This window comes from Aptenodytes patagonicus, chromosome 3 (assembly GCF_965638725.1).
Source record: "Aptenodytes patagonicus chromosome 3, bAptPat1.pri.cur, whole genome shotgun sequence".
Taxonomy (NCBI): Eukaryota; Metazoa; Chordata; class Aves; order Sphenisciformes; family Spheniscidae; genus Aptenodytes; species Aptenodytes patagonicus.
Genome location: NC_134951.1, coordinates 112895532 through 112967459, shown reverse-complemented (window position 1 = coordinate 112967459; position 71928 = coordinate 112895532). Strand labels below are relative to the sequence as shown.

The following is a 71928-nucleotide window of genomic DNA, read 5'->3' as shown; positions in this document are numbered from 1 at the left end:
TCCAGGACTGGGGTCAGAGCCAGTTGCAATGGGGGGAAGTGGGATTAAGCAATCAGACTTGTGCAACGCCCTGGTGAGACACAGAGGACCAAGGCCTACAGGCTTGAGGGGGTAGTGCCTGTTGGATGAGGCAGAAGGACCTGACCAAAATTAAATTCACAGAAAAGAAATTAACTAAGCACCCTTTATGGCAACTTGTGTTTAAGGAAGGAGGGCTTCCGTGCATCTTATAAATCAACAGATTGCAGTAAGATATGATTCTATGATTCTATTAAGATGGTATCTCACCATCTTGATAGGAAAACAGGGAAAATACAGCAAATCAAGAATTCTTTTTTCATTTAGCAGGGAGACAAACATAGATTCAGTATATTCAAACTAGAGAGTATTCAAGTATCAAATCTGAACATCTCCAAATGATGGCTGGGGTCATCCAAAGAGAAAACCAAAGCCACTCACAAAACTGGGTCTAAATCTAGCACATCTTCCAAAGTTCTGGGTGTTCAAGTCCATAGCCCAAACATTTCATTTTAGGGCCAGTTTTCATACAATCAGAATAAATAAGTATATGTCCAGTTTTCGCCCACCATTACTGTGGTTATGCGTGGAAATGTTGCCACATAGTCATTTGCACATGGTATTACATGTCTTGTACCTATGCTCATAATAAACCACGTGCATGCTCAGGGCCAGATCCAAAGCCTACTGAAGTGCACAGGGAGGTTCCCACTGACTCCAGCATGCTCTGGATCAGGCATTAGTCGAGTACTTGGAGACACACATTTTGTTTCTCCAGTTGCTAACCCAAAGCATCTGAAACTTGGACTTATGTAATCAGAAGAGAGCTGAATTAGCATTTAAGTGGCTAGGCTCTTTTGTCTAAAGCTCTCACAGGGCTTTTCCTACTAGTAAATCATGACTATACCCTAGGAATTACATGGATTTCATTATTTCCATGTTGCAGATACGGGAAAACACACACACACATTCTCTCTCTCTCTTTACATAGCCCAGTTTTACAGAGCAGCTTACAGATGGGGCTGGGCACTGAACCAGGAGTTGCTGTGTCTTTGGTCAGGGGTTATAGCCGTTAAGCAACCCTCACCTGCTACAGTGGTTTAGATAAGGCTCCCCAGGGAAGCGGCCACAGCACCGAGGCTGTCAGAGTTCAAGGAGCATCTGGACAATACTATTAGTCATACGGTTTAATTTTAGGTAGTCCTGCAAGGAGCAGGGAGTTGAACTTGGTGATCCTTATGGGTCCCTTCCAACTCAAGATATTCTATAATTCTGTGATAAATTGAGATGCAGAGTACATCTGTATAGGGAAGTTAGTGCTTGGTACATTGAGAGGGGAATTACAGTTCATTGGCTCCTCCGTAGGGGTTCAGCATGCAGACGCTCTCACATGACATTATGGCTTTGTGTTTTAGTACCAGGTAGCCTCATGCTATCACTCCCAGCTTAATCCATGGCATATTGACCCCAGCACAGGCAGGCTCACAGTCGTCTTCTCTGATGTTAAATCCATCACCGATAGCAATCATCTCGATCAAAGTGGTTCTGCCGCTGCTACGGCAGGGTGATGACTGAGCAGAGCCGCTTTCATAATGCCTCCTGTCCCTCTGCCATGCAGACTGACGGGCAGTCATTTTGCAGTAAAACGCAAATGAATTTCTGCACTTAATCTGCTGTAGGTTGTGGCACACAGCAGATCTGGACACCTTTGCCTTCCCTTCCTTGGCCATCCAGCTCCCGGCAGACGCAGCCTGTGCTGCGCATCCCCCCTCCTTCCTTGCACCTGGCCTGGTGACTGCAAGCTCACAGGCTCACTTGGACCAGAAAGTTGACCATGGTTGTTTAGAGATGGAGAAGGGATAATTTGGCACTGACTCTGCTTGCTGACCCAGCTGACCCTGAGGCTGCAGGACAGCTGGTCTGGCACAAGGGATGGTGCAGGAGTCTTCAGCCAGGAGAGCAGAAATGAGGAAGCCAAACCCTTTCAGGGACAGCCCTCAGTCACTGAGGGGTGGCTGCAATGTCAAACCTGATGTGTGCAGAGACGCATAAAAGTCAAGAGAAGATATCCTGCAAATATCTCCAAGGAAGAGGGAAGCCGAAATCCCAGAACCAGGAATGTCCACCGGGCTTACGGCAATCACCTCTATACCACAGGTCCAGGATGTCCAGGATGTGAAAACATCTGTAATTATGGGTTACCTTGTAATTACGGGTTACACTGTAATTCTGCCCAGGAAGCCCAGCACAAAATGAGAGGAGTCCTTTGCATGGTTTGCTCACCTCTGTGTGGTGTTAAATGGTACAGGTCTTTGCCATGCCAGAGTACTGCCTGCTGTGCTGGCTCCTGTCCTTGGCCTGTTCTTGTTTTTTTTCAGTAGTTTAGAAAAGCTGGAGCTGAGGGCACATGTTTGATGGTAATGCATCTCTTCTGAATTTTATTACAAATGTAATGCATCTGTGAAACATTCTAGATCCATTAGAAATGGAAGACATTAACTTGGAGAGCTTTACTGAGGAACTGGAAGAAGATAAAGAGTTTGGGAGTTTCTGTTTATTTCTTCAAATTTTGATCTGTGGCTAAAAATAATGCATCCTAACTCATAAGGTATTTATTGTGGCTTCCTTCTTTGCCAAAGTGCAGGCTAGAAGGTGAGCACAATCAGTTTTGACTCACAGAGGGAGCGTCCAAGGGAGCAGGAACAGTTTTGAAGGGTGAAACTGAAAAAAAAAAGTTGATTTTACCCAAAACACCATTTACCATTTCAGCTGAGACCAAGAGGCTCTTTAGACCTCTCCCGGGCAGATGCATTTTTCACATTTTGATAATGATTTCAGCTCATAAAGTGATTTGGTTATTGTAAGCCTGTGAGAAATATAGTGTGTTTCTGAGTTATTTGGGAACCTTCTTATGGTGTTATGCTCAAAATATTGTTTCTGGGCAAAAAGGGAAATCCACCTTATATATAAAGACAAGGATCTGTTGTCAGTATAACTGAAAACTTAGCACTCTAATAAAAAAAATCATTATTGGTCCAGGTCTAATTGTTACAGAAAAATAAGTAATACTCCTATGCAGAAAAAGTTTCAATAATGATAATAATAATAATAATAAATTTAAAATCGTTATGCACACACTTCTTAGCTTCTACCCCTATTCCTGGTGTTATGCTCCCCCTGCCCTTGCCCCTCTGGTTCCTAAGGCTGGTGGTTTCTTTCTGGGGGTGGTGGGGGTGTTACAGGATATTGTCAGCATCTGGAGTCCTTCAGTGGGAGGAATGTGAGGTTGATGGTGACGGTTTCTTCTTCCTCACTGTAGAATCTTCTGGGGGTCAGTTTTATGATTGTTAACATGCTTTTACACCTTGTTTTTTCTTCATCGGATTGAAACCCCATTTTACATCCAAATTTACTATATTTGTTGATTATATGCATGTAAGATACTATTTCTTTGTCCTTTTTGCTACCCCTAAAACCATTCTTGTCCAGCTCTGTATCTGCGTTTCTTTAACTGACCACAGGTGAGTTGTTTGTAGCTGTGAGGTCTCCAGAGTCAAGCCTGTGCCCTGTCTCTGCATGTACTCCATGTACATGTACATCCCATGCCTGTACTCCTCTGCACCACATCCTGTGCCTCCACTTCTCAAGGCCTGTGCTGTCATACCAGGCCCGTGATTAACTCTATTAAACTCTAGCTTATTAAGTTGGAGTCGTGAACATCTCACGGTGCACAGAATAGCTACTTGTTACTGCTATATGTGTATGGTTGTACCATACAGTGTCAATCAAAGTAAAACAAATCAGCCATAGCCACCTGGGCAGAAGGAAAAAAATGCTCTTACAGCTAAACCAAATTAAAATAAAGCAGCAGGCAGGTCAATAAAAGTCCAGGCAAAGCAAGCCTGACAAGCCTCAGTCTTGAGCCTTTGCAAACTGAGTACAAAACCTGTGGCCTGTTACTAGCAATGGCCATACTGTACCGCAGGGACAGAGGATTTCAATAGATCCTGTTTCTGGAATAAACTGAAGCAGAAAGGCTTTGCATACTGCAGACTACGGGAATGTGGCTGAGGCTTATCGCCCTTTCTGTGTCATTTCTTCCTCCTGCCACTCTGTATAAAGACACAGGGAGCAATGAGGAGCACTGTGGGGTCAAGGGTGGATGAAGATACCTTCTGAAAACAGACAAAAGTAACAACAGCTTTTGGTCTCTGGGACTGAGGATAAATCACTTGTTTGGCTGGGAGTGGGGCTTTCACATTTGTCGTTTCACTGGCTGATGGGAACAAGGCATTTCCTTACTTGAAGAGAGAAGCAGGCATGCCACAGGACGTAGTGGTCTAGTGGCTAATTTGAGCTGAGCTCAGCTCCTTCCCGCCACATTTTTGCCTGGGCATACATGTGAAGAACTTCAAGGAAGATGCTGCTTAGCAAACAGAAGAACAAAAGGCTTTGAGGAAGACCGGGACCGCCTCCAGCATCCTACATCTGTCAAAAACTTCAGTGAGATGTTTCTTGCTCCCTTTCTGTCTTTCTTCAGTGATCTTTATTGGCATCTGTTTGCAGGGCACAACTGATGCCAATTCCTCTAGGTGCTTTGCACAGGAGGGGCACAATATGGTCTAGACAGGACACAAAGAAGTAAAGCCATTGCCAGGTATCAGGTGCCCGAGCACAAAGCAAGAGAGTTACAGGAACCTGGTCTCTTGATTCAGAGGCATGCTGTTTAGCAGTATCCTGTCTACTGGTCTTCTTCCTTTCCTCGGGAAAAAATCCCTGATCTGTAGGTGATGGATGATGCCCCTTCAGCCACGGTGAGCCTTTAGCAACGCTCGCTGTGTCTTGCTTTCCACGTCCAGCCCAGACTGCGCGGTGCAGCTTGCGGGCACACTGTGTGATGAGTTAGCACCCTTGTGCGGAGCCCTGCTGTGCCTCTCTGGTTTCTTCATGCTCTCAATGCTGTGGTTGTGAAAAGAGTGATAGACTCAGCTGGTGGCAAGGGTGGATCCCAACTCAGGGGCACAGTGAAAAAGTGTGAGACTTAAAAGACCTGATAAAACCAAGGTCAAAGACTGCAGGTGTTGGATAGAAAATAAGCTGCCCAGTTACTAAGAAAATGGTGGACAGGTTACCTATGTCAAGAAACTGGAATAGTATAGCTAACACAGAAGGCCGGTTTTACAGAGCATGAAGGGTTTCTTTTATATCCTGCTACACGTTTACCAGCTCTAATTCATCCCGCTGAATGAGCTCAAACAAGGCTTTGAGATGGTAGAAAAAATCTACAGTCTGACCTGTCCTGAATTGCAGAATATTTCACTTCACGCTGGCAGAATTCAAACAGCGAGTGAAACAGTCTCCGACTACATGGCTAGAGGCTGGAAGTGAAAATAAGCAGAGCTTTACCAGTTTGGAAAACATTTGAATTACATGTAATGGGACCAGCTGATGTGCTGTATGCAGAACAAATCAATCCCCAGGTGGTTATTTACCTGCAGAAGTTTGGAAGTGAAAGATAACTACCTAAAATGCAAGAGTCATATGTGATATATGTAAGAAGGAGTCATCTAGAGACAAATTGAGGATGTTCAGATTCTGTCCATGCTGCCAGTTGAGCACTGCTGTAATCCAGACATACGTCCTGTTCATACTGCTACATTCAGACACTCATTTGCACATCGTACCAAGACCTGGAGCAACACATTGTTTTCCTGCAGGTTCTTGTTCCAGCATGCAAAGGGCTTAGCCTGTTGTGTCTGAGTTCCACGTAGTGCTTCACTTCACAACTGCAATGAGTCTGAGCTCTACCGCAGCAAGCCACAAACAGCATGCACAGAAAATGCACAAATCAAGGGGGCCAAGTGTGCCTTCGCCTGTTCCTTTGTCCACTTTTAAGCTCAGGGTACAGAGAGAGCCCTTGATATAGGAAACGCTTCCAGCATATATGGATGTTGATATGGGGCAAGCCTTTTTAGAAGCAACAACACAGTGTGGCGGCCACCAAGAGCATAGGTCAATGCAACACGAGCATCGTGAGAGCAATGCCAGATGATGAGCTTCCTTGCAATACACTTATGGCAAAGTGAAGCCTGCTGCAAATGTGATAGCATCTCCACAACGGTGAGAGAAGGAAGGTGTAAGACTGAAGATGGATCTTGAGACTACTTAGGTAAATCTGCAAAGTTTTCTTCTGTTTCCTACAGGATACTTAAGCAAAATCTCTGGCATTGTAATACTGTGGTCACCTCGTGCTAACACTTTGTGTTACACCCTCCATGTCTGGGAAAGAGTAGCTGAGAGAGATGCAGATGGCAAAGCATGAAGTACCATGGGGTTAGCAAAGTTCTGAAATCTGGCCCCTCACAGCAACTATCAGAAATTTTTCACAGTATTTCTTGAGTTATGATGAATATTTGTTCCTTTAATCCATCTTCTTGCTTCAAGGAACAGAAGTTATAAAATACATGGCAGGTCTCTATCTCTACCCCAGGTGAAAGCTGAATGCTTATTTTTGGAGCCACTCTCATCTCTTCTGGCATACATAACCTCAGTGTGTGTAACTGCACGGCACTGGCCAACTACAAAGGCATGTTGAAGACTGTCTGGGTGTCACTATGTGACCTGAGTGGCAGAGACCTATGGCATAATACTAGCTGTGGCCCCCAACTCTGTGGTACCACCTCCCTTACCTTCATATGAGGGATGTGGGAATATTGAGTCTTTCTCAAAGCAATTTTGCTCCCAAGTCTCAGCATGAGGAATGCTGCAGGAGGCAGGTGTCGTGGTCTGAACAAGCCTGAGCAAGGGGACGGGTGCTGAGGTCTCAACTTGGACTGGGTTTAGGACAGAGTGAGCTGAGCCAGGAGACGGGTCAGGAGCAGGACCCAAGTGAGATGGCAGAATTGAAGAGTGAACTTTCTCAGGGTGCTGGAGAAGACAGAAAGCAATGAGGTGCCACTAGCACCACCCTTCTGCCTATGTTCTGAGTCAGACTCTCATGGATATGAGATCCAGGGCCCAAATAAGTTATTTGGCTTACTGAACTCTCCATTTTCAGGGGAACTGCTTGCGAGCAGCTGGCAGGCTTGCCAGAGCCTGGGGACTGTCGGGTGCTGAAGGCTGATCAGGGCAGAATCCCTACTGCCATGAATCTAATGCTTTTCCTCTGTCAACTCCCAGGGAGGGATTCCCCATTTCTAAAGGCAGGCACTCAGTAGACACTGGAATAACTCCAAAGGAAGGATAAAGATGTTTCTAACTCTCACCAAATGTCATACATCTCTTCAAATATAGGTTAGATCAAGTAGTACGCCCATGTCTGGAGTATGAGATGTCAGCTCAGTTTAATCAGCTATGAAAACAACAAGGCTCATTTTATTCCATTTTTTTTAAAATGCTTTTGAGTCCTGATTGCACAGAGCCTGCATGCCAAAAATCCTGGTGTCTCCCACTTCCATGAGCCCGCTTCAGTTCCCAACTCCTGTCCTAATTTGAGACTACATGTCTCAAAGACAGTACATAAATAGACAGATTACCATGCCTCTTCCAGAAAGTAACCTGTCAGCTGAGCTCTGTTTAAAGAACAAAAAGCCTTTGCAGACAGTCTGTGCCTACAGATACATTGAACCAGATGCTGTTTTTCCACTGAATGGCTGAGACTGTGAGGCAGTCTTATATTGTTGGACGTTTTCCTTCCTCGTGATGATCACGGGTATCAGTGCTCTATTTCACCTCTATGTAAATCTCAAGGCTGACAACTACTGAGAAAGCATTCAGGAAGGCATGAATACATTTAGTTTCCAAAACTGATGAAAAGCAATGCCTTTTTATGCAACCCATCATTAACCTGGGGAATTCAGTGCTACACAGTATCAACGAGGCTAAATGCTTTGCAGTCTCCAAAGTAAGATTATTTTTTTTCTGTAAACATTAAGGACTTTGTTCTGTGCACATGCAGCAGCTGACACTACACCAAAACTGCGACTCCGAGGTCCTACCACCACGCAGATGGGCAAATAAATAAAAAAACTATAGCTGTGCCATCCATAACACAATGATGGCAAATTTGTCTGAACCTTCTTAGTAGTTCTAGTGCTGTATAGGTATTGCAAACAAGAGCTTGTCAGAAACATAACAGCTGTGTACTTGTGTGAGGGAAATGCCAGTGCTATGAGACTGAGCTGCTTTGCAGAATGTATCCATTTCATTCCATCTTTCGGCAAAACTCATGGTCCAAAAAGGGATGAACATATTTTTAAAATTATTTTTATTGAATCCATTACAAAAGAAAAATCCAGGTTGTGAGCAGCTCTGTTAAACCTTACAATCTCCAGGTTATAATCCCATAATTAACTGCTGGAGGTCACTGAAAACAATCTTCAGCCATACTATCATTACAAAATCATTTGTTAAGGAAGTCTTTGCCTCAGTGCCTTCTGAGGCTTCAGAGGCTGACAGAGACTTCAAAGTTAATTCAGTCATCAAGAGTGCCAGTTCCAAGGCCCCATGTTTTGTTGTCTTATAGACCATATACTTCATCCAGAACCAAAGATAACCACTACGTTCTCCGCAGTTGCCAGTGGGTTTTTCTGCAATGGGCTTTTAATCTGGGATAAGTGCACAGTCCAATCAACAATAAGCACTTCAGAAATACCTGAAAATTGTATTTGTCCAAGTAAGATACTTCTGGAGTTTATTATCTCTAATGCTGTGTTCAAAGAACTGTATTGAATGGCTTCCCTGAACAGGGCACTTCTGACGACTTACCCAGTGACAAATTGCTTCCACTACCATGTTTAATGAGTTCAGAGCCTGCTATCCTGCATCTGGTCATCTGTTTCCTTCTTTATGGTTTAATGTATATGTGAAGTTGGCCAGTGAGAATTTGCTCAATAGCAGATGGATTACTAGCAAAATGAAAGCAGAAAATTCCGTACGGCTGCTTAAAGGAGAAGCGTTTTGATGCTTCAGAAATGCTTTGGGCACGGTGGTTTCCCATTAAGTCCATTGAGGTACAGTGTTTGCTTGGACAGTGAACTTTCTGTGGGAGGGCTGCCTCAGTGCTCATTCATCAGCACCCACGAAAATGTCATCCTGGACACCTCTGAGCTGTCTGACAATACAAATACTATATCAGAGACCCTGAAACAGCTGTTAGTGCATAGCAGCCTTTAGTGAGATCCCAGCTAACAGTTGTTGAATTGGAAACTAAAGGAGAATTTAAAGATCTTGACAGTCAAAGCCACCCTTTCACTGACTGAAGCCTCTGGCTCATACATCTAGTTGATTCAGGACAGAAAAATAAATCTATTTGCACCTTATTAAACATACTGAAATACTCATCAATAATGCCCCAAAGAATGCTGAATTGCTTCGGCATACTGCAGGATTTAAGTTAATCACTCCTATATTCTGTTTAAGAAGAGTCTTCTGCAGAACATGAGCAACATCTCCTTTTGATAAAGTTGACAACTAGTGATAAGGAAAGAACTTTTACTACAAGGTAAGCAAGGTGAGAGTCAGAAAGAAATCAGCTCAACTTTCAGATCTTTGCTGGAATTTAGAAGGATGGCTTACATTTTCAAGATACATGTCAGCTGGATGCTGTTTTTCGTTTTCTTTATTTTTGTTGGTCTTAGGTGAAAACCTAGGAAGTAGAAGTGCTTTCCCTCCATAAAATGGAGCCTGCACAAACTCATGTTTACACTCACCTTTCTGGGTGACTCATGCCAGACTGCCTTTGCAAACACTCGTTCAAGATCTCAACAGCAAGGTACTGAAATTAAACCAAAACATCAGTGTGGCCTTCTTTTCTTAATGGGATATGAGATAATTTGCAGAAGGAGAGAGACACCACTGGCAGCAAAATTCCTCTGGGTACCACTCCAATAATAATATTAATAATAATAATGCAGTCTAATAAAGGGCCATGGCCTATATTCATGTTCTGGGACTGCAAGCTCCCCTCTGCTCAGCAGCACATGCTGCAGTTGTCGTGTGTGTGGCACGCTGAATGTGGTTTCTCTCTCCCTCCCTCCTTGTCTCCCTCCCTCCTTTTCTCTCTCCCTCCTTGTCTCAGGCTTTGCCTTTTCTGCACCAAGCTGTGGTCAGTGAATCAAAAATCCAGTCTCCGGGGGTCCAGGAGTTAGACTCAGGGGATGCTGCTCTCCTTGGCATCATGGATGGCACGAAACCTCAGCAGATACCCGAAGTGGCCCTCCCTTTGCTTTGTCTGGCAGTGTTGTTGACAATGACAGACTATTCACAGAGGGCTGCTCTCCCTAAATGCAACATCTAGTGCCATTTGAGATGTGTTAAGGATCTGAAACACCTACACAGAGCTGCTAGAAGGACCTACTGAAGATCCTCACCTTTCCAGAGAGGTAGCTGGAGGCCAGAGAAAAATGACCTGGAGCTTCTGACTTAGCACCAATGTTAGACACCTTGTGTGGCTCCACAGGCTTCGGTAGCCACCCCATGTGACGTGAGTGGGGACTCCTCCCTCATGTCAGAGCTGTTGCTTCAGGGGTTGTGGGTGGCACCGTGCTGTGCACACACCTCACCTTCTAAAGGTCGGCGCAGTTGTGGGCACGCTGAAGACCATGACTGCTTGTTCAAAGCTACTGGAGTCTTCAGTGGGAAGACTGGAACATTTTTATGGAAATGGTTCTCCTCTGAAAAGATACGGAAAAGCCTCTGATGAGGTCTGACCCTAGCAGGGCTGAAGAACAATCAGGGTTTCTATTATGGCGCTCTCTGGTCCTTTTACCTTCAGGGCTGCTGTGGAGCCCAAGGATCTCCTAGGACAACCCTGCCATGCCAAGACTCAGGGACGGTCCACAGGCTTGCAGGCTGGCTTGTTCCCTGAGCACTGGAGCACTTGGGAACCACGCAGCCCCTCAAGTAAGGCTTGCAGCCAGCCTTCCCTCCTGCCACCCCTCTGCACTACAGCTCGGTCAGGCAGGTGACAACAGAGTTGGGACTCCTCGTTCTTCCAGCAGCCTGGCTAAACACCGGCGGCAGCTAGGGATCTCCAACAGTCTTGATTCTGGCAAGATGAAATATTGTTCATCTCTACATTATATTTGAATTCAGCGATTTAGATCTTGGTCTGGGGTCTGAAAATAGAATCAGCTTTGTGAAACAGAAATTCATTCTCCCAGCCAGCTCCAGTTCTCAGGACTCGCTCCTTCTCAAAGTGAGGCCATCTATCATGGAGACAGGCATCTAACTTTAACCCAGATTTGAAACTGTTGGCTCGGAGATTTGTAACTAAAATCACAGCAACACTGTTCTCTGGCTTACACTGAGGGGCCGCATCTGCTCGAAGTAAAAAGATCTGAATTTACATGAGTCACTCATCAACTCATTCTATGTAAAGACACTGTAAAAGCAATGCCAAAAAAAAGCTGTGTGCCAGTAATGCCATGTTTACATTAAAGCCTGTCAAATACAGCCCTAAAAACACTACATAAATAGGTGGAAATATTGAATGTGCTGCTGCATCATAAAATCAAAAGTGTTAAACTATTACAGATGGCTAATATGCATTATCTTCCTCACCCGTGAACGTAAGGACTTCTCTTCCTCAGGCAGAGACATTGTCCTCCTGACAGCCACAGCTCCTGCAGGAGAAGGGGACTGTCATGTGCACGCCTGCTCTGCAGCTGGAGCCGTTCTCTCCCCCCATGGCCCTGCTGGTCGGCTGTCCTATTTGGCAGCTCAGTGCTAAAACAGAATCTGCAAACCGTAAAAAATTGGTGTAACTATATATCAGGGCCAGAAACTGATCTGGTTCCCTGTCTTTAGTATGTTGGCATTTCAGAGCCTTCATGATTTTTGTCATGCAACTCTATAAGAGTGAAGAATTACTATTCAACCCTCACTTTAAAAATTGGAAACTGAGGTAGAAGGAGAGTTAGTGACTTCCCCAAATAACAGAGGCAGTCAACGTTTCTTCCCTTTCCATGGTATTTTTTTTTAACATGCTGCCAGTCTTTCTGGCTACCTTGGATTCACACAAGAGGTGGGGTCAATATTTTACTATGAGCATATCAGTGTCTCCATGACTTTCCCTAGCACCTGGTGAATGAACACGGAGTTCTGGAGTCAGGGCTAAAAGGGTGTGAAATATGCTGCTGTTTCTACCCGATTTAAAGTCTCTTGTGTGAATGATTGGCATTTTCTGCTCACGTACTCAGGCTTGACTCCATCACCACATATCAAGTCAGGAAAGGCTTTTCTTGCAATCAGTTTGGCAGAAACTGTTGGATTTTTTTCTCCTTTTTTTGCCTTACATAATATAAATTATGCTACACTGTCCATTTCTTGGGACAATCTTGATTCATGTTTGTGGCCATCCTGAATGCTGCTGCAGGGATCATTTTCCCAGCTAATGGCTGCGATTGCCTTTCTCGGATTCTCCCACTAGAGGGGCTCCCTCACTCCCTATCATCGAGGTTGCAAACATTCACCGCGCATCTCCTCGGCCTGTAAATCCCCATCCTTCCCACCACTGTCATTCAACAGCTGAATATTGATATCTGTCTCTTGATTGATCCTGGGAGGTCACTGCTGTCATCAGTTTTGAGTTTTCAAGTGAGCATCTTCATCTTTTCTCCCACATAGGCATGTCCGGGACAGTGAAGAGGAAATCCTCATCAATGTCTCTAAGACTGGCTCATTTTTCCCTTCCAGATCCCTGCTTTAAACTCTCTTTTGCTGTCATGGCTGGAAAAAGCACTCGACAGAGGTTAGACTGTTGACGTGCTGATATTACTGCCTCTCATGCTGCTCAACTGTTTTCGTAGCACATGCTTTCCTAGTTGTACATCTTGGTCTATCGTCATGTCGCAGGCTTTCTGGGGAAGGGACTGTCTTTTATTCTGTGCTCACAGAATGCTAAGATGGTGTGATCCTGGTTGATGACCGAGGTTATTGGTAACGTGCAGTAAGCCACTCCCTGCCTGCAGGTCTCTCAGGCTCGAGAGGCAGAACCAGCCAGTAGACCATCAGGCAGACAGTGAGGGATGGGAGGATGGCCAGAGCCCAGAGCCCTGCTTTGACTAGCCTTGTGCCTTCTCGCTCCTACCCTGCTGCCTGCTCTCAGAAACCTCTCTAATCTCCCACCAAGCTTTCCTCGTCCCTTTTCCTGACACCCTCCTCACTTCTTGGACCACGCAGCTTTGACCACTTGGTTTTGCCCGTGGGTTCTCAGCATGTCTCTGGCACAACCTTGCACCCAGCATGAACTGCTTTTGTAGCTATGCCTAGAAAGACCCTGGGTGTGCACACAGCTGGGTGGGCAACACTGTAAAAGCAAAACGTTCTTTCCAAAACTGAAATTGAATTTGAGAAGCAGGCTTGAAAAATTTAATTGGCAGTTTAACCATTTGTATTTATTTATGTTTTTATTGTGTTTCTCACCATGGGCAATAGAAGTGGATGAATTTGTCTGCTCACCTGCCTATATTCTGCTTAAGATTCTGTTCCATTTTCTTGATGTAGTCTAGGCTACAATACGTCCTTTTTTTCAGGACTTCATCTCTTTCCCTCTGCAAAATCTTATCTGGGTAGATTTCAAGGAGCTGCTATGTTGTCTGGGATTTATAGATGTCTGATAATCCCACTTGACCAAAAAAAAAAAAAAAAAAATCTATATTCCATACATGTACAGTCACACTGACTGTCGTATCAGTGGCTATTTTGCATCCTGTGTTCCTGCATACCCATGATAACATGCATCCTGTCGCTGCATAAAATACACATCAGGCAGCCAATGCTTTCTGGAAAGTCTTGGACTCGTTGTGCATGGGCTGTTGTTCTATTCATGAACATATGTCTGATGCTTCCCAGAAACTCTGCCGTTAAGGACACGTGCTGTCATTGCCAGGGTAATCCCTCAAGGCAAACACAATACTACATACATTAAGTTCTCCAGTTACACCTTACTTTCATGAGTTTAGTGAATTTTGTGATGCATGGACTGACTGACACATGAATTTCACATCTCAGAAAGAGGGAAGACATTGCATATAGGACAGATGACCTTTAATGTATATTTCAGTGTTTTTCCTCTGCAATTCCTCTATAATTGAAAAGTTTTAATTATTAAATCTGTGTTTACAGTTTTCCAATAAGACCACTAGCAAAGGCAAAAACAGTTAAGCCATGAAAATCAACCACTAAGTGCTAAAATCCTTCTGTCAGCTGGCAGACAACAAGCAGAAAACCAGTTCTTGATGACTGCCTAGTCTTTGACAAGCAGCGTGAGAATGAATCAACCTTTGCATGCTTCACTATTCAAATGTACCCCTGCAGAGTCAACACAAGGGAAAAAGATGGAAAAGTCTCATCGCCGTCAAGCACCCACAAGGTGGTGCCATTCAATAATTTTAGGAGGAGAGACTCGACCAAGGCATTAGGGAAGAGAAGTCAAGATCCAGCTCCTCTTATGAGTTACCACCTATTGCACAAGCGACTCGTTTTTCTAAACCGTAGGCCAAGCATCACCCCAACAGCAATTTGCACTCAGTCAGTCCAAAGGATCACATCAAGGATTTCTGGCTGCTGCGTCATGTCTCCTCCAGCCTCTTCCCTGTTGCAGGGTTGTGTCCACCTCCATGTGCAGCTCTAGGGGCTTTCCTCCATACAAGATGGCTCTGCAGCATAATAAATCTCACGGTCAAGACTCCCTATCAGCACACCTCTGTGTTGGATTAACTAGAGATCACCTTTAACCTCATGGCCCAAAAATAGGCAGCTTAGTTTGCTTTGGATAGGCTAATAGGCATGGGAAAAGTCCCTGGCAAGGGTAACTGTCAGCCCCGTGATAATTCCACTTCCCATACAGAGGCTGCTTGTCCTTTCTGCATCATCATCTCTTGCTCACAGGACAAACACTGTCCTCCATTAGCGATAGACTCAGGGTAACTGAGTCAACAGAGTGAGAGTGGGAACCCCTCGTTTCAGTATTAGCAGGATATCACCAGCTATACTCCACTTCAGTTTTCCCACTCACATGGAGACGACCAGCTTATTTTCTAGTAGGTCTTGAATGAACAGAAGATTTTGAGAACTTGGAGGCTTCCTGCCTGTGTCAGATTCAGATAGGTGGCTTAGACGTGTACCGCTCCCTCAGACCCAGCCTGAATCCCTTGCTCTAGCAAAGCTCCTCTTGAGATCAGGGTGAGCTTTTGTAGGGTTCATCTGGTTGTTCCTAACCTTCAGGTCCTGTTCTTTGCTGAATGTCAAACTGCCTGCAAGATCAGTGACTTCTAAATCATGTAAACAGCATATGTCGACCAGACATTAAAACTGTTGCTGGAGGATGCATACTGACTGTCCTCATAAACACAAACACCAGATTAGCAGAGCAAAAAGCCAATGCAATCTTACAGCTCTTTTGCAGCTCTTTAACAGATTAAGTTGGTTTTTTTCCCCAGTCAACGTCATCTGTGGCACTATTCATAATTCTAATGAAATTCAGATGATAATCCAGCTGAGGGTCTTGATAGCACCTCTGCCTGTGGCAGTTCTTGACTCTGTGGCCTGGAGGAATGCAGAGGAAAATTGTGTTAGCCTGTCTTTCAAAGGCAGGGAATTAAACTTGTGAACATTGCTGTCTAAAGTATGTCAGTAAATCATATGTTTACCATTAAGTGACTTCCAGAACAACACAGGTAAATGAGCAGGAAAATGGTTGTTCATAGCCTCAGTTACTCCTAGTTGCTGTTTACTGGTGGAGTGCCATAAAGATGAAGAAGAAGGAAACAGAAGACAGGAGAGACTCTCTAAAGCTGACACTCAAATGAAGCATGAGGAGTCACATGCTGCAGGGAACAAAGGGACAGAAAAGCAGAATATAGCATTTGTCTTACTTGCATATTTTTGTCCTCTCTTTTGTTATCACTTCTATAGAGATCTATAAAACCATGAAGGTCAGGGGGAGGATAAATACTATACAATGGTCCATTATGCTTTCTTGTAAGAGAACAAGAAATGAAACTAGCAATTAGCAAGTTCTCCACAAGCAGAAGGAAGTGGTTCTTCACACACTGTGCAAGAAATCTGTAAAACTCCTTGCCTCAGGAGATTGTAGATGCAAACCTTTACAGAGGTTCAAAAAGCAACTGGGCAACTTCATGGAGGAAGAGAACCCGTGAGGGGCTTTTGACAGCAACTCCTCACTCAGAAAGCCTGTAAGCTGCTGGGTAGGAGGAAGGCAGCCAGCGCTGACAGAAGTTACTTATTCTGAACCGCTTGCTGGTGGTGAGGCCACACCTGGGTCGCTGTGTCTACCCTCAGCTCCCCTTCCCAGGTCAAGGGGGATGTGGAGTAACTGGCAGGGCCCAATGGGGGCTGCCCATGTGTTCAGGGGCCCACAGGATGTACCCCCGCAGAGAGGTGGATGGAGCTCGGCTCGCTTAGGCTGGAAAGAGGTATCTGAGAGGTGATCTAGTGGTGGCCTACATCCACCCGATGGAGAGATACAAAGACAGCAGATACTTCTCAGCAGTAGTAGACGATAGAAGAGGTGGTGGCCACAGTTCGCTGTTTGGGAGGACTTTAGGGAAGACTTTCACCAGGAGACCTGCTGAGGGGACTTCCAGCCAACGTTTCTATGATTCTATGAGTATCAGTTTCAAAACTGAACACTTGCATTTTGCAGGATCCCCAAAAAGTGGTGGGGGCTTTCTGAGACAAAATCTAGAGAGAGCCAATATATCTAATATGATAGCTGGGTGCACCTCCTTCTTATTATCCCGTTTTGTATTGACACCATTACAGGTTTCCAGTGAGACAGTCTGTTATTTATGTACCTCATTAAAAGGACCGTTCTCAGTGTCACTGGGATGACACTGTTCTTTGTTTGTATTTTAACAGAAGAGATGCAGTCACATCATGTTCCAATAAATAGGCCCTGACCTCCACAGTAGCTGCGTGCGAAATAAATAAGCCCCTGCTAGGAAGCTGGGTGCCTGTCATCCTAGCCTCCCCTGGTCGGGCATTCACAGGCTATTTTGGGCCCCAGTCTACTTCCAGTTCAGCATGAATGAACTTGTCAAGCTGTGGTCCTAAAGCAGCTCACTATTCACAATATTAACTTTATGTTCATAAAATACAGGAGTATCAATCAGAGTACCCAACCCTCTCATGCTAGCTGAGACACAGACTCAGAGCAAAATGGCCAAAATGCTCCCAAAAAGTCTCTGAGAGAAAAAACCTGAGCACAGGCTGGCTGAGGACTAAAATCAGGAGCTACCAGACAAGCGAACATGAGAACACCACATGTCAGCCTACCTGCTGCCAACTTTTGTTTAAGCATTTGGGCTTCCTGAGAAGGATTTCAACAGAGAATAACAAGTGAGATCTGGGGGTGTGCTGGGGGAGCTCCTCCCAGCCACAAAGAGCATCATGAGACTCTGTTTCCTGAGGAAAATGTAACAAGCAAGGGAAAAAGAGCAAAACAGGGATGATACGAAGAGCTTGGTAATGAACATATGTAAGGGTCAAGGATACACAGTGGAAAGAGAAGATCATTTTTGTTTGATAAAAAAGAACATCAAAGGAGATATGTACAGAAGGGAGAACACCACCCTCCCCTAGACCTCTTGCTGGGACAAATAAGCTCTGCTAAGTGTATAGGGAGTTGCCCCTCACTTTTTGCAGAGTATTTCTGTGGTTTATCCATCCCTCGGCCTCACTGCTAGGGCTAAAAAAAGCTTGTCTGTAACCTCTTGGTGGTGATTTTGCGGAATCCTGTCGATTAGCAACTGGAAGATATCATATGTTCCCTTTACTGTCTGTTAGGATGGAACCTATTTCTATGTGAAGTGCCTCAACCGACTTCAGATAACAGCGTCCTGGAGATTAAATACTTCATATCCCTGGAACATCCCAGAGCTTTCCTTATGTACCTTCCTCAGCCTGACTAAATGAGATGTTAGAATATGGGAAAGGCAGGGATCTTTTCAGAGGAAAACTTTTGTGGGAAAATATGAGGGAAAATAAGGAAATCTCCCCACTTCTGCCCCCACTGGTGCAGGATAGCTTTTGTTATCTTCGATAGCAAGTGTTTTGTCCAGCCAAGTTTTGTATTACTTAGTATTTATATGGTTTGAGATGACTCTACATTTCTCTGAGATCCTGTTGTGAGGGAGTTTCCTTGTTATTATTCTTTATTTGGATTCATCTCATGAGGACGGATGACCTCAAGTTAAACAGTCTGCACCCAGAATTTGAAGATGTGACGATTGTGGACCTGAGGTTCCCCAGGCCAAGTAGCCCTGCTCTAGATCAAATGTTAGATTTCCTTAATGTCCCGTGATGCTCAGATCTGAGGGCTTTGGGCCTGCTTCTACATTAATGTGTCATTTCTCTTTATTACAGCTCTACTGTGCTAGCGCAGAAACTTTAATGGAGGAGCCACAGGCTACCACTTGCAGCCGCAGTCCTGCTGTTTGAGGAGCAATCAATCAGACAGCAGTGGAACATCACATCTCATATTCTAGACAGGCAGGCTCTTCAAAATGTTTTCCAAGAAAATTATCTGCACAGAGTTCTGTAAAAATCTAATTCTAGCCCATTAACCAATAGCTTATAACCAGCCCAGAAAAAAATTCAGGTATAATAGCCCTATGACAAATGTGCTAGCACTTAGTCAATTCATTTATCTATCCACTAAATGGACACTTCAAATCCAAGAGCCTCACCCCTTTAACCTCCCCGGTTAATGTTTCCAGATGACATGCCAAATGTATCCATTTTATAAAACTACATTAAAATTAGAGATGGGAAAAGTCTGGTGGGTCATCTTCGTTAAGCAGGATTGTTTCATAAAGAATAATACTGAAAATGTATTAACAGAGCTTCAAGAGCTTTTTGACGTGAAAAGGACTGATACTAATTCTCCATTTTGCTCTAACCAACTTGCTTATTATCTGCATCTCAGCTCAGAGCCTCAGTTTTGTACCAAGGTACCCATTGTACAAAGACAGAAGAGAAAGGTGGCCCATCTGCCAGCAACCCAGCCCAATGTGAGATATAAGACAACAGAGATGCTACCTCACAGGTCAGCCATGCTCGAAGTAGTGGGTCAGAGCTGAGTTACATGCTTGGCAGCGTGTTTAGCGCATGCCATTGGTCTAATTCTCACTGAGTTTTCCACAGAGCTTATGGCAGAAGAATTTTAGGAAGGAATTTATAGGATGACCTTGAAGTGTGATATTATGGTGTTTAAACAGAGGAGCTACTTTGCTGCATGGTGCAGAGTGGAAAGAACATCTAGTCAACGAGACTGCTGTCCTTTGCTAAATGGAGACATCTGGGTTGCATGAAAAGAGGCCACAAAAGACCTTAGAGGCAAAGGTAAGAAATTTGGTTTTGTCAGAGGAGTTTGCAAAACAGCGCAGGGGGTGGTGATGATGAGGGAGTAGCATGGTCATCCCTTTTGTCCTCCTCAGTGCTCTGCTCTCTGCCCTCTCTGCCTCTGCGCAGCACCCTACCCAAGTGACCCACACTCTCCCTGTCCAATATGCCTCAACTGACTGTTCTTCTGAGTAGCCTCTTAGATGGGCTTTGATGTTCCCACCCAAACACAAGGCAAAGGTTTTGCCTTATTCCAAGTCAAACAAACAAACTCACCGGACATAAGAATTGCTGTGCTATGTCAAACCATACAGCCCACTATCCTGTCCCAAACAGTGGCAAAAAATCCCCCCCAGATGTTTGGGGAGGGTCTAAGAGTATAAGCTGGTCATGGACATCCAACTGCTATTACATGCACGCCCTCTCTGTACATGTTTTCACTACTACTTACTGAACAGAAAGGAGCAGAGATGTGCAGGGATGAAGAGGGAAGGTCAGTCAACCTGCCATGGCTATGCAAAAACCCAGGGGTGTTGCAAGGAGTCTGGAAGTGGAGTTCTCTCAACCTGTCCAGCACCATAGCCTCCCTGCTCCTTAGCTTTTCATTAGCATGCCAGAAATCTGTAAAAAGCCTGCATCAGGAGTGATCACCATCCTGAACGTACTGGGGAAGTGGGATATTCAAAACCACTGAGGTAATCAGATTTACAACCCAGGAAACATAAGACATGCAAGAGCAACTCCTGAGAACTTGTCTGGTTCTAATCAAAGTCAGAGGCTGGATGTATTTCAGGGAGGATGCAGATCAGAGAATCAGAACGGAATACCCTTTAGAAAGAAAATGTATCACAAACATCAGGTTTGCCTAGAAAGACTGTGGAATCTTTGCCATTTGAGATATTTAAAATATGTTCAGGATGATCTAGAAGTACTTGCTCCTGCCTCAGCCTAGGAGATGGAGGTTGGTGATGTCCTGACCCTTCATTATCTGAGTCTCTGGTATCAAATACTAACTTTCTGTGTCAACATGTCATTGAGAAAATTAACTGGATTTTTTTTTCCCTGAGGGTCTTGATGCCCTGTGGCAGCTGATGCCACCAAAGCATTTTTTTATTGCAGTCTGCTGTGGGGATCTGTGGTCAGCCATTTGAATGCAAGCTGCCCTCACTAAACGTACATGAACAAACATTTACCTGCAGCAGAGCACAGGCAACCGTAGCTGCAGGCTCCTCTTTATTTATAGCTCACTAGCACAGGCAAGCTGCAGTCTGCCTGTCTTTGGTCACCTGCTCATATCTGAGGTTAACACACGAGTAAGCAGTAACTTCCTAAAGGCTAAACTGTATTTGCAGAAAAGATCACTTTATCCCAGTCACCGTTATGGACAGATATAAAGTAATGCCTACAGACATCTGAAGGCTAAGCCTGCTTACCTGATGGTGTGAGGTCAGAGGAGGGACCGATCGGGGTATGTGTTTATAATAACAATTGTGATTGCTTTGCAGAAAGACATCCCTCAAAGAGTTTCTTCAAAATACTGTCAGGCCAAAACACAGATTCTTGAGAAAATTAGGGTTTTCATAATATATCTTCTCCTATCAGGATACTTTTAATCACCCAAACACAAAATAGCTGTGAGATATTTTCTTAGAGAGCTCAAGCTAATCAGATGTCATCTTGCAGGGTTAAGCTAATTAGTGCAATGGTTAGGAAGGAAACTCTCCCCACCAGGCACAGTTAGTACCCACTGGTAGCCGAGGTTTTACCTAGCCTCTGTGGCTGGGCACAAGCTGTGGTGGACCAAGAGCCAAGCGTGGGCTGACAGGCCAGCTGGTGCTCACGTCCAGTTGGCTGCTGCCTTCCTCAATTAAAGGGCTGGATTGTCCCTGCCTTCCCCTACATCAGTCCACCCGGTTCTCCGCAGAAGGAAATGCCCACTGTTCCACTGTCAAATTTGGCTGACCTTGGCCAATGGGTCCCAGATTTGCTGGGGAACAACCGAAGGGGAAACAGATGGACAAGCAGCATGAGGGCGTAAGCTTCGTTTCCTTTGAAAACCAGGCTAAAATATCCTTCTTGGTTTAGAATAGCAAATACGGACTCACATGTGCACAGCAACTGCTTGCTACAGCCTCATGTCTCTTTTGGCTTCAAAGCCATGAAAGCCCTATGAAATATTGCCATACCCGCCACTCCTAGCTATGGCAATTAAACTGCTCTCCTCCACGAATTCTGGTTGCATTGTCCAGAGCTCTGCTACAGGGCACATCTTGTTATGTGGTGGACCTCCTCCTCTCCTTCCCCACCATCCTCACTGGGTCTGACTCCAGCCCTGAAGATTGCAGCCGCTCTGCTTCTCCATCACACAGAGGGAACGCCTCTGAGAGAAGGTAACTCAGTCATAGCTGGAATACAACTGTGCATTATGTTGTAGCCAAGCACTGCACACGTGTAACAAGCAGCATAGGTTTTTCTCAATAATAAATATTGATAATGTATGTAATATGGTAATTAATTATGCAATAAACATCCATCACAATATCCCTGCAAAATGTCATAAAGAGAGGAATCCAAATTACTATCTCATTGACTCAAAGGAGCTTGGTCTTCCCTCTGGGTTTTAGCTCCCTAAACCATGCAGATTCACCAACAGCATCTGACCTTTGGAGCAGAGCAGGTTGGTCAGTAAGACAAGGGCTCTAGGTAAAGAAAGTTCCCAGGTTCGCAGCAGCTTGTAGGGTGAAGTGGGCCCAGTGGGAGAGATAAAGGGAAACTGGTCTATCTGTTAGTAGTAGATGCTGGAAGAGAGACACAGTCAAGGTAGGCAGGGAGCACGTTTTGGAGCAGGTTGATAGGCCTCCCTTTCAAAAAAAACTAGGCTCAGGCTTAAGAGTTACAAATTTCTGCACAACTTGTGTTACACCAAGGAATCCAGGTTTTTAGAGGGTCCTTTGAAACAGCTGCTTTCCTGGCTCCCTGTAAGCAGTATCCTGGCTGCCTGGTCCCTGCAAGGACTAATACATGTACTTGGCCTGGAGTGTCTGTAGTTCTCCCTGTCCCCAGCACAGCTGCCTTCCAGCCTTGGACAGAGCAAGTTTCAGTGGGCTGAGTGGAGCTGAGGAACCGGTGTGCAGCAGTGAGTGGCTCATCCCCATCAGAACAGACAGGAGCAGGCCTATGACCAGCTGAAGGGATAAGGCAACTCGGTTCATTCTTTCTTTCCTGCGTGCGCATGTGGAAGCAATGCAAACTCTGGCATAACGTTATTCATCAGAAGTCACTTGATGGTGGGATTTGGCAACCAGCCAGTTCTACAGAGTGTTTCCTTCTTACAGCCACCATCATTTCATCTTCCCTATAAACATCTGCAAATTATCCTCCTTCAAATCCCGCCTTTAAACTCCTCTTTGCTGGGATGCCAATGAGAACTGATATGCTCACCCCACAGCTTCTGATGTGATTTGTCCTTATCTCATTACCTCTTTTTTTCTTCCTTTTGCTTCCCTCTCTGAAATAAAGGATGCTAGATCTCAACATGATTCTTGAACACTGTTTACTCCCAATCTGTGTTGTTTCCATTTCTATGCCTGCAAATACAAGCTACTGTTGGAGCCCAGACTGAAAGAAAATATCCCAGCATATGGTTGGCAAATGCAGCATGCTCAGCTCTTGTCTCTAAATCCCGTTTCCCAGCACTTCTTCAGGGAATCAATGCTGATTAAATGTGCCAGTATATTTCATTGCATTTGGAGGATATGCAGATCATCCTTCAGAAAAGTGGAAGCATGAAAGAGTACCTGATTAACCAAGAGCAGTTTACCGTATGGTGCAAACTGCGATTACACTTTGAAATGGTTACACCCCAGCTCTAGGTAAGAGATACATCAGTGACCCTTTAATCCCTTTGCAAACAGCAGTTGATGGCACTTCGATAAACATCTGCTGGAAGTGTGAATGAGAGCCCCCAAATTCATATCTGAGTGCAAGACTTCTTCAGGGTTTCCCAAGATTTATAGTCAAATACTCTCGGACTCCAAGCCCTCTTCCTCAGATATTGCTGCTGATTATTTTCCTTCAAGCCAACATTTATTTTCTCTCTGGCTGGTGAATCTTGAGTTGGGATGATTTTCACTGGTACGACTGACGAGGTTACCAAGCCCCGCTCCCCAGGCTGCTCAGCTGATCAGATGGCTCAGTGGGCCTTGGTGCAGCTCTTGAGCTGGCTCAAGTTGGCAGCCTCACGTTTTCATGGTGGGCAGGCACCAGTCCTGCTCTACAGCAAGGTTTGAGCTGGCAATGTAGGATCCACCTCACTAGCCCAATGCAAGCCACCTTTGTTTGACATCAGGACCCCAGAAGCTGGAAATGTTTTGGGTTTTTTTCCAAGAAAGCTGACATTTTCACATTTTAACTTGATCCCAGGAGCTTCTCACTGTATGGAAAAAAAAAAAAACCAAAACAAACACTCCAAGGCTAATGTGAACAGACAGCTTTCCTTTTGTCCCCCCCAAAATGCCACTTAATATTCTTCTGCCCCCTTGCCTAGAAGACAAGCACCATGTTGTCCTCATGGACCCTTTTTTTGGCCAGTGTGCCACAAGCAGGTTTGACAGGACTGGAGATTGCAGCCTTTAATTGGAAATCAAATGAAAAGTCCTGCCAAAGCCAGTAGTGACTAATCCACTCAAATAATTACTTATGGGACAGATGACAATGATTTTCAGAACCCAATATTCCCTGCAAACCGCTGTCACTGAAAACACTTTGCAAATTTGTCAGCATGCCCTCCATGTAGGTCCCAGATTTCTTTGCTTCTTCCCTTTCCCGTTCCAAACCAGTATCACTCTGTTTTTCAAAGAGCATATTTTTAGCTCCTCTGAGTGGAAAAAAAGGTCTAATACTGCGAGGTTTTTCCACTGTACAGGTAGCAGAAACTATAGCGTGCAGCTGGGATCGCTCCCCTCAGATGGAACTGGCAATAATTCCCAACCGACATTTTCTGCCAGTTAATTAAAAAGCGCTGTCTCCCCGGAGGGCTGTCCACAGAAGGCCTTTTGGCCCAAATTTTCCAGGTGGTTTAGTTCCACTGGTGGGATCACAACACGGGCCACCGGCACGGATGCTGACTCCAGATAACGTCAATCATGAGCTTGGGCTAAGAATCATTCTCAAAGCAAATTGGGCTAGGAAAGAAAAGAAAGGGGGAAGGTTACATCCACAATAAAAATCAGCGTCTGAAAACCAAATCTGTGCCTCAATGTCAACACCAGGCTGAACTAGTAAAGCTGAAATTATTTTCCGAGGCTAATTTTCCTTTCCCTGCTTGTGTCAGTGGATCCTGCCTAGCAACAGAGGTGACCTCTCGAGGTTGCTTCTAGCAGCGTTTCACGTGGCTCTGTTTGCTCGCTGTCTGCATCTCCTTCCCATCCAGACAGCCGAACGAGAATAGCCAGTTTCTCTTTCTCTTCTCATCAGTATTATCCTCCAACTGCTATGTGACAGCCCTGCTTTGTGGCATTTCGAGTTACAAACACTGTCAAGGAAGATTTAAATGCCCCAGAAAATAATTCATCTTTAAATAAAAACAAGTATCTATGAATCACTCCTTTTAAAAATAAGCACTTATCAGAATTCACACTGTTTCGGGGTAGGAAAAGCTTCTGTTTGCCTCTAACAAAATCAGGGTAACTCTGTGACAGAAATGTCTGGTTTTCTTAAGGCTTTCTTCCCTCGGCTTCAAGAAAGGATAAAGCCCAGACCACTATGGTACCAGACAGTCCCAGCTGTTGTCTCCAGTTCTTTCTCCCCAATCAGGGTGGATTTAATCAAAGCTCTTAATTATAGACCCCATTCTAAAAACCGTTCCCTGCTAAAATAAGGTACCAATTATGCACAGCTCCTCTGTGGTATGGGGCATTTGGTGAGTTAATCAGCTCCCTCACATCTGCTACGGCCCCTACTGCCTTGCAAATCCCTGCCTGCAGACTACTCCCCCCGGGAATAGATTAACCCCTTTCTCACTAGCATCATAACTGGTCTAAAGGCTATATTCAAGTATCTTTACAACTGCAAACTGAAATGTTTCGCCTTCAGCTCCCAGGTCCCAGTGAGGGCCTCAGAGGGCAGGGTCAAGGCTGAAAATAGGAAAGATGTGGAAAATGTCTGTGAACGAAGCTTGGAATTGATTTCTTCCATGCCTGCCAAAGTGTAGGGCGGCGCGCAGTGCAGGTCCCGAGAGCCCAGTCACAGCAAGCACAGGAGACAGGAGAAATAAACTGCACCTACTCATCACATCTCTGTGTATGCTTCTTCTGTACTTTGAAGGGATGTTTATTCCTGACTTCTTTGCCTGGATGTAACCCATTCCTCTACCTCCCTTCTGCTTTAATATATGAGTTTGTATAGAAAAAAGGTGAGATGGGTTTCGGCCATCATGCAGAGCCCTAAGGGTGATTTGCTTCTAGGACCAACAGCAAAGCCCTTGCGTTCTGCCAGCTTTTTTTGGTGTAGACTCATTTGGGTAGGGAAGTGCCTTGTGGAGACCTCGTCTCCTGTTCATCATAGCACAGATGGCCTCTATTCCCTCCCCAGCCACAGATCAGTCTTGCTACAGCTCCAAAAGTTATATGTAAAACTAATGGGAGAGTAACATCAGGAAATTATTTCCTCTATTTGCCTTTCCACTTTACGTATGCTGGTTTCTAAAAATGAGGAAAAAGGCCAATGTTAGTTGGAAAGCTGAGTCCTGCTCAGCTGGTACGAAAGAATTCCTCGATGCTGTGGGTCTCAGTTTGAGAGCTGCTGTCGCGAGCCAAAAATTGATTTCTAAACCGCTCTGTCTCACGTTGAGTATAATTCTACAACACTCTCGTAGAGAGGAGGGATCGCGTAGCTTATCCCAGGCTTAAATGACTCCACAAAAAGCAAAGCAGTGCAGAATCAAGCACACTGTGCACAGCGAGGAGGAACAATCTGTAAGAAACTCCCAAACACCGGTTTGCTTGAGGTGAGAAAATCAATGGGTTATGATATTACAGTGAGATATGCATAAAAGGCCTCTTTTATAAGGTGGTCTCCTGCCTTAACGTAGCACCTCAGGCTATTTTCAAATGGTTTATATACATGGCTATTTCAGCTCGCTGTTTGCTCAGTTTGCTTACTTTAAGCAGCGGTGTCAAGACAAATTTCTCTAGGTTTCGATTTAATTTATGTTTCTCGGCTTTGTCCCAGCATTACCTAGACTTCTGTGTTCAACAGCTAACTCAGAGTTGGAGCTTACCACTGCCTACATGCAAATGAAAGATCAGATTGTGGGTGTGGGCCAAAGAACTAAGGAACAGATAAAACAAACAAGCTTCACAGCAGTAATTTAATAGCTAAGACCAGGGCAAAGGATCATTTGCCCTCAAGTCTGATGAGTCAACGTAGACAGAGCTATGCCACACAAAAGAAAACCTCCCAGGTTACCCAGAATAAAACCCCACGAATAATGAAGTCTTGATTAACTTAAATTGATCATTTAGGAACCATCTCTTGTTTGGTCCCAATTGTGTTTGCTGACGTTTTGCTCACGGGCGTACGCAGTGAGTCACTGCACAGTAACCTACCCCCCTCCCCCTCCCAACCAAGATCCACCATGTTCATTTTTCAGCAGCTAATGACAACTATTAGTAACTGTGAGCCAGCACAGATGCAAGTATGTGGGCTGCCCGCGGATGGCTGTATGGCAGTTTAACGTGGCTTATGTATGCATCACTGTCCTAGAAGTTAGGGATGTAGGCAGGAGCGTGATGCTTCATATGCTATCAACAGCCATTAACGGTGCCTTCAGAAACTGGGGGGTAATTAACAACCACAGAAAACTCACCTGCCTGACACATAGTTCAACTCTGCTTTCAGTTACTTACTGGGTGCTGAAGTGAATTTGCCAGGGAAAGCTTTTCCTAGTGTTTCAGACAGATTTTGACCTATTTATTTTTAATCCATCTCTTGGCTCTGTCATTCTGCTTTTCTGCCCCTAGTCCTGAGCTGTTCCATTTGTTTTGTCAGCTCCCATTTTTTCTGTGTAAGCCTCACTGGATTTATCTTGTTTACTTGCTATTTTGGGGGAAGGAGTACTGCATTGTTCTGTTCCTTTGGGAGCTACCCACAAGAAGTCTTCCAAACAGAAATACATCTGCTCAGGGCTTACATGACCTGGGAGAAGCCAGCTCCCTTTGTTCACAAGCAGTTACACTGTCTGCATGCCATGAGGTTCTGAGTTTGCTTCTTAGCTTGAGGTAGCAAGAAAAAAATCCTAGACAAACCCCAAACCCCGTAGGTTTGACTACCAGATTTTATCTGGCAGGGGAGGACAAATACAGAAGGGCTCTGTACTTGGTACTGGGGAGGCAGGAAAATAAGAAAACACAGGTCAATCCAGTATCAAGTTTAAAAGCGTCCTAGTCCTTGTGATGTGCTTCTTCTTGACTTACTTTGTTCTCAGCTATCTAAAATTGGATCTCCCCAAAGTGAATTAGAAACTGCCAAGAGTGTGCGTGATTTTTTGGGCAAAAATCTGCAAGGAATTGGAATGAGATCAGACACATTTCTCTTGTTAACTGATCAGATTTGAACCCGAGATTCCACCAGACCGAGGTCAGTACATTTCCACGGAGAAAGGCCATACTAAATTATAATAGTTGAAATTTTAAAAAACAAGAATTAGGAAATGCCAGCATAAGTGCTATATTATGAGAAGTTCAAATTAACCTGTTCCTATCATCCACCTCATAGGTTAGTGGTGCCATTTTAACTCTAAAATACAGTCATGGCCCTGAGGGCACTAAAAGGCCTTAATTGTACTGACCAGCCTCACCTGGGGCCCCCACCCACACCCCCTGCCCGTAGGCTCCAGGGCTCCACTGAAGCTCTGGACTGAGTATTTGCTCAGTTCCTGCCCGAGCTGTGTTGCAGGTGTGCCTGTCTGCAGCCCTGCCTCTGGCCTTGCCTTCTGAATGGACTATGGACCTCCACTGTAGGTAGCTTTTCTCCTGGATGGGTCCCCCAGGTGTATGTTCCAGCTTGTCTCCAGTCCTAGTTCTGTTTCTTTTTGTTCCTGCATGGACCCTGGACCTGGTTCACTGCTTGCTATGTCTGGGGCTGTGATGGACCATGCTACCAGCACCTCTCTGCTTGCTGTGCTCAGATCTTGTGGGACTGTGCCCCATCACTGAGGGCACTGCTTGTGCCAGGATTGCCTCTGGCTCCTGGCTTGCCTGCACTTTGGGAACAGTGGACCACTGCTGCTCCCTGACAAATATTTTGGAGTTAAGCCTGCCCTCATTTAAGTTACTAGAAAAAGCAGTTCAGTCTAGCACCCTTTGCAAGGTGGTCTAGCGACTTGTGGCACTTCATTTTTGCTCATGCAGAGCCGTCTGTGCACACTTGCAAAAATGGGTCCCATGAGGAGTGTGTCTACTTATGGTTTGCAGCTCCTCCTTTCTATCTTAGGAATGGGTTTATATGGGTCCCTTGTGTCTTCAGATCTATCTACTCATCCCTCTGGAGTTTGCTTTTTGAATGCTGTTGCGTTAGTGGAGGTGGGGGCTGGCTGGTGGTGTAAGTAAGCATGGGCTAGGCACTCCTGTCATCTCTCCAGATGGTGTGAATTATGAGCCTGATGGCATCCTGAGCTCTACTAAACCACAGGGTATGCTTGGACATGCAGAGGACCACATGTTCTCAGGGCTCCTTCAGACCTGCTGCATTAGCCTTACTAACTGGCCTGTAAAGACGTTTTCTTGATAGCTCACTAGAGACCACACTAGCATAGCCCATGAGAGACAGCTTTTCAATGGCATTGTGCCTGCAAAGGTGACATCTGAGGGAGCCCAACACCCAGCTCTCCCGCTGACGGTAACAGACTGTTTCCCAGGTTTGCAGTCCTTACAGCAGTATCTTTCCGTTAAATTAAACCCTGTCTTGGTGTGCCAGTATCTCCTCATTGCTGTTATCTTCTCTTCATTGCTATATGACTAATGTACCTGAACACAATGGGAGGAGGCACAACACACCTTTGCAGGTATACTACGGTCTCTCCTGTTCAGAACTTAGCATGAGGTGGAGACTGTCTTTCACGCTGTGGTTTTCAAGGGCTAAGATTTAACATTAGATTGGTTAGTTCAGTCTAATGAGTCTTATCAAACCAGTCTAGATTTTAACAGGGCGCCTGTGAAAGTACATTTGCCTTTTGCTGGTTAGAGATTCACGAAGGGATGACCACTTCATCTAGCCTCCCACATTCCAGTCTGAGGCTGGACTATGAGTTAAGTTCCTGTTGCCTAAGTCTCTCTGAAATGAATGGGAGTGAGGCACCTACATGATGCCTTTTAAAAATCTGCCTAAACACTGTAATAATAATAATTAGCTGTCACATTGGCAGATGCCTAGAAGCTTGGCTAATAATGATGCAACAATAGTAATGATGGAATACTCTTCTATGCTTTATTGGCTGATTACTGGTTTTGTTTGCTTTGTTCCTGCTTTGTGCCCCCTCAAAACGCATGGAACACCCAACTCTTCCCTCTGTCCGAGCCTTCCTCTTCCAGGGCCTAGCCTGCTGTGCTCTTCACCTGTGTTCTGTGGGGTACACAGGTCACATATCAAGTTGCCATTGCTGCAGCTCAGCTCCTTGCTGAGGTATTGTTGATGCCCTGTTGCCTGCCTGTGATATACTTGTTGATGCATAATCATATGTGAAGGCAACTATCCCCCTCGTGTCATGTCTTGCAAATCTAGGAAGAAAGCTTTCTCACCTCTGCAAAATGTGAGCAATCTGTATGTGTAGACCCAGTGAAATAAGAAAACTGAATCAGGCATGGTGTGGGTTGCTTACATGCATGCTGTTCTACAGTTTTGTGAGCCCATCTGAGTTTAAACCTGTAGTACTGCTTACTCTTCTTGTTTTCACCTGTTTCACTGGCTTATGAAGTGACTCCGGCTACCTTTACTAGCAAGTCCCTTGCTAGTCTAACTCAGAGCCTGTCCTGTGTAAGGCCAATCACATGTGCTGAATAATTATATTTGCCATATAAGCAACTGACCACATGAAAGCCCCCAAGCACCCTTCCCTTGGGCTCTCAGCCAAACTGGAGTGTGGAGAGCACAACAAATGGAAGACTCTGCCTTGCGCTCCTGGCCTAACCCTGCCATTCCCCCTCTGGCAGGACAAGGGGTTCCAGATCATTTGCTTTGCCTCTCTTGTACTCCTAATTTTTCTCTCTGCAGCAAGAACTGCACTGCTTACTCAGTTTAGCAAGTATTTTAAAACCTTTGTGTGCTTGATACGGTGTAAGTACAAAGTCTCATCAGTATACGTTCAGATGCAAGACTTGCAGATAGCTTCCAGCTTTTTGTTACTATTGTACCTGGGAAGGAAAGAAATCCTTTCTCACTTCTGTGGTGGTCTCAGTAATGCCCTGGAATAAACCATGCATCATCTCTCCTAGTTTGTCCCAGAGGCAAATACGTTATTGTTTACTCAGCTGTACAGCTGGTCTCTGAGTTGACAGCCCCCTCACAGACCTCTAAAGCATTCGCAGAAGGGGAGCTAGGCGTTTTCTGTTTCATCAGGTGCAGGCTTCTCTCACAAGCTTCACTTGTTGAAACACACTGTGCCTTAAAGGACGTGGTGCCACCCACATGTCATTGCTGCTGGACAGAAACCAGATTTGAAGTCTGCCTTCTCAAGGTTTCTCCATCCTGGAGACTGGTTTTAAACATGGACACACATCTGCTGAGCTCTCCTCCCAGTCTTATGTGCACTCTGCCTTCACAGGAGTGTTTGACTACAACTATTACCAGGTTGTCAGGAAGATCACAAAACAAGCCTCTCCCCCACCATTTCAGTGGTATGGATAAAGCTGCTTACTGGATAGGCTTCCATGTCCTGTTCCCTTCCCTTGCATGTCCTGTCTCCCCTTCTTATGTGGGCCACTTGTTTCTTACCCTAGGCTTTGCTTGCCTTTTGCTCTCTACTCCCTCTGAATTTAGTATCTTTGATAAATGTCTTTGGGTGGGTATCTATGAATAAAAGAGAGTAGTAAGTCTAGAGTGGGGCTGGCTCTTTTCCTTTAAATAGGCTCACCTTTGACACCCAAAAGTGTGCCTCCTGAGCAGGGGCTGGTACTGTTAAAAGACTGATAGCAGTATTGAATCAGCTCCAAGACCTTCAAGGAAATGCTGTGTTGACTGTAGCTGGGAAACCCCGCCCAGAGCTCTATGAACAGCGAATGAAAAAGACTGACAATGCTCCAAAGATTTTTCCTCACTCTCCTGTCTGTGAAGTGACAATTGTAATGGACCAGCTCCATCTCTTGATAACTGCAACCAAAAAGAAACAGTTATGGGAATTCATCTGGGCCTCAGGTGCGTGTGTATATATATTCCCAAGCTAGTAGATTCCTCCAATTATATCAAAAAACGGTGATCCAGTGTAGCCATTAAAGTGTCCTATTCTGTATGTGCTCTGAATGTCTCTGTGTGGGGCCCTTTCTAGCCCAATCTGTCTTTGTTCTCATCCAGTGATCACAAACAATAGGGACAGCCCAGACTGTTTGATGAAGTCCACGTGCGTTGGAGTAGCTGCTCTCCCCCAAAATGTTTACCTCCTCTCCTGGCAGACAGCTCTCACGATGTTTTTCTGTGCCAAAGGAATGGTTCCAGCTTTACCTCCTCAGCTGAGGATGAAAGCTCACTTGAAATCACCTCCTGTAAAATACAGGGGAGTTGGCAGCTGGATCACTGCCTGCCCTGTTCAGCTGGGTCAATGGAGCACCGCCCCGTTGCATCTTTTCTCCACTCACATACGTGTGAATCAGACCAAGACTTTGTGTGGAGGAAGTGGCATAATCAGATGGCTATCATCCATGTGTTGGACACCTGATAAAATCTCCCCCAGATAAAAGAGTGGTAACTCTCATGACCTTGCAGAGCATTGCCGCTGTACAGCCTTCTGTGAGACAGCAGCAAAGCAAAGCACAAGCACGCAGCTGTCATACAGGTAGCCTGTTCTTCAAGCCTCTCATGATCTTCTGAGCAGGGTCAGTTTTCTAAACATGGTCCAGGAAGGAGGGATCGAGTGACCCTGTCCCTTGGCAAGATAAGGTGGCTATGGGAGCCTGTATACAGAAAGAAGAATAATCAGCCCGACCCTTTGCAGGAGACCACAACCTGAAAGGTCTCCTTATTTCAGCAAGCGTCCTCCACCGTGGAGGACCAAAAAACGGAAGGCCTAGCAATGCAAAAAACCTGCAAGACCCTTGTCCCATCTTTGATATGTTTGTATCAACACCCATCCTACTTAGCAACCTTGCTTTCTTTGCTAGGGAATGGCAGAGAGTCCCGCTCACTGCAATAGTGACTGGCTTCAGGGTGATTTTTGTCCCTCTGCCGGCCTCCCTGAACTGTAGTGTTCGCAACGATGACTCTTCGTTTCTGCAGGAGAGCGTTATGCATTCTCTGGCGTGAGGCCTGCTTACTGTCTCCATTCCCGACATCTTAATAAAGGCACGTAAATTCTGAGTCCCTCTTTGGACAGTAAGTTCTTTCTTTCATACGGCTTTGGAGTTCTACACTTAAAACACCTTTTAAAATCTGGCCAACGGCTACTAGGTATGGTGACAGGGTAATGAGAGCAGCTCTGCCGTTATGGAGAGGGCATGGAGGGACCTCCTCATCACTGATCTTCATCTTCTGATCTTGAGATTAACTGGATAAATAATTTCCCTTGGTAAAACACAGCCATCTGAAAAAGTATCTGTAAATGGCACTCGTCCCCACGTCAGCTTTCAGGTAAGCCAAAAGCAATAGGTTTCAGCTTGTGAGGGAAAATGAAAGGTAATTTATTTTTTTAATGTGTGTCAGTAGGCTTATTTTATGAGAATGAAGCTGCAAGCTGTACCATCTCCACTGAAAAACACAAGCTATCAGTAGCCACTATCAAATAACAAGAGCAGCTAGTGGGATGAACCCAGCCTTTGACACGAGGCAAAGCAGAGAAGGCACAGAGGGGACATCCAGGAGTCAAGCCGCCTCTCAGAGAGATCACAGCCTGCGAGTCCAGCTCTGTATTTCAGCTGCCTCCTCTCTGCCGCCAGAAATCCAGGGCACGGGACAAACAGCAATGGAAAATCCTGCTAGATCATTGTCCCACCTCAGGCACGCCTGGTTTGGTAGGCTCAGCCACACAGGAATCCACAAGCGTACTGGAAAATTAATAGTGGTTCTGGAGACCGAGTAGAGTAAAAACCACTAAGCTGTAACATTTTCTCTTCAAAGAGAGAAGATCCGCACAAGCAGCCCCCGATCCCTGATACTAATTCAATGGGACATACCCAGGTCCCGCTGAATTCCACTGAAGTTTTGTCAGAGGTTTTAATTAGATCAATATGTTGGTGTCCGAGTTTCACTGCACAATTCTTTCTGAGTTTGTGATCAATTCCTCAGTCACCTAACTTTCCCTGAAACGCTTCTTATAGTGTCGCTCACAACACTGGAGACTGGATTTAGATAGGACAAATATCAAAGGTGCGCCTTACTAAGGCTGTTGGGCGCAGGCATCTTCCCTCTCTCTGGTTCATTAAGTTCCACATCTAACACAGCCTCTTCTGCTCAGTTGTGCTGCACAAAGGACTGGCTCCTCCAGAGTCATTTGAGCTATTGTGATATGAATCAGCTGTGAAAAAGGCCCAGGGTCTTCCCAAATCCTGGCATAAGAAGTAAAGGACCAAACTGCTGACTGCACTGCATTTCCCTATGTCAGAGGAGGATTAATTAATGTTTCCAGGCTGCTTTGAAAATTAAAAGTGCCATGTGGTACAATATTGCTGTTCCTGTTTTTCACCCTGTAGCTGATATGTAGCATGTCCCTTACAAACAAATTGGAAATTGCTTTTGGTATTTTTGGTGTTTTTCAGTGGAGCTGCTACAGACTGCTGCTTCGTTCTAATAAATGTGCCCTACCTCACCCTCCCCTGTCCCCCTTCCTCTAAGCTCCTCTGCAAGGGAAATAAAAACATCAGTCTCTGGCACCATCTGTCAAGCCCAGGCTAATCCATTCTCTGCTTGCCTCATGGTCAATTTGGTTTCTTTCTGATCTGTACAGCTACCCTTCCTATTGCTGAGAATTTAATACTATTCATAGGTTTGGGCTTCGTTTTATTTTCATGGTAATATTATTATGATGATTGTAATGTCCAGACATACATCCCCTCCATATGCCCAGGCCGGAGAACAGTACCTAAGCAACCGCAACCGCCCAGTACGGCAGGTAGCATCGCTCTCCCCATTTTACAGAGGGAAAATGGGGCAAAAAGAACTGACTTGCCCAGGGATGTATGGATGCCTCAGCAGCAGAGCTAAGCAGAGAGCTCACAAATCCTTGGAGAAGACCCAGTCACTGCCGCTGACTAAAGCACTGTCACTTTGCCTCTCTTTTTCCCTCGTTTTGTCTTTGTTTACGTGATCTCTATGGGAGCTTTACAAAGATGATTAAGACGTGGACCTTCATATAGCTCCTGTGACAAGACTGAGCAGACCCACTAGGGACAAAGCTTACACTTACTCAGTGAGGCACAACAGCAGATCAGGTCAATCCGTTAACAAACAGAGCACGTTAGACCAGTTGTTTCCTCCATTTGCTGGTGGTAAATGGGACCCCAGGCATGGTCTTTATGGCTTCCTTCTAATATTCTTAGTTCTTCTGTTGTCCCCATGCCATTAACTAAGAGGCGATTGCTGTCTGACAGACTGCTCCAACACTTTTCATGTCCTTTGCATGATCTAAAGAGAGGTTGATGACAGGCCAATGAGAAATGTCAATGCTCAGCTCTGTTCAGGATCAGGCCAGAGCTGACCATACTGAAGAGATCTGATTTTTTGGAGGTCTGCCCAAAGCAAACAGCAGTTCTTAACATATTGATGTTGACCCATTGCTGTCCACCCTCGTGCAGGCAGTTGTGTATCCCCCTACCTAGCTATCTCTAACAGTAAGAGTCCATGCAAGAAGACACAAGCTGAAGAACAGCTGGACATATAATTACATGCTGCCTGCCGTACGTTCACAGAGGTGTCCCTTTGCCTTTGATGTGAGATGACAGAAGAGTCCTGCTGGGCCATTTCTTCCTGCAATTACTGCAGTTCCTCTGGTGATACCACGTGGATAGACCCAGGAATCACCATACATGAAATACACTTTCTCTAACATGGATGTGGTATTAGAACAGAAATCCTTAAAATGGCATGGCTTGCCCCACAGCAGAAGGAAAAAACCACCCCTTTTCATGTATTTTTCATAACCAACAACTCAAAAGGATTTTTTTCATTGTATTTTGGCCAAGACCACTGTTTATTTGCCAAGGATGCAATCTGTGCATGAGCACTGAGCCATTAAAACTGGCAGGGAATTAGTAACGCTTGCAACCAATGGCCAAGAAGGGCCACAAACACTTTGCCTTTTTCTTCCCTGATCTTTCATCTTCATCACGGGCAATATTTAAGGCGTCACGCAAAGATTTCAACCTGAGTGGCATGAAACACTGCAAGCAGTATCAGTCACAGCTTCACTGAGGTAAGGATGTGGCTGACAGCCATCTCAGCACCTTTCACCGCCGCAAACCCTCACAGGACCTGCAGCATGGTGAAGCTCACTGCCAGGGCAGGCCATGTCCCTGGGCCTGGAGACAGGACTCCCCTTCCTCCTAGCCAGGCCCACGGCAGTGTGCTCCCGGGATGCACGCAGGCCTGGTCGGCAGGCCCGGCGTGCCTCTGGCTTTCGGCTCCTGCAGTAAGAGGTGGGCGCCTCTTGACAAGGCCTCCTGACGGGGCGGCCGAGGGGGAAGGGGCGTGGGAAGCAGATGGGGGAGCGGAGAGCACCGGGCTCGGGGCGGCGGCTGACAGGCGCCTGGGAGAGAGGACTTGGCGGGCGGGTGAGGGCTGAGCGTTGTCGCCCGGCCCTCACTCCCCGCCGACCGGAGCCGCTGACAGCTGCTCGGACCCACCGCCCTCCCGCCGGGCGCTGCCGTGAGGCGATCAGGGGCGGGGCAGGTCGTGAGGCGGCGGGGGCGGAGCCTCGGCGGCGGTGATTGACGTGCGGCGGGGCGGGGCCGCGAGGGGGCGGGGCCGCGCCGCCGAGCCGGAGCGTCGGGGCTGTGGAGGGCGGGGGGAAGACACCGGGCACGGAGCCGCCGCCGCCGCCTCTGCTCCCCTGCGCCAGGTAACCGGGCGGGGGGCCGCGCCGCGCCCCGCACTGCTCAGGGAGGCCGGGGCGGGCTGCTGGCGGCTGGGGAGGGAGGTGGCGGCCGCCGCTCCGGGCCGCGGCACTGTGTCTCTCGGGCCGCGGCGGGGCCCCGGACGAGCCGCTCCGGCCCGGCGGCGCGGAGGGGGCAGCGCCGGCCCTGCCTGCCCCGCTGCGGCCCGGCGCCGCGACAAAGCACCGGCCTTCCCCCACCTCGTTCCTTCCTCCGTCAGCGTCTCCCAGCGCCGCCCAGCCTTCCTGCCCGGCCCTCCGCCCAGGGCCGGCACCGAGCACCCCGTCCTCGTCGCGGCCGCAACTTCCTCCCCAGGCCCGCACCACCGCCGCCGCCGGCTCCCCTCCCCCGGCAACTTTTCGGGCCGGTTCCTGTGCGGGGCCCCGGGCGGGGGAACGAGGAGCCGTGCCCGGGTCCCTCCGCCGCGTCCCGTCCCCTCCCCCCGCCCCGCACGGCCGGGGGGGAGCGGGAATGGGGGCGGCGGGGCCGCCCGGGGGGGGTGGTGGCCGGCCCGGGCGCCCCTCACGGCCGCGGCGGCGGTGGGGCCTCCCGTCAGCTGTTTCCTCCTGTTTGTTGTCAAGTTGCCTGCGCTGCCGGCAGCGCCCGGCGGCGGCGCCGGGGGCCGAGCCGGCGGCGGTTGGCTGCGCGCGCCCCCGTGACGGCGCTCAGCTGGGGCCCGCCCCCGCGCGGGGCTTTGTGTGGAGCGGCGGGGGCAACGGCCGCGGCGCGCGCGGCCCCAGCGCGCACGCGTGGGCTGGGGGTGGGGATCGCCGCCCCCCCTCCCCCCCCCCACCCCCGCAGCGTGACAGTGGGCCCCAGCCGGTGGCAGCGGCCGGCGCTCGGGGGCTCGCGTCGCCTCCGCCGGGGACGGCTCGGGGCGCGACGCAGGCCGGCGTTGCCGTGAAGGGTTACGCGGGGCTTCGCCACCCTGCGGCGAAGGCCGGCGCCGGTGCCGCCGCTCGCTGAGCGTGGGTCAGCCCCCCCCCCGCCGCCTCGCCGCCTGCCCTGTCGTTAGCGCGGGTCTGCCGGCTGCGCTGCCCGGTTAGGGCAGCAGCGGTGCCGCACGGTGGGTGGTAGTGGCGCTTGACGCACCTCTCTTCTCCCTTCCCGGTCAGAAGGTGCTGCTTGTTCACCGCTCCTTGAAGACTTGCTCATCGCCGAAGCAGCCCTGAGTAAACCCCGTGTCCCTGCCTGATAGGTGACTCTTCCACGGGAAGCCGGTTGTCAGAAATCGAGTGGTGGTTGTGACTTGCTTATCGAGGTGCTCACGGCTCTTTCAGCAATGAGCCAGCTTCGCCTGTCAGCTCTTAGGTTGGATTTTGCTTGTGAAAGTACAGATTCCCAGGGAACTGAAATATTTGGCAAGCGCTTTTTTGCTCTGGAAGAGGTTCTAGTCAAAGCAAAAAGGAATGCAAAGGCTGTCATCTGTCCATTTGTTACTCTGTGTACAGACCTCAGCTGTACTGTGCAAGCAGATAGAGATTAGATTAATCCAGCCTGCTTATTTAAGAATAAAGGCTGTGTTTTGGACTAACGTAGTGGTAGAATTTAATAAATTATTATTCTTCTTTAAACAATAAAACACTAAACATGGTGTTAGATTGAAGAAATAACAAAGCAAGTACACAAGTCTCATGAGAGAGAAACACAGGGCATGGCTTTTCTGAAAGTGGTAGGTCTCACAGAGCAACTCTTGATGTCAACAACTAATGGCAATAGATTAACTATTAGCATAACTAATATTTGTGACTGACGGCAGAAAGTGAGGGAACTTGCTCCGTGGTTGTAAAGATTCCCTCATGCAGCTGGTTCAGCTATATAGCTATATATATAGCTGTATATATAACTGTATAACAGCTACGTATAATCCTGTTACGTATAGACTTGTTCCGGATAGCTGAATTCAAGTAATGTTTGTGGCGAATGAAACTGTCCATTTTTAAGTGTTACTCTCTTTTTCTAATATTAGTCTTTAGAAATATTATTTGGAGGCTTCTGTCATCTGCTACTTTCACTTCCGTAGCTGTGGAAGTACTTACAGAATGCAGATCTAATTGTTTACATATAGATTTTAATAATAATGATGAGTGAGTTTCAGATGTGGCTGCCAAGTGTGTGAGGACAAAAGAAATTGCACCTCAAAGACCAGTAGGGAAGATGACAAGAACAGATGAGATTTGCTGCTTGTCATCTGACAGACTGAGAATTGTACACAATGCACACGAATACATATACATGTATATATATTTAGCATTCCCTCTGCTGGTAGTCATCACAAGCTTGAAGTAGTGTTGTCCAAGTTAGGTGGTTGGTTCATGTTTGTTTACTATCATTTGACCTATGTTGAAATCTTGAGTTGCTCAGCTCTTGCTGAAATACGTAATTCCCTTAAGCAAGATTTAGCTTAAAAATATCTTGTTAAATGTATAGAGGAAATGCCTGTACACTGTGGACATTTGGTAGCAAGGCTGTCTTTAATTTTGGAGCCTTTACCTACATTTAGGATTTTTCCTAGTTGATACCAAGTATTTCTTGGTGTGATGCACTAAGCATATTGACCACCTTTCTGCCAATCCGTGGATGTAGTTTGTATGGAAGTTTGGATGATCGCTGTCTTTTCACCATTTCTTTAAAGTTCGTTTATTTGACATTCCCCCCATGACTCCTAAGTGTGGTGTCTTTAGGTTAAGATTTGTATCACTTCAGTACTAAAGTTAATAAAAACAGAAAATCTGAATTAGTTTAGCTTTCTGAAAGTTGCAGAATGAATTAATAGGCAAAAGTTGTCTTATGTGCTGAATTAGTGTAAGAATAAATTTATTACAAAACCAGGAAATACAGCTTTCTTAAAAACACTTGAGGAATTAAGAGAGGAAAAAAAATCCTTTTCCTCTCTTAACGGAAGGGAAAGGGGAAAAAGGAAGGGAAAAAGAAACAAGGAGACAGGAATAGTTGCTGCTTCTGGACTCCCTGTGTAGTAGTGGGAAAGAAAATGGATCTGAGTCTGATACCATTTGTAAACTAATACTTTTATATGTTATCTAGCAAGAGTATTGTGAGGGTGTAAGTTACTGTGTGAGACGTGCTGAGATATGGGGGCTGTATTAGAAACAAGCACCCATCTGTATGGCTCTGCTTTCTGTAAACTTGAAACAAACTACCCTGTATTATTGCATACATCAATGTAATGTTATGTTAACATACTTAAATGCCAGTATCCCAATGCAAAGCTTTCGCCTTACCTGGAAATAAAGCTGGTTTGCAATAGAATATTATACTACTGTAGCTTGCAATAGACAATTAGACTAGTGTAACTTGCACAAATGCAGTTTCATCCTGCGAGGCACCCTGTTCTAGGCGAGTGCTGTGCACTGCGTCTGGGCACAGCTTTCATTACTTTGCCAAAGCCTCTTCAGTCATTTGACTGTATTAACTTCCTTGTACAGTTTGCTACAGTAGCTGGATGGTTCTAATGAGCGTAGCATTCTGTTCCAGTTCACTTTCTTTCTTCACATTTGGCTATGCGTGGTGCTTTCTGATAATGAATTCTGCATGTAGGCAGGGCTGTGCCCTGCTTACTTCAACAGTCGCAGAAGTCAGTGGCAGACGGCTGAATCTCAGACCTCCTAAGAGACTGACCACGTGTGTATTTTCAGATGCACCCCCACTTGCGAGCAGCAGAAACCTGGGAAGGTAAGGAGCAAGTTTGGGGTTTTTTTGCTTACCCAGTGATTCTTTAATGTGTGGTCTTGTGTAGCTGTGCTAAGTATTCTTTTTCCTCTTTTGTCCATGTCTGAGATGAGAAGAGGAAGCTTAAGCCCAGTTCCTGAGATGTGAAGATGAAGTTTAAGCCCGGTTCCAGAGTAAGTACGTCCTGAGAATGTTCTGCTGTGCCTAGGGGAATGCATGGCCCTTTCTCAAGGGGGAGAGAGTTCTAACTGGCTCACCATACAAAGGAAAATGTTTTTCGTCAGTGAAATGGCGAAAGACAAGCTGTCATAGCTTTTTATCCTTTAACTAGCAGCTGTTTTCTGTTGTAGATCTGAGATGCAGTAGATGGTGCTGAAGCAACACTGAGGCTCCTGAAATATCCACAGTCCAGTGTATATCTAGAAAGTGCCTCCTGGCTCTCCCAAACATTGACGGTCCTGTGTCTTCAAGAGATGCACTCTGGAAAAAGAAAACACTGACTGTTAGTTTTAAAAATGTTAATAAAGAATTCTTTGTGTTACTTTTTTGTTCTTTATTGCTTGTGAAAGTAGGCAGATTAGGTAGTACAAATACCAACCAAGTAGTGCTTCAGGTGGTTTCAGCTCTGTGTGCAGATAGTGGTCAAATGTAAGCTCTTTGTCAGCTGTTGCTCAGTGTTGCCAAAATCAACACTGAAAGATAGGTGGAAGTTTGGAAGGACACTGCTCTAGGAATACATATTATAGCACACAGGCACAGTGCTTGTGTTTCCTGTCTGTCCACGCACTCACTGGGAGAAGCATGCAGGCAGGAAATGTTTCATGGTATGACTAAGAAGTTGTATCAAGGTTTGTACTGTCAAAATAATGCACTGTCCGCAAGCCTTACTAGCTAGGTAATATGAGCTATCTTTGATCGTTCTGCCAAAGGTCCTCTCAAGAATGCAAGCTGATAGAAGTGGTCAGGGTGCCGAGTAATGACACAGTGGCATCATCTCTCAGTTCATGGAAGTACCTGTCTCTTTAAACTGTGTAGATTTGACAAGTGGTAGATACTTTATATCCCATTAGTGAAGGTAAATAAGTCTGCCTTTCTTAAATTGGAGCCGTTACTTTAATATTACGACTTCTGTTTGGTAATTTGCCTGAGGGCGGGATCACTAGGACTTCATCACTGACGCATATCCAACAAAGAATGCTTAGCTGACTTTAAAGATGAAATCATGGGCCAAAAAAATCTCTGTTCTTTCCTCAGCATTTGGTTTTGTGAATAACCAAGATTCCTGTCCACTGCTTCTGAAAATTCTGCTAGTAGCGTGATGGTATTGGTGTGATGTGGTAGTGTCACTTTCTGGGGTTGTGAATAGCAATAGGGAACTTGTCTGGCTTTCTGAACCAATGGAAGTTACTTTCACTGTTTTTAAGTGTAGAGAAGTGGATGAATTCTTGTGTTTTCCTCCCCCTAATTGGAGGATCTTAAGCTTTAGAAATGCTTTAGTGTTTCACAGTTCTTTGGCTTCTCTTCATTTAAGAGAGCCCTCCCACTGCCTATAAAAGCTGCCTATAAGTGGCTTTTTTCAGATCATTTATGTATGTGTGAACATAAATAGACGCCCACACCTTTTACATGGGAAGTGAAAACTACAGGAAAAAAATTACAGTTATCTTGGGTGACTTTGTACACACCACTTCTGTATATAAGGGATATGAGCCTGAGAGCAATGGAAAATTGCCTTCCCTTGTTATGTTTTGCTTCTGGTTTTTCCAGTGTATAATAAGTACACCCTACAGGATTCAGGATCCTTATGTAAGGGGAGAACAGTCTTTATCCACAGCAAGTACCTTCTCAGTAAGTTTTATAAGTGAATACTATGGTTTTAGCTTGGGGGGGAAGGGGGTGTGTGAAATTATCCCCAGTTGAAATTAACTTCTCTAACTTACATGAGAGGAAAAAGCAAAATTTCCTTGTTAGCTTATTTAGAAAACTCCTAATCAAATGCAGCATTTAAAGGCTGCCTTACTAGCAGTCTATTTTGTAACTTTTTTCCACTTTTTACTACTGTGAGCAGTATATAAAGTCTAAGGTGACTAGTTTTATAACACTTCAGCTGGACCCTTACGGATTTGTTGAAATCCTGTAGCAATCAAAACTGAGAGCTAATGATAGTTGCAGGCTGCTACCTATTTTGACTGAAGTCTACCGTGGGGCAGTTAAGTATAAAGGTTATTTTAAACGTTAGATGTTCTAGTAGGATTACATTATTTTAGCAGTTTCTTAAAAAAAATACTCAAAATCTAATCTGTTTTGACTGTTACAATGCAGATTGTAGAATTTCATTTTCTAGATTTTTAAATATGTATTCTTGAAATAAATAAATAAATACACGTTTTCTTATGCACTGTATTCTGAAGAAAATTGTTCCGGTACCAGTCGGTTTATTAGATTCTGCTGTAACTTTAGTCTGAATTCTCACAGCCTTGTGCTACCATCCAATGAATCTCACTTTGTCTTTCTGTTGGGACCCAAGTCTTACTGGAAGTTTCTTTCTCATTTAGATACTTGATGAGGTTACTTTCAGCTTTTTGGGGTGATACAAATAATTGAAGATTTTAGGCCTTGTATTACTAGGCAGGTTTTTCAGCCTTAAGTCTTTGAACATATTTATTTATGCATTTATTTTAATGTTCAGTATCTTCAGGACTCAACACTTCAGTCCGTGCATAATGCCATATCCAGAAGTAATGTTGCTTTATATGTCGCTTTGACTTCGAACTTGCTTGTAAGAATTACACTCAAGGTCTCTTCTGAAGTAGTTAAATTTTCGTTTTAGTGATTTTGGATTACTGCTTTTCTGGGTACAGTAACATGAGTTATGTTTTTAGATAGGTGATGTGTTTGCATTTTAAGTGTTCAGATGCATATTTTTCAAAATGGCATGCTTTGCAAAGTTAGTCTGTGTAATGGATCTGTTCTTGTCACTTACAAAGCTTAGTGTTTGTGTTGCTCTCGGTAAAAGAGAGGGATGTTTTTGGATTTGTGTTATGTTAGCTTCTAAAAATACTGACAGGGTGAGCATTGTATTTACCCTGAAAGAAATACCCCTTTTGATGTTGATTCCACATTTACAGTAACTTATAATCGGTTAACTGTTTTTAATCCACAATACAATCAACACAAAAATAACGTTATCCAAAATTAGTAAGGATGGTACATGGAGCTAGGCCAAGTGCCTTATGGGCATATCTGTCACAGTTGCTTTTATTGCTTGTATTTGTGGTTTCTTCTGGTTGGAGACTTTGACTGATACTTGTTTATTCACACTTACTGTCTGTTGATTTTCCTTCATGCTGTCAGTATTCACATTTTAATTTTTTCTTTTGCCCTTGCTGGGAAAGATAAAGGCATATTAGAAACGTATAGTGCTTAGAGAAATTGCAGGAAAATGCTCTCTGTATTTTGAGTGGAGTCACAAGGAGTCACACCCCTACACTCAGCCAAGTCTTTGAAATATTTTTGTCAAAGTCAAGACCTGTTTTATTTATCCTTTCAAGAAGAGAAATGGGTATTACATCACCTTTAAAGGAAGGAGTCATTCCATTGCTTTGAATTTTTATGTATCCTTCAGATGGGATACAGAAGACTAACGGTGATTTGAAAAATCTGAATGTAAGGAACTTGTGCTAACATCACTCTGTTCAATACTAGGAATCCTTTTTATTGCCACACATTGTAAGAAAACAAAGTGGTGAAATAAAGCAATTGAAAAAAATATCATGATGTCAGTGACTTATGTTTTTTACATGTAAAAATGGTACTTTAAATTTTGTGTGTGCGGGTGCATGTTTCAGTCCATTTGCTTTGTGCATGTCAGAGTAAGCTTTAAGAAACTGATCCCCTAAAACTTGAAATGGGTTTAATTTAGGTATTTGCACTTCTTAAAGGCATTTGACAAAGAATATTCAACTTGATGAGCACAAAATTTGATTACTTTCTCTATGAACGACACACTGTCTCCTGCTCTGAAAAGTAAAACCCACACAACTAATATTGCAGTGTGTCAGATTTACTTTGCATTGCTGTGCATGAAAAAAGCAGAGACGATACTCTTTTCTGATTCCACACCTGAAGCATAAATGGAGGTATATTTAACTTGTTTAACTATAGATGTTTAGTCATAAAACTTCTGCAGTTGAAATTGAAATAACATCATAATTTAATTCCTTTGTCATGTTATCTCATCTTTCGTGATTTAAGTTTTCAGCTGTCTGATATGTTCTGTGCCTACTCGCTAGTTAGCTTTGAGTAATTTATGTTAGTTGGTATAGACTTGGTGAGCTTTATTTATCAGGTACTGCAGATCTGCTGCTATAAACTTTCTAAGCTCTCTTTTTCTGCTCATTGGAGCTGCTCAGGTGTTTTAGTGATGATGCTTTGGAAATTGCTTAGGTAAGTGACAGTATTTCGTAGATTAGACAGCTTTGAACGTTTGTATATAAAGCTGTCTGGTGTAAAGACTGGGTGGATTGTTTATTATGTGAAATAGCATTCAAACCTTTCCTGTGGTGTTATGGATATGAAACCAATGTGTCAAGTCAAATACAGTAGCCCAGTCTGCTATACTAGAAGACTAAAGCATCCTAGATGGTGGTGGTGTGTGGTTGCATGTCATAAATTGTGCAAAGCTGAGTGGAAGTGACAAAATAAATATATATTTAAAAAAGGGGGGGATGACTTGGGAAAATTAAACTATAATTGTCGTGGTGACTCAACGTACTTCTCAGTGCTTCATTTCCCAGTGCTGACTAAGATGGGTGAATTGTTGGGAATATACTGGAATGGAATTTCAGTATTGTATTAGAGGAAAAGAAAACAGGAAAGAAGTGGAAGCTTTTGAGTTTAATAACTGTAGGGTCCAGTCTGCAAAAGTCTGAACTATATTTTAAAGGTTTCAGTTCCTGTTTTGTTTGTGTAATGTAATTAGTTTGTATCCAGGTGTGTCATCTTATCGGTAAGATGGTCACTTTGGGAAAGAACTTGTCTTGATGAGAAAGGATGAATGCAGTCTGTAAGTCAGTAATTCATCTATGAAAGAAAGAACGTTTGCAATCATTAGCTCAAGTGGTTTGCAGAATATTCTGCCATATGTATGGGGTGTTCGGGGTTTTGGGGTTTTTTTGCTGCAATGGTTTTTTTTACATGTACATGATCTTTCTTTTTGCTTTCAGGTCTTGAGTGTAAACTTACGTAAGTTCTAAAAATGGGAAGAATTTTTCTGGATCATATTGGTGGCACTCGCCTGTTCTCCTGTGCAAACTGCGACACGATTTTGACCAATCGTTCTGAGCTCATCTCCACTCGTTTTACAGGGGCCACGGGAAGAGCCTTTCTTTTTAACAAGGTTGGTAAGAAGCTGAGGGGGAACTACTATTTGCTTTTGAAAAATGAGTTTGTGGGATATGAATCTGTCATCAAAACTAAAAAACTTCTTGGCTAAAGTGTTGTGTAACTATTTTAATTTTTTATTTTTATTCTATTCAACTGTCTTTGAATTCAAATTAGGCATTTATTATTGATGGCAAGCTATCTAAATTAGTTTATCTGCAATACTGAAAGACTCTAAAGAGGATTGTGTATATAGAGGCATTGTGCCAAAATGCATGGAGTTTTAACTTTGGAGACTTCTGTAATATGAACCTCAAATTCACTGTAAGAGTATCTTTGGTCTATCAAAGTTGCAAAGGCATTTGCACTTTTACTCAGTCTAAATAATCTGTTTAATTTCAAAAATGCATTTAGGCTAATGGTAGTTTGGCAATTTTAGGTAACCACAGTCTCTTTTACAGGCAATAATACTCTGGTTTAGTTTAATATTTATTTTTTTAATTGATCAAATGACTTAATTCACCAGATAGAAATATGGAAGTCGTAACTCTGAGTGCATTGTAGCATTATTTATTAACCCTTCCATATAGACTTGTCCCTTAGACTCATTGAAAAAACACTGATCGTCCTTTGCTTTCTTACAAAGTTCCTGGTCATGTAATCGTTGGTGTGTTTTGGTTTGGGTTTTTTCTTGGAAGCCATTTGGCCATTGATAGAGGCATCAGTAATGTCTTCACTCAGCTGTGCTCAGCCTTGGGATTTCTGGCATGCTGAATCCTGTCAGTAGTATTTATATGTAAGCGTTAGGCTGCATAGCTATAAAAGAGCTGTGCATCTGATTTCTTTCTCATCCAATAAGCACTGGCTCCTGAGGTTCAAATTTTTCTTGTGTTAAATAGTGGGGTTTAATCACAGAAGTTTGATTTTTACATTTCTGCAATCAGGAGCCTTACATCTGAAGCAGTAGAAAGCTGAGAAAGCAGTGGAGCCCCATCTTTTAGAATCCTACTGCGTATTAGCAGTTTGGATATAGTTCTGACATCAGCTTTTCAACAGATTCTACATTCTGGTTCTGCGGTGTTGCTACCTAAACAAGTTAAAAGTATATTTTAAACTGCCGAGATAGCACACAAAAAAAGGTGCAAGTTTAATGCCTACGTTCTCAGCCACTGAGCCTTGCTTTTTCTTAGATGATTATTTCAAGAGCACATGAAGATTTTTAAAGAAGTACCTCTTTTAATATTTTGGTTCTGATTTCTGGGAATAAGTGATCACATCGGTTGCTAGAAATGGGTTACCTATATTACAAGTGGATTAATATAAATTCGTTTACAAGCTATTCACCAGGAGTTTCTCACCCAAAGTTGAACACAGTACTCTGTGCTCTCGTACGTCTTGTAATAGCATTTCATGTCTCTCCGTTAAACAGTGAGGGTTACGCATCCCCGTGAAGCACATCTTTAAAGTGTTACCTTCTCAAGCAGGAGATTTTCAAGGGCTGTTGGCTTATTACACTGCAGTTTTCAGTTCATGTGCAGTGCCACAAGCTCTTTACTTTTAAAATGTTGATAGTCATGCACATTGTTACCAAGCTTTGCTCTAGGCAGACTAATCCTTTCTATTCCCTATCCCCTGTATATTTGTATCAGGTGGTAAATCTGCAATACAGTGAAGTTCAGGATCGGGTCATGCTCACTGGCCGCCACATGGTTCGAGACGTGAGCTGCAAGAACTGCAACAGCAAACTGGGTTGGATCTATGAATTTGCCACTGAAGACAGCCAGCGCTACAAGGAAGGCCGTGTTATCCTGGAAAGAGCGTTGGTCCGAGAGAGTGAAGGATTTGAGGAGCATGTTCCATCCGACAATTCCTGAAGAGACTTGAGTCTCTTCGCAGGTTCTCTTCAATTGAAACTCAAAAATAATAAAATCAACAAAAAAATCTGCTTACATACACTGTCACCTTAGCATCAGAGTCGGATTCACGGACTACAGAGTGGGAAAGATTGTGAGAGTATTTCAGATGGAACCTTCCTTTCTTTATTCCTTTTATATTTTACTTTCCCTCCAGCAGCTGTTTGTAGAAAGAATGTTGTGCAGATGCTGTAACTTTTTCTCTCTTGCATTTACATCTGTTAGATTTGAGATTGTATCTACAGATACAATGGACTAAAAGGAAAATATTTGGGGGATTTGTCTTTTGTTAGAGAGAAATTCAGTGAGTTTTTTTAGTTTGCACAAACTGATGTCAGCATAAAGTTATTTTAAAACTACAGATGTTTTTTAAAAAGTATATTCCAATTTTTGGCTTAAGTTTTTAGTTAGGTTTTTTTTTTACCCAGTCTTTTCACCTGATTTGCTAGCTAAAGTAAAGAGATCCGAATTTGTGCCGAGTGCTAAAGGTTCAGTGTTGGTACAGCTTGGGCTGGCCCTTGTGCCATATTCTTGTTGAGGTTGATTGGTAGCACAGAGCCCATTATTTCTTGTCGTTCTTGACCCAAAGATGTCACCATTCCTTGTTTATTTGTGAAGTCCCATTCACCATGTAAACTGGTGTTGATTGGAAACTATTCTTGAAATAGGGCAAAACTGCTTGGCTTTTTTTAACTTTAACTGATGTAACTTATAAGCATAGTAATAATATAAAATAATAGTTGTCTGTTTAGTCTTGCGTTGCTTACAGATCAGAAGCTGTGTTTGTAATGATAGGGATCCACTGAGAAACTACTGTTTCAGTAGTAATTTTTTTTCGTTGCTCTACTAATCTCATTAAGTAGACAGGCAATTGCAAATCTTAATTCTTCTTCAAGTAGCTTTCTTTAAACCCAGAACTTCCTATGTTAAACACAGCTGCTGTGTAAAAGGAGAAGATTGCCAGCATGTTTGTTCATGCCTAGAGTTATGCAATCTGCATCTCTTGAAAAAATTAACTTAAACAGCTTGTTTTCAAATGCTGCTTCTGGTGTTGAAACCTTTATCTTTCAACTTTGTTGAACCTTTTCATTGTGATGTTACATTTTTATCTTTCTGGGCAGCAGTACATGTCAGCCTAGTAGTAACTAGTGACTTGGATTCCTGCTTTCTTCTTGTAGAGGTCAGCTCTGTTTAAACCAGTGATCTTGCTTGCCTTTTTAGCAAAAATGCTCTTCATTAACTTAACTCAAGGGTGCCCAAACACTTTCATTGTGTCTTAAGCCATAAGTTAAGATCTCAAGGGCTGAAATTTATTTGAATGTTAGATATGTATGATTCCTTATCAAAGATACAAGTTGGTTTGTTTTCTTTTTCCTTATTGGATAAATTGTGGTCAACGTGAAGTAAGTTACCTACAGACGTACAAGAGGGGAAAAAAAAACCCACCCAACCAAACAGATCTTGGCTCCGACCTTTCAGAATAACTTTTCTTCACTAGTCACAGCTCCATATCTGAAACTAAAATGTGGAGGGTGACTATGCAGAGTATTTTTCATAATTTTTTTGGTTGCCAAGTGGCAATTTGGACACCCCTGACTTGAATCTACTGCCTATTTCATGTAAAAGTAGCTTTATTATAGAATTGTCACATAGAAAGAAAACAGAGTAGATCACATACCAGAGCTGTGCTTGAATCAAGCTGCTTAAACAATAGTGTACTTGTGCCTCAGATGAATCAGTTTTTGCACTGAGTACAGTAGTACCCCATTATCTTGTACTTCTGTTCTTCACAGACCCTAAAAGCCCCATTAGCATGGTTCTCTTCAGTACTTTTCTTGTACTTCTGACATTACAGTACAATAAAGTATGTTTTGTCCTGAATTGATATTTGCCGTTCTTCTTGAGTAATTTTCATGGAGTCTGTCAACTGAATGACATAACCTGTCTTCCATTCCCTACATTCAGTAAATCATTGCATTTCTACAGCACAGTGACAAGCTGTTGATTGGCATCTCTCTCTGAATAGATGGTGTACTGTTGATTTTGGAAGGTGCTAGGTAAAGCTTCATGCATACCACTTGGACACTTGAAAGCCTTCAATTTACTCCTGTTAGAGAGAAAATAAAAACAGGAAATTGCTCATTTAATGGAGTTCTGGGTGCCAAGCGTCTTTCCCTGTCTTTGAAAAGACAGCAAGCTAAGCAGAACTCCAGCTTCTGCAAGAAATGTGAAGTTTTAGCTTCTGAAATGGCTTGGGAATTGAGGAATTGGGAATTTGCGTATCTGGAATTCTGTGACCTTTTTTCTTTGCGTGCAAATGTTAGGGAGAAGCCTTCTGTTAGCAGCTGGTCAACTTCATAAGTTGCTGCTGAAGAACTGAGGTGAGAGCATCATTATATTGGTGTAATGGAGCCCAACGGGCTTATTCTAACTAAGGTATTAAGACCTCTTCATTTTGGTAGAATGTTAGACTGAGATGTTAAAGATTACTTTCCCCAAAGTCTATGATTTGAAGAACACTTAGTGAGGTGAATTCACTAAAAGCCTATGAGGCTTAAGCAAGTCCACTGCAGCTTTAAAACAGACGACTTCAAGTTTCTCTTTTAGCCTACATGCTGTTCCCTTCTATATCGTGTTGATGGCTCTGTGGGAGAGTTTAGCCTCATAAATTTTGACTGCTCCTCCCTAAGATGCTTTGTGTGTGAATACAGATAACTTATCTGCAGGGAACAAGACGATTGGTTACAGTATGGCTAGCAACAGAGTAGACATTGCTATTTGGCGTTAAATGTTTTTTTGTAGTAGTGCAGTAGCCTTGGATTCCCAAACAAGGCATGGCTGGCACAGCAAGATGTGCCACTACAGTGAACTTGTGCCTGGCATGTGATGGTGTGTCTGTGCTGTCTTAGACAAAGAAAGTAGCAAGGAAATTACAGTGCACAACAGACTCCACTGTGCATTGATGGAGACCTCAGAATTTGTGCTCTTAGGCTGCTGCTTGGGCTAGCAGTGGTGCTATGACTTTTGCCTAACATTAGCTGTATTAGAGTTTACGTTAACCGCGCTCTGATCTCATCCTGTAGTTGCAGTGTAGTTGCAGTATACCCAAAACTGAAGTACTTCATTAAAGCTGCTGATTACCATTTCAGCAAAACGCAGCTTTGGGAAGATGAAAAGATTGGATGGTGTGTTTGTGGATCGAAAAAGCATTTCAATTATGCTTTCTATGGATGTTCAAAAGAACGTTTGAAATGGCATACCGTATCTCATGGCTCTGTTAGAAAAGGTAGCATTACACTGGGCTCTGGGGATGGCTATGGTCAGCTGATAGCAGGCTTATTCTTACAGGGCAAATTTGCCTCTTCAGTTTTCTGCCAGAGCTGTAGGAAATAAAGTCAGCAGATCATCAATGGATTAACAGGTAAGGAAACAATGAAGCTGCAGTTCAGGACTCAATTGCCAGGTATAAGGAAGAGGTGACTGGGAAGGTTGTCACTGATGTGGGAAAAGGCTAGCTGGTTAATCAACCCTGTATTAGAAGAGAAACCTAAGCTGTGATGTTGCAGTACCATTGTGCAAAAGCCAGAAATAGTGTGTTGTGTTTCCTTCTTGGGCCTGCCTTCACTTCTTTAACAAAACGATTTAAAAAAAAAAAAAAAAAATCCAGTGAAGTTTGGTTTCCTGTGGCTCTTGAGGGCTTTGTGGGCTCCCTGATGCTTGATGGGGATGAAATGCTTCAGACTTTGTTCAGTTGGGGTGCTGATTAGGATCGATCTCCAACTGGGCCCTGTTTTTGCAGGACTTTAAAGAACTAAGCAATTTTGAGACCCTTTTCTTCATAAGCTGGAGTTAAAAGTGCCCGATAACTTAAAAAGATCACTTTAAGTGGTAAGGAGGAGTATGACCTGATTGATGATGTCACTCTGTAAGCCTTTTTCTTCTTTCAGGAGATCTGAAATATTATGGCCAAAGAAAATGAGCTCCTGTCTGTCTCGTCAACTATTATGTGGCAAAGACATTCAACAGCTTCTGACAAGCCTAATTTTGACAGCGTGGAGCTGTTGCTGGTCTCATTGTTACTTCCCCCACCACCTCTCTTTGGTATAAGGATTTCTGGTACGTGTAGGAAATTATACGGGGAGAAATCTCACATTTGCCTTCCAGCCTTTTGTTTGTTTACTAATAGGGTTGTTCTTATTTGAATGGGTTTCTGTGATGCTAGTAAAACTGCTGGCAGTCTAATGCCAGCCTTTCACTAGGTAAGGGCCCCTCTGGCAGGGTATTAGTGACGTTATCATCTCTCTCATCCTCAAGGCTAGGCAGGGGTTTTTTGGGAATGATACTTGGCTGAACATCCTGATCTGGGTAGAGGTGATGTGAAGGAAGACCTCATTCACCCTGTTGCAGGACACTTCCATTCCATTGCTGTCTACATCTCTTTCCATCTGATGTTATTGTCGGTGTGATCTGCTTAAGTTTGCATTGTGGCTCTTCCTTTTAAAAAGAGGTGACTGTGAGACAGCAGTCTTGCCTCTTAAACGTGGCATTTCTCTCTCAGGGGCCTGAAACACCTACAGGCTGCTCTGTCTTCTGCTCAGTTTGAAGGGGTGGCTGTGTTCCTGTTTGACTTGTTACTGCAGAAATAAATCCTGGCACTTGTCTAAGAAATGGGCCAGAGTGTCTCTGCAATGGGAGGCAGGTTATGGAAGAGAAACCCAGATAAAAGAGTAAGAAAACGTTTGTGTGTGTGTGAGGGGGGATTCAAGTCTTACTAAACCAGACGATTTCACTCAGAAGCAGCAGAGGTGGAACACATTCTAGAGGTAAGCATGCACCTTTTATGACGTGTGGGTTCAGGGAAAGTGGAAATCAGTTGGGCACTGTAGAGGATCTAAGGTCCCCTGATAAGCAGAAGAAGAGACTGAATTTAAGTGCTTCTGTTTCTTTTGAGAAACCTCATTGAATGTCCTTGCTGTAGGATACTGATAACGGGAAGTGCAGAACCAGAGCTAAGTTTCTGGCCTCTGTGTTTGGGTGAAGGCAGCTGGAAAGTATTTGTCCTTCAAAGTAGGCTCTGTTTTTGTTCTCATTATCTGAAGCGTTTAACACTATCAGAAACTTGCATTTCTTACAGAAATAAAAATAGGAGAAGGAACAAAAAGCTATGGCATTAATTTGCATTTCCTAAGTGTCTGACAGGAGTAGGTGGGGGAGAGAAGGGTGTTCAGACCTTAGTTTTGACTCAGCCCGTGAAAGAGATGTGGCTTGCCTAACATCAGGATCTGGTGCTGTTTCCCTTTAGGACTCGGGGATGTTTAGATTTGGGATTTTGCTTTGTCCTTTTGAAAGGATTTGATTTGAGTGTTGTAAACGTTTACAAGCGTTTGAAACAGTAAGTTTACTGAATTACAACAGACTGCATGCCATAGTTGTTTGTAGACTAATGGCAGACATTGCAATAGATGCAGCTGGTGAAATAGGGAGACCCTGTCCTACTAGGGGAATGCAAGGCAGAATGGCTAGCTCATACAAGGGCGCTTAGCCAAAAAACTGCCTGGTGACTTTCATCTGTCCTTAGAGACTGACTGAGTTTCACAATCTCCTGTCCTTGCAAGTGTTTGAAGACTATTATTCTAAGCACAAGTACGTGGTGAGTACAGAAGGAAGAAGAGTATGTTTGCTACTTTTTCAGGGGTGGACCTTTGCTCCAGTGCACCGTCAAGAAGGTGGGACGCTCTGAGAGAGGTGGTGAGAACTTGGGTGCATCCCATGGGCAGGGTGCAGAAACAGCCTCTGTTGCTATGCTGCTGGTGGTATTTGGCCAGCAGATCTTTCTCCCCTGTCCTACCCATTTTTATTAGGTTTGGTCTGGTCTGGAAATCCATGGGCGGGCAGGTATGCTTTAGTCCACACAGAGCGCAGCTGCCCATGCGCTCAACTAGAGCAATTTGCTTAGGCTTCCTTAGGGCAATCTTTTTGCTTTAGGGAAGAGGGGGGAAGTAAAACCTACCTTAGCTCAGTCAGCACCCACAAATGTACGTGGTGAAACGCATGCAAAAAAGCCATAACTGCATGAATCTGTAGTGATTGCTGCACCTTCCCTACAGAATTAGCACAGTTTAAGGATTTGGGGAAGTGCCTGCTTTTGGCAATATTAGTGGGTCACTTCTAGTATCACTATACCAGCGTGATGGATTAGTCATTTCAGCTCAGAAGGGATCGATGGATTGTCTATTCCATATCTCCCTGCTGAGGAGGGATTAGCTTCGTGATGTACTCAATAAGCCTCCATTCTTGGGATGAAGTTTCTCAGCGTGATTTCTTATTGTAGCCAAAAGTACATTAGAGAGATATGATTTAGGTCACAAAAATAGAACACTTAAAAAGTGCCAGATTTCCAATGGATTGGGTAGCACATGGTTATCCTGTCCCTGCATACGTGCAGCCTGGGGGTGAAAGTGGTATGTGATCACAACAGTAAGGATGGCACCATCATGACCCTTTTATAGGTATGCATTGAACTTGTAGTTACAACCTCCGTCCCACCATTCCTAACTTTGGACTGTTTGACTTTTTAATAATTTTGTTTCTAAAGGTAATTTGGGTATAAACTTTCCAATGTGCATTTAACTGGCAAAACTAAAAGAAACTCAGATTAAGCATTTGTAATTGCTGGCTTCTTCATGACTGGGATTTGTACTGGGAACCCCATTTGATGTAGTAACCATTACTACTTAAGCTCCAAGGCTGACTGATACTTAACCAGCAGCTGGAGGAAGTTTTTCATTAAAGAAGGCTGAGCAGATGTCAGACCTAGGCTTTCGAGGTTTTCATTTGATGTAAGGTCTCAGCATGGGATAGGGAACTTTTTTTCAGTTTGTGTGCTGGTTCTGGTTAGGTTGGAGGGGTGTTTTTGTTTTTGTTGTTTTCCCCTCCTGATGCCTGGAGTTGGTGAATTCCCTACCCCATATAGGGCTTTGGAGGAAGAGATGGGAAGATGACAATTACTCTGTATTTCCTACCCAAACTGCTTGACTGACTCTCTTGCTTCCAGCCTCCTGAGTTGGGAAGGTTCCTGCTCCATGCATGTTCCCTGTCAAGGAGAGAAATACCCCATGATTCATGTGCCACGTTTCTGGGAAAGGGAGGAGCAGTTGGAGGAAGCTTACTGCCTATCTCACCCCACTACATTCAATCTGCAGGTAAGCTCAGGGCTTCTGGAAACTTTGGCTGCCTGTCAAAACAAACTTGAGGCACAGAAAAACAACAGCTTTTAACACTCAGTCCAGTGCAGATTTAGGACAAAAAATTCCAATGTTTGTATGAAACCAAAAATAAACACAAAAGTAATTTCCCCTATAAAACTCACTTCAGCAGCATTGGTATTTTTATGTCAACAGGCTGAAGGAGAAGGTGGTGGAGGTCTGCCACAGGGAGGGAGGGGAAGGCAAAGGCAGAGAAGGACGCTCTGCCAGAGGTTTTGCAGGTACTTGCTGATGGTGTTGATGCTTAGATACCAGCTCCAGGTGTCTTGGGGAAGGTGATACTCATTACTGGCTCCTTTACCTGTCTCCTTCTTTTCTACTCCTTCTCTCCCTGTTCTCTTGCAGCCCTGTTGTGCTTTGTTCCTCCTTCTGCAGTCTGTGCTTTTGCCTCTTGTTATCTCCCCACACTGCCGTTGGTTCCTCTCTCTCCTTCCTGCCCTGCTCCTTGCATCCCTGCTGAGTTTTCAGCAGGTGACCTTGTTCCTCCCGGCATGGCATCAGAGGCTGCGGTTCTCTGGTGCCAGGCTCAGCTCTTTGCTGCAGGCTCCTCCTCACCCCTGCACTGTGACAGCAATGCTGGTGGCGTGGCCGTGTGGTGAACCGATGCAGGAAGACAGAAAGGCTGTTGCTGGTCTGATTCACTGGGCTGTCACGCAAACAGCACATGCAGCCTTACCAGCAGACTGCTGGGGGTGATGCAAAGAGCAGCCAAGGCTTGCTTGCGCTGGCACTACCTCTGAAATCAGGTCTTTATCGCTGTCCCTTCTGTGCTGGCAGGGAGGCATGAAGAACACAGACACAAGTGAAGTGATCTTACTGTTCTCAGTTCCTGCTCTGGTGGCACAGATGCTCAGGAGAGACAGGTATGGAGAAGGCTCTGCTCATCTCTTCTGCGTGGGGCTGGCACCTAGCGTGGATGAGGAACTGAGCTGGAACACTAACACATCCGTCTGCAGACACGTAGGCAACGGGCAAAAGGCATGCACTGGTGTGACAACCCCACCAAATTTCAAGGCCCAGCTCCAAAGTATTGTGTCACAAAAGTTTTTTAACAAAGTAATTGGACGCTTTGTTTTAAATGGGCAAAATTATATACATCCCCTGAGCCTTGTTTTCAGAAATGCCTAACCATTTCTAGATGAACTATTTTAGAACATAATAACCTATCCTGAAGCAGACCTCCAGCATGGAAAACTTCAACCCAACTGTTTAATGCTTGGTAAGTAAAATTATAACCAGCTGAAAACAGACCTGTGTATTGGAAAGTGCCAAGCAACCTTAATTTAGGAGTCACTTTTTGCACAGACACTTCAGTTTGCCAGAAAAGAAAGGAGAGCCCAGCTGCCAACAAGTGCATCAGTTTGGACAGAGCAATGGAAAACTACATTTTTGCCTTTCATTTATTGTGCTTTGATATCTCTTTTCAGGATGCATACATACATCTGGTTTTTCGTGTCTTAAATGGGTAGTTGTATGAAGTCTAGCAGAGGCACATGTTTTTGTCCATCTTTTAACACTGTAAAATTAGGTGTTTACAGTATTGCCTTATAAATGGCTTAGTTCAGTGACCTTTTCCAGCACTGACTAGCTGCCAAATAATCAGTGTTTAAAAGACTCTGGACCTGATTCTTCTCTCCTTTACGCTGTTTTTTCTCTTGTCGTCAGCTGACTTCATTGGAGTTACTCATTCCCTACAAGCTTGGTCTGAGTAGAAATACATATATATATATATTTCTGTATATATACAGAGTATGTGTACATATATAGAGAGGAATTATATAGAATAGAAATGAAATTATAGTAACTGGTGGGTTTCGGTTTTACTTGACATTGTGCACACGTGCTGAGATCGCTAGTCTCCTGAAGTGTACTTGTAAGCACCTCTTGTAAGCACCTTTTCCCTAAAGAATACCTTTGCAGGTGTTCTTTGGAGTTTTGCGTGACTTTGCTGTTAGCTGTAAATTTTCCCATCTGCATCAGTTAGAGGACCAGACTGAAATACTTGTTATAAGAACACTAAACCATTTATTTTCTTTTTGTAGGCGGTACAAAATACGATCCTGGTTTGAGGTCCAAGAACTGGCAGCTCAGGTGAAATGCATGCTCTAACTACTCACAGCTTAGGCTTTACACTGTAGCATTAAGTGGAAGTGGTGTCCTTTCCTACTATCAAGCTTAGTAACAGATGTGATCAGTTTTGGAATGACTGTAGCAAATCATCACAGTTTTCCACGCTATATGCCACGTGCTGCACATGTTTATATTTGACAAGTGAGAATGATATTATCAGCATTTTTATATAAGGTTTTAACCCAAAGGCTTCAAGGCCTTTCACAAAAAAAGCTGAGAATGACTACTCACTTTTGCATATGGATGTTCAGAGACTTCAGATGATTCACCTGGAGTCTACACTACACTTCTGAGGTCTTACAGCTTGTGACTCTGGGAGTGCACTGACCCTGCGTAAAAATCTTTATCCATCAATGTTGGATTGCTGGCCTGTGGTGGCAGGAAGGTGCTGCTTGGTGAAGGCACGCTGAGGATGTGTAACCTGAGGGTAACAGTCAGTAAGGTTATATTATCCCAAATATTAACTCAGTTTTGCCTTATGGCAAGGCTTAGACTGGTGCTGAATTAAAATGACAGCAAGCAATGAAATGGTGTCATTTTGCAGTCACCTTTCGGACTGATTCCTTTTAAGTCCTTTTAGATAAACAAATTTGGTCATCTGCCATCTTCATTTCTTCGCTGCCTTCGCTCCTGTCTTTTGTCTCCAACTGTTCATCACAAGCTGAACACTTCTCATTGTGACATCCTGCCAAACCACCATCCTCTTTCTTGAAGACCTTTTGCTCCCTGTTCTTCCCACCTACTCTGACCAGGCTCCACCCTTCTCCAGTCCCATCATATACTTACTTTTGTTGGCCTTGGCTGCTCTCTGCATCCTCTTTCTACTTCACCAAATCTCTGTGGCTTCTTACTAGATCAAGTGGTGTTCAGAGCTCTTACTGACTTCTTTTTTCCTAGGCTGCAGGTAGGATTGGTGTGAAATGTGCCAGAGACTCGAGCAAGGGTCCGCAACAGGCATTCTACCTCTGTTTTGAAACTGAGCCTGGAGGTCTTTAAGATAAATGTAGGATCATTTCCATTGCTCCCTCAACAAATGCAGTACATCTGACTAGGCTGCTGCTTCTATGCTTTGAGTGTGTCTGATTACCGTCCCCAGCTTACCTTTTAATAATATCCCAAGCTGACCTGGCTGCAGCTGGTGGGCTGTGATGGAGGTGACAAAATTAATTTACAGGAGGGGAAGCAAGCAGTGACAGGGACCCCTGCATAGAGATACCATTATTTTCCTCCCTCAGCCTAAGAAACAATAGAAAAAGAGAATGCTGCAGCTGGGCACTGCAGTATGTATCCATAGATGGTGGCTTACCTTGCATACTCCCTTCGATATTTTTTTTTTTTTTATAATGGCATATTTTGCACTCCTCTGGTATTTGATGTGGCCAGATCCCAGAGAGGAATGCCAGCCACTGTCAAATTTCTATTACATGTGTTGCTTCGTTTGTGTGTCCATGTGGGATAAATCCAGCTTCTCTGCAAAGCACCGGTGTTCCACACGTCAGCTCTAATTTGAAGATTTCTGTTGTTAAGAAAATGCTGTTGCAATCCCTTCCAACATCATCCATGAGCTGACCCTTATGGGGTGGTCTAAATCCAGCTCAGTGCCAACTCACCTCCTGGGGGCATCTGCATCCCACCCCCCCTTCATTAGCTTTACAGTGAGATGTGCCCATTGTAATCATCAATGTTTGTGTCTGAAAAATGTTAATGGCGGGTATATACCACATGCCATACGTTATCAAGCCTATATTTTAATGAAGAACTCTTTTCTGATGGCACAAGGGACTGTCTGGAAGTTTCAAGATCCAGAAATGTTGGGGAGTAAAACCTGAAGCAAAATTTGACAGCCTGCAAATTATTTATTACCTGGGAGCCAAAGAAGAGCGGACTTTCACTGATTCACTGCAGCCTAGAGATGTGGTCCTGCCTGCTTTCTTGGCCTTTGCCAGGTCTCCCTGCCTAACTTTTAGCTGAGAGGGGTGGGCACCCTGCCCTTACTGGGGGCCTTTCTCTGATAAGGTGTACCAGGGCTTCAAGACAAACATATGTCCTTAAAAGCTTTTCCCCTGAAAATTCTCATTTTATTTTCCTGACTGGTCAAAGCTGCTAACGAAGATGATTTGATTCGTCCTTGCAGAATAACTTCAGACCTCCTTTCCAAGGAGGCTGCAGTTGCAATTTGTGTTTAAAGTATTCCAGTATTCCTGGCTGAACTAGAGGTCCACAGGATTGAGGGGGGATGAGCATTTGTGACTGACTTGAAGGATGTATAATATTTGACTATAATCTTTGGGGTAAAATACATCTGTGTCACTTCAAGTTCTCAGGCCGGATCCCAAGTTCGTATTTGTTTCCTTCCGAAATAAAACTCGGTTCAGGTTCTTCCCAAAGCTATGCTTCAGCATTGTTTATTGCAACATCAAGCTTTGGGACAGACATTGTTAGTCTCATGGTGGTTGAAGAGGTATTTATAGGAAATCTAAAGCAACTTTATTTCCCCAGGGATACTGGGAATGTTGGATTCAGAGCTTTCCAAGGAAGCTGCCACCTTAAAATAGACCAAGAGAATTCCTATTGTTCAGGTGACATAATGAGGCTGAGATGCAAACACAGGGGGAAGCAGTAGCTGGTATGTTTTGACTGGTCCTTTTTTCCTGATGTCTTTTTTTTTTTTTTTTAAATAATATTATTTATGGGGGAGAATAGGGTAAGATCAGGGGCCAGCTTCTGGCTGGAGAAGTTGGGATGTACAGCCTGCACAGAGGGTGAACGTGACTTAATGCCTACATCTGACAGGAACCAATTTAGACATTTTCTCCCTCTCCGCAGAGGGCTGCACTGCACTATTAAACATCGGTGTTTGATTAGTTCCCCCCTTCCTCTTTCTCAAAGGAGAAGAGGAACAAGCAGAAGTTAATAGCTGGTGGCTAGTGCATTCACTGTAGCTTTAAAAGCACTGAATTGAAGTCCTTGCCCCAAAATGTGTGGGTAGGATCTGATATAAAACCAGGTCCCCTTTGCAGACCATAAGCATTGCACTGTGGGGAGGGAGAGCCGTTATAAGCATCACCCCAACCAGAAATTCTGCTGAGGACCACAGGAACACATCTCAGTCAAGCTTCGTTGAACCCAGCACGTCCTCGCAGACTGTTTGAGTGAATCAGCGTTTACCACCACTGGGCTAAATTTTGTTGTTGAAAATCCTACTTGCATCAAATGGAGTCAGAAGGAGGGCAGCTGGTACAGCCCTGGAAATGAAAAGGCCTCGGGTCTATGCCCAGTTCTGCCATCAGCCTTCTCCTACAACCCCTTTCCTAGAAGGTAATTTCACTTTTTGTCCTTCAAGTTACCCCCAACCTGTGTGAAATAAGAGGGCTATGAAAGACCTGGAAGTTGTCTGTCAAAAGTATTATTTTGTCAACTAAAGAAGCCATGGCAACACAAAGCTACCACACAGTTTCCATCACAAGACTAACTTGAGTCAGTTACTGCCTTTGAAACATCTGTGGTATGGGCTAAAAGTAGACTTTTCTACCAGAATTGAAGTACGTTGAAGGAGTCACAAAAATATCCCGAAGTAGGGGAAGGAAAGAGGGAGTACCAGATGGGAGGAGGGGAAAAACAACGGAGTGCAACAACAGTTATGAAATGTCTCAACAGTTTCCCTGCTTTTGTTGTTGCTGTTCTTTTTCAAGCCAGAATGATGAGTTTAATGGATTTGTTGAATCATGATATAGTGAACAGAACCACTGTTGAGACTCTCATTATTAAGATTCATAATAGTAACAACATTCCTGCAAGGAATTACCTGAAGCTGGGGGTTTATACCACCGCTTGCTTCTGTAGGAACTGGAAAGTTGTAGGAGTCTTAACTGAGGGCTTTATCCATATGTGTACCAGTTCCTATTTGCCTTTATCCTATGTTATGCTAACCTCTATCCTCCCTGCATTCCTCCCTGTTCTAGGAATGCATCTATCTAGAGATTGGAAACGTGGGAATAAGATCACCAGATGATATTTTACCTGGAAAAATGCAAATACATGTCCTGGAGGGGGAAAAACTTGCTTCTCTGTGAGAGAGATTTGAGACATCTGAAATAGCTGAGATGTAGCGGGGAACATTTTGGACACGGCTTTGTGATGTGACTAGCAAAAACAGGCCAGTTTGGGGCCTGCGTGTATGAAGGCAGCATGCCCTTGGACACGTCACACTTGCTTGGATCTGTAAACTGCACAAAGGATTTTTATTGAAGAAACACATTTCTACAATGCTTTTCACTTGATTATCTCAGAGTGCTGTAGTAGGCTCAGAAGATGCTGGGGAACAATCAATGCAGAAGCTGTGCTGTAAATCTTGCAGCATTTATCTCTATGGAAGTAATCTTTTCTTACTCCCTTTTTATTCAGACTTCAAAAGGAAAAGAACAAGACGAAGGCAAAGGCTGAGGCTCATGCCCAATGTCTTTCTCTATCATTTTTGCCAAAGAAAAGAAAGGAAACAAACACCATTGCATGTAAATAATCTTTTTTTTTTTTTTCCTTGCCTACTTCTAGGCCCACTTTCAATGGTTCACTATAATTAGGCAGAAGGTACTGAAATGATTTATATGTCAGACCTAACAGACAATATTGTAATTGTACCATTCTTCTAACAGATGCTTTGACTCCTGAAAGCTTTGAATCAAAACCTTTATTTCAAATGCACACATACTTCAGGAAATTTCAGAAGTAATTGCCAGTTTCATGGTTTGTATCTGATACTACGTTGAGCTAAAGCCAGGATTTGAAAGTTTGGAAAAGTAAGGCTCCGGATTTTTTAATCAAAGGCCATCTGAGATAATGAGCAAGAAGAAAGGAAGAATGTTAATGTTTTATGGGTCAGGTGTGCAGGGGTGTGCGATATACTTGACGCTTTTAAGATATGCCAGAAAGTCTAATCCCAAGGCCAGGGAGACAACCCAGCAAGCAGAGGAATTTGGATGATAAAAGAAAGTATCAACACAGATTGATGACTGCTGTAGTTAGGCTGTGCATTAAGGGGAGTTTAAAGCCCCCTTAAAGAGAAATAAAGGCTCTGCAGCGTTGTTAGGAGATCGTTGTCTGAGCAAAGTACGCTGGAGAAGGGGGACAGGTTTCTGTGCAGCCTTGAAGGAGGATGGGGAATCATTGTGGCTCCTGTACACATGCGCCAGTGCTGTGGCTGTGCTGGGATCGCTGGGCTCGTCCTGGCTGGCATCCGCACTTAGTAGGTGCCGCTATTTTGGTGCTCGACATGGGGAATGGAGGGCTGGGTTTGCAGGGATGCAGCGAGCATCTTCTGTTCTCACAGAGGCAAGTGAGAGGTATGGGTACCCGCTTGCTCTGAAAATCGGGTTTTGCTGTTCTCAGACTAGCCCTTTTTGTAAATACTGACCTTGCCGGTTTTGGTGCCTTGTCCCGGTACAGGAGTGTTTTGGAAATGTTCCTGTGAAAAGGGTAATTTCTTCTTGTTTTTGTAATGTTTTATATTTAAATCTCCTCCGTCCCCTCCCTCCTCCCCTTCCCCCAAACTGTAGTCTCCTGTCTCCATAAGGAGTGTACCTGGCCTTGGCTGGTGGGTCACCTCTCCATTCACCCCCAGGACACTAGCCTGTGATGAAACTCCACTGATGTGGAGCTGATGAAAATTGTGGGGGGGACCCTGAGTGAGAAGGTGTGTAAAAGACAGTCGCCAAGGTAAAGCAAATCTTTTCAAATCCCTTTCTTGGCAGGCAAAATAGGAACAGTCTCTGAGCGTGGCTGGTAGGGGGTGGTTCCCGGTGCTGTGCTGGCTGCACCACGCAATGCTCCAGCCCTCGGGGTGACTCTCCTGAGGGCTGGTGGCACCAGCAGGAGGGACTGAGCTTGCTCACAGTAGGAAATCAGGAATTTTGTTAGAAGGTATTTATGCACGCGAGTATCGGCTATGTGATGCAGCAGCTGAGTCTCATGGTGTGAAGCCTGAATCACCCATCTTCCTGATGAACAAATTTGGGGTGGAAGGGTTGCTCCCCCCCACCATCATAGCTGATAGCAGCTCTCTGTTCCAGTGCAACAGGCAGTCTCCCCGTGCATAATGAACAACCTCTGGAGGACTGTGGAAGTAGAAATGCTAGGGTGTAAGTAGGCCTCTTGATTGAACCTTCACCCTGTCTCCTGAAACAGTAATCACTGTGTAACCTTCGTGATAAACTAGTTCCCGCACTGAAGCAAGCAGAATCCAGACTGGCTGTGAGTGGTCCTGTAGCCTTGTGTGTGTAACAGAGGTGTACAACTTGCACCCCGTTATCTGTCTTTTGTGTGGCATCTCTGAGAGAATATAAACCCTCTATCCACTCTGCAAGCACGGCATTCACATCAGCACAGCCTGTTTCTCTGCTGCTCAGTCCTCTCTCCTGTAGCTATCATAAATAAACAGCTGCTCTTCTGACCTGACCCACATTTGTACTCTGGTTATACCACGATGGGAAGGAGGAGCCAGCAGCTTGCACTGTGTTTGAACAACATTGTCTACATCTTAAAACACCTGAGATACAACGCTCTGTAGCGGGGCTGTTGGTGTCGGAGACAGGGCTTGTGCCCACTGTTTTTGAGTACCTGTGCTTTGGAAAAGCGGGCATTTCACTGATTTACGTGTACTGTGAGGAGAAGGCTCATTTAATCATATTTTGAGGGAGTGGCAGCACTGCAGGGAAAGGCCGAGAAGGTCTGAGCTGGATGCTGTAGCCTGGAAAGACAACGAAGGGTGGCACTTGACCAGACCTAGTTTTCTGAGGTTATTGTTGGATGCTCATCTTTCTCTCCATCGTTATTCCAGCTTAGCAAATCTTGCCCTCACAGAAGTCAGGGTTGCTTTACCATAGCTTGTGCCATTTATGTTGGCTAGAGAAACACAACTTGTATGAGAAGACATACAATTTATTGTTAGTCTACTTAAAAGCTTTAACAGTCCGCTCAGAGAGTCCTCGTCAATCCACTTACAACGATGCTAACAATGATAAATGATACTATCTAGAATGTTAGAGAGAAAGGGGATAAAAGAAAAAAACCCTTAACATACCAGTGTCAAAACTAATACACACACAGCACTTGAGCTGCTGCAGCTTTCCCCAGGTTATGCTCACCCCTCTGCTGCTCAGGCACCGGATTCAGAGGTGCTGGCTGTCCCCCAGGAGAAGGTGGGAGGGCTATAGGTATCATAGACCCACCAAGTCCTTTGCCCCTAGCAGTGCGATGCCGACGGTGGGGCCCCTCCGTCTGCCTCGCCGTGGTGGTGGTGGTGGCGTTTCTGCCTCCTCCTCTGCTAGAGTCCACTGGGGCTGTTTCCACCCTGTCTCTAAGGCTCTCCCCGCCGTGCTTCTCGGTCCCCAGAGCCGCATACATCCACACTGACCCTCCAGGCAGAGCTGTGCACGCCTTGCAGACTTGCTCCTCACCCTCCTTGCTGCTCGTGAGCGGTGTTTCGCAGCCCCAAGGTCATGTTCCTCCATTGATGCAGCAGCTGCCCACGGGGGAGTAGTTCATAGCGCTGGAGCCGCCGGTATCGCCCCGTGCCGGAGGTTTTAAGGCTGCGCTGCCCTCCCCTGCCTGCACCCCCACGCCCTGTTTTTCCTCCCAGCTCAGGGACCGATTGCTGTGCCTGCAGCTGCTCCTGCTGCGCTGCAGAAATACAGCCAAGCTGTGCTGCTGGAGGCCTTTCGGCACCCCTTGGACCAGGCGAAGCAAAACCCGAGTGCAGATTGGTGAGGGCCCCGGGTCGTTAGATGGTTGCTGTTACAGCTACAGAGCTCACGTGAAGCTCCCCGCATGGCAAGTCCCAACCAAAGCAAGGCTGGCGAACCTCTATGTTCAGGTTTTGCAATATTAGTACACAGCCTGTGGCCTGTTTCTGGCAGTGACATGACCATATTTTGTGGGCTATAGGCATACAGACCCCCTTCTGATAGTCCATGGACATAAGCTGTCGCACATGAGTCCAGCAAGGATGTTGCAAACCCTCCTGTGGCTCAAGGCTCCTTGCCAGGACCGAGCATTCGATCTTCTTGGAGGCGTTTGCTTTTTCCTATCTGGTCTTGCCTCACGTGGGTCTGAGGGTGGCCTGTGGGTCTTGGCTTTCATGTATAGCTGCTGCTGGTTTTATAGCCAGGATAATTTGCACAATTAACCAAACTCTTACAATACCCAGGATTACACTTCTAGGCTGTACAGCCTAGTTAAAAATTTCAGTAGCTAATGGGAGTCCCGCCAAGGAGGGATTTACACCAAGAATGATGCTCAGCACCTTTTAGTGCAGTTGTAGTAAGAGCAACTTGCTTACTCTTGTCACGTACTGCAAACCTTGCTTTGGTGGCTTGTTTTACTGCCTGTGGGACTACAAATGTTACAATTGGATGCTCTGTTATCTGCGACAACATCTCAAAATCTAAACCAAATGTTAACTAGGCTTCCTTTAGTACACAGTTAAAAAGTTTCTACTAATTTTAGTGTCACTTCTAAAAGCATTGTATAATTAAAATCATACTGTTACATTAAAGTTATGTTACATGCGCATGTATTATCAGACAACTGAGACATGCAGAGGTGATTTCTGGATGCTGGGTATACACACAAACACAGCTGGATTCCACATAAGTGATTGCAGACCCACTAGAAACCAAAGGATACATTTAATATTCACATCTGGCTAAACTCTGTTCTAAACTGATTGAAAACTTACATCTTCTCGTATGCAATTTGCACGTGTAAGTGCCTCCCGCTTGCTGGTGTCCTTCCAGAGAGGCGGCTGGGAGCTGCCCATCATCGCTGGTGTACGGCTCTCATCTCAGAAACCCTCCTGCTCTAAGTTTCTAAAATCATCTCATAGTCTCCTCCATAACAAAATAAAATTTTTCGTTAGACCAATACATGATTACATATCCTACACATATGTAGTGTGTTGATATCCCCATCACTGGGGAACCTTTAGTTTTCTACCCATCCCAGCACTATCAACTTATACATAGGTGCTCTAAATTTTACTCAAACCCGTGCTATGCAGTTTTCCTAATGTAAAGCTACACTAATGGTACATTTTTTTAAACATGATTTATCCTACCAGAAATTTCTACACTTGATTTGTTCATCTTTCTTTTGGTAGTACTCAAAATACTATAATGTTTTGCAGATACAACTACATGTTTTCAGTGTTACATGTACAGGCATTGCATTGTATGCCAGTGATCTATTAATCATGATCGCTATTGACAACAGGAGGTATGTCCATCCTCATCAAGGGAAACAGGGTTTCTCTTGTTTGGAGATGGTGACCCCTTTGAACTGGATCCATTTTTTTCCTTGTCACCACAGTTTGCTTGTACTTTTCTCTTGTTTGAACCTCAGCAACAGTAACTGATCTAAAAAAAAAGATAATATTTTTCCCTTCATCTATGCATATATGGTAATAAAGCAAAATAAAAGCAGGAAAGAAAACGCTGCGCAAAATACAATTAATAATATCCATAATTTGGAATGGCTACTTATTCTTCTGCGCTACTTATGGAAGACAAAAATAGCAAAGATTGTTATTAATAGTTATCTTAGTTAACGAAGGTAGATCATTTATACCTATAGGACTTTCTGATAGTATTAAGGATCTAATAAACTGTATCTTTGTATATTTTTATACAATTTATTAGCTTATGTTCTTAAACTGCTGCTCACTGGATCCTCCATTGTATTCGTTTTCCATTGGTTCCGTCTCTTGTCTGTAACAGAATAACTTTGTATTTTAATTAAAAATCTGTTACCTTAATGCATACTCTTTACCATGATTGGTCTTTTTTAATTTTTTTTTTTATTTTACCTTTTCTTCACTCTAAGAAAAAATGCTGGTGTTAACACATCCACTAGAATCGTGTATTACAGGCTTAACTTTTTGCTTTCAAAGTCAACTTTGTCCCAAGTCAATTAGGATATTTTATCATTAATTACCCTCCCCTCAAACCTTTATATATACATGCTTAATCTGCCATTTTTCCAGCTTCTAGCTTTTTAGGTATCGGTAGCACTTAGTTAGCATTCCTCTGTTTCAATCCTTTTTTTCCATTTTTTTGATACCGCTCCTAAATTTCTTTCCTGCACATACTTCCACATGCTTATGTGAAAACACACTACTGAATTTAACAATACTAGTGCTGAGCGTGAACTGCGTCATTTGTGTTGGTATCTTTTGAATTTGCCCTGCTCGTACCTCTTGATTTTGCTGCTTTACCTCTGATGACAGGCAGGTATTACTTTTGAAAATGGTGCTTTTTTTTCTTTTTTTTGAAGTCCAAACCCTTCTGGATAGCCTATAGAAGAGCCAGAAAGAAGATGCTATTGTTTTCTCCTTGCTTCACCCTCAGGGTTTATACCGTGCTTGGGACTCCTATAACCTTCCTTGCACAGTCCTTCATACCTATAGCTCGTTCTCAGTCCCGCAGCTGCACATCACTGCTTGAAAACGCTGCAGCCCAGTTGGTATCACAGCCTGGACTCGCTCCAGCGTTTTATCAGTCCTCAAAGCCTTCTGCTTTTTTCCCAAAACAGCTTCTGCTAACTTGGCCTGAGCCGCGCTTGGTATCCCTGCCCGGACTCCTTGCAGTGAAACAGGCATCAGGGCAGCTGTGGCAGAGCTAAAGCGGCCTCTGCTCACTGCAGCCCTGGCTGCTCTTGCTGGAAAAGTCAACTTCTCCCTCTTTGTTTCTCTTGTAAAAATAAGCAAACAAAAAACCCCGTAACACTTCACTCCTCCTGCATTTTCTCCATCAGAGGAGTCATCTTAATTTGCATTGGCCGCAGCCTGCACCCAGTGCCCTGGCTTTTCAGGGGACACGGGCGATGCCTCGTGGTCTCTGCCCCCGATCCCCCAGTGCTCCCAGCACGGGGGCCTTCCCCAGTGGTCCGGTTCTGGTCTGACCACGAGCCTGGGGAAGGGGGGACCAGCTGCCCTAGACTATGATGGGGAGGGCAGGGACCTCAGGCCCACTTCCCTCTCTTCTCCCACTGATCTCCAGCAGGCGATCCAGCAAAACCTTGGTGGGAGCGTTATCCCAGCGGGCCATATCCTCCCCATGCTTCCGAAGCTGCCTCCATATGTCCACTCGCATTGTGCTTAACTCCCTCCTGGCCACAGTATTTTGTACCACGACTCGGGGAGCTGCGCCTTGCTGCCACTGCCTCTTGCTCTGCCACCTTCCTTTCCTCCCTTTCCCCAAGGAGGGGATCTGGGGGGCCACACCGGCGGAGGCAGCGGTCTGCAGCACCTCCGAGTCCCTCTTCTCCCTGGGGTTTTCCCTTCCCCTGCTGTCCCTTCCTCCCCCCGAGCCCCCTCCGTCCCCCCTTGCCCAGGCACTCCCTGCCGACTGCTTGCTCCTTTCCTGGGTGCTCCCTGGTTTGAACTGGTGTGGAGCCGGGTCAGCAGTGGTTGTTTCCTCCATGATAATTCGATCTGCCTGTGGCTGCGCATTTCCCCTGCTTCTCCCCTCTGTTCCTCCACCTTCCCTTACCACCTGAGCACTGGTAAGCGAAACAGGGTTTGCTTTAAACCTTTCCGGCATCTCAAAAACTAGCGAACACGGGCTCGCAGGGTTGCACTCCTCTATGGAGGGGCTGCCATCTGGATTAAACCATTTTTGTCCATCCCACCACTCATCATCTCCTTGGTAGGGTGTTTTTGTAAGGGCCGTGACCGCACTGTGCTTCGCCCCTAATGCTGCTTTTAACTTTTCCATCTTGGCCTCGCAGGCTCGGTGGTCTGTGCCCTTCTCTTTTAGGATCTGTATTTTTTGCACTAATATTCGGATTGCTCCTTGCACCTCCTCTACAGCTTTTGTACTGACAGCTAGTTTTTCCTTCAATGCCTGATTTTCATTCAAAATGGCCTTTTTTTGTTCACACAGCTCTTGATACTGGAGAACACTTCGCACTTGCTCCACAGCCGCAACTCCTTCTCGCGTTTTACCCTCCTCTAGTTTAAGTCGCTGAGCCTTTATTTCTGCTTTCAGTTTGTCGTTTTCCTCCCTTAGGTTCTGAATTTCTACCTGGGCTGCCTGTTTTTCTTCAACTAAACTTTTGGCCACTAACCACACAGCCCATGCTCCTGCACATTTTAAGGATTTTCGGGAGAAGAGTTTAGACTTAGCCGTCTCTTTTAATTTGGTAAACTCAAGGTCTGCCTGCTGGATACTTCTGCAAGAGTTCGGACCCCAGGGGTTTGGTCCCCACTGCATAACCCAATTTGCCAGCTCTGACATGTTTTTGGCTCCCCTAAAGGTATTTCAGACTTTACAGAAAGGGTTGCTTCCAAACTACTACTCAAGCAGGCTGAGAGAAGATAGCAGAGGCTCACCCAAGTTCGGGCTGTTCCTCTGTTGTTTTTCTAGTGTACTTCTTCCCTCCAGAAAGTTTTCTCAACCAAGAAATCCCCCAAGCAGGGATTTCTAATTTAGCTCTTCTCACAGACAAGGCAGAGGTCTTTCGTTCCCCTGTCAAGGGATGCTTAGACGCATCCCTTTAGCATTTCTGCTCCTAGGCAGAAGGCAGAGGGCTTTCCCTCCTGCTGGATTTCCCACTTCAAGATTTTCAACAAGTCTTTAAAAGGGTGCCTGTGTTGCCCCCCAAAACGGGGTGCTATGCTTTAAGCAAGACACTTGTTGGGGCTATGGGAACACAGGGTAGCCTTGCCGCTGGCTGCCCCTGACTGCCACAGGATGGCACCCAAAAAAGCCTCTCCCAGAAGGGCTGCTCACAAAAATGCCATAAGGGCTCCCAGGAGGGCTGCTGCCTTCTCCACTAGTTCGATGCACCACAGCTCGTGCCTTTATGTGGGCTAGAGAAACACACCTTACATGGGAGAATCTGCTGTTTGACTATGTGAAAGTTTGAACAGTCTGATCAAAGAGTGCTAATCAATCCACTTACAATGCTAGACCATATTATCTAGAATATTAGAGAGAAAGGGGATAAAAGGAAAAAAAAATCACTTATCGGTATCAAAACCACCCCCTCCCTTAGCCGCTGCAGCTTCCCCTGGGTTATGCTCACCTGTTTGCTGCCCGGGGAGGGCTGTAGGTGTTGTGGCCCGAGTCCTTCACCTCCAAGCAGCACGATGCCGACGGTGGGGCCCCTCCGTCTGCCTCGCCGGGGTGGTGGTGGTGGCGTTTCTGCCTCCTCCTCTGCTAGAGTCCACTGGGGCTGTTTCCACCCTGTCTCTAAGGCTCTCCCTGCCGTGCTCCTTGGTCCCCAGAGCCGCATACATCCACACTGACCCTCCAGGCAGAGCTGTGCACGCCTTGCAGACTTGCTCCTCACCCTCCTTGCTGCTCGTGAGCGGTGTTTTGCAGCCCCAAGGTCATGTTCCTCCGTTGATGCAGCGGCTGCCCACGGGGGAGTAGTTCATAGCGCTGGAGCTGCCGGTATCGCCCCGTGCCGAAGGTTTTAAGGCCGCGCTGCCCTCCCTTGCCTGCACCCCCACGCCCTGTTTTTCCTCCCAGCCCTGGGTCCGATTGCTGTGCCTGCAGCTGCTCCTGCTGCTGGAGGCCTTTCGGCACCCCTTGGACCAGGCGAAGCAAAACCCGAGTGCAGATGGGTGAGGGCCCCGGGTCGTTAGATGGTTGCTGTTACAGCTACAGAGCTCACGTGAAGCTCCCCGCATGGCAAGTCCCAACCAAAGCAAGGCTGGCGAACGTCTGTGGCCAACCTCTGGCAGTGGCAAGACCATATTTCATGGGCTATAGGCATGCATTGCACCACCATCATCCTTCTGTTTTCCCTAAGAGCCCTGTGGTTTGCTAAAACAGCCATAGTAATAGAGGAGCAAAGGCCTTGTGCTTCGCCCTGACCAAAAAGACTATGGCTGATGCTCCTCAGCATTTTCACCAGGATCTGCAAGGAGAGCGGTGGGTCTTTGGGGGCTCAGTGGGACCACGGGTGATAGCCCGACTTGCCCTACGGCCGAAGAAATCCATCAGGCAGTGCTGGCGGCAAGTGCGATAATCCTACAAAGAAACAATTCCCCAAATAGACAAGGAGAAATATTGAAGTTGTGTAATTATTAAAACACATAAATTCCTGCTCATAAACCCCCCCGTCCCCGCAGATCAATACTTTGAGAGACATCTGGAGCTTTGTAAACTAGAAGATGTAATAGGAGTAAAGCTGCAATGTGACAAGACAGCTAATTTTTAATTATTTCTAACTCCTTTCTAATTTCTACTTCATTCTGAATATTTAAAAGCCCTTCCAAATGTATTTCACAAGTTTCAATAACAACCTAGTAACTGGATGTGGCATTATAGCAATTTATAATCACCTCCTAAAATGGGGATCTAAATTAATCTTTCTACATCTCATTAGTTTATCTATCAGAGATCTTTTACAAGATAATTGGCTTTCAGTGGCTTTAATTTAATTTAATTTATTAATATCTTACATTTATTTTTCATAGATGCTGGTTTAATTATTGAACTGATACAGCTCAGAAACATAATTCTTTTATATAGCATCAAACTTTTGCTTTTAGGGCTCTAGAGCCTTTTTAAGATGTTTTAATGGTAAATAATAAGTCCTTGTTTGTGTTTGCCTTTAGAGTGGATATCAATTTACTTTTGCCTTAGGTTCTCGCAAAGGAAAATTAGATCTTATTTTGGAACATCCTGTTTTGCAGATGAGTCTGGCTTTATTCTTAAACCAAAACTCCTTGTTCCAACTTTATAATGCTATAAAAGTACAAACAAGGGGAGGCAGAAGTAGTAAAAACAATGTGTAATAAATAGCCAAGTCATACCTGACAGGTACTTATATAAAAGATTTCAGTGGGCAGCAGAGCTAGGGACGCCCAGT

The 71928-nt window shown here is 44.7% G+C and overlaps 1 protein-coding gene across 1 annotated transcript; it reads left to right on the top strand.

The window, feature by feature from the left end:
* The first annotated feature begins 36555 nt into the window (after positions 1–36555).
* YPEL5 (yippee like 5) lies at positions 36556–49544 on the top strand. The gene is made up of 3 exons (XM_076334721.1): positions 36556–36640; positions 45590–45762; positions 47396–49544. Exons 2-3 carry the CDS (start codon positions 45622–45624, stop codon positions 47618–47620), a joined length of 366 nt encoding a protein of 121 aa, XP_076190836.1. The 5' UTR covers positions 36556–36640; positions 45590–45621; the 3' UTR covers positions 47621–49544.
* The last annotated feature ends 22384 nt before the right edge of the window (positions 49545–71928 follow it).

Bases quoted from the DNA above. Each gene is read 5' to 3' on its own strand.
- YPEL5 (XM_076334721.1), top strand. From the start codon at position 45,622: ATGGGAAGAATTTTTCTGGATCATATTGGTGGCACTCGCCTGTTCTCC. The intron at 45,763-47,395 runs GTTGGTAAGAAG...TATTTGTATCAG, and splicing joins GAGCCTTTCTTTTTAACAAG to GTGGTAAATCTGCAATACAG.